Genomic DNA, 67,428 nt, shown 5'->3' with positions numbered 1-67,428 from the left:
ATTATTTATACTGAGTATATTATAAATACTATACATACATATGTACCTGATATTGATACTGATTCCATTATATTTACTAATATTATTATACTGTTATTTATACTGAGTATATTACAAATATTATACATACACATGTACCGAATATTGATACTGATTCCATTATATTTACTTATATTATTATACTATTATTTATACTGAGTATATTATAAATATTATACATACACATGTACCAAATATTGATACTGATTGCATTATATTTACTTATATTATTATTTATAATGAGTATATTATAAATACTATAAATACACATGTACCTGATATTGATACTGATTCCATATTTACTTATATTATTATACTATTATTTATACTGATATATTATAAATACTATACATACACATTTACCGAATATTGATACTGATTCCATTATATTTACTTGTATTATTATTTATGCTGAGTATATTGTAAATACTATACATACACATGTACCAAATATTGATACTGATTCCAATATATTTACTTATATTATTATTTATACTGAGTATATTATAAATACTATACATGTACCAAATATTGATACTGATTCCAATATATTTACTTATATTATTATTTACACTGAGTATATTATAATACTATACATGTACCAAATATTGATACTGATTCCAATATATTTACTTATATTATTATTTATACTGAGTATATTATAAATACTATACATGTACCAAATATTGATACTGATTCCAATATATTTACTTATATTATTATTTACACTGAGTATATTATAAATACTATACATGTACCAAATATTGATACTGATTCCAATATATTTACTTATATTATTATTTATACTGAGTATATTATAAATACTATACATACACATGTACCTGATATTGATACTGATTCCATTATATTTACTAATATTATTATTTATACTGAGTATATTATAAATATTATACATACACATGTACCGAATATTGATACTGATTCCATTATATTTACTAATATTATTATTTATACTGAGTATATTATAAATACTATACATACACATGTACCTGATATTGATACTGATTCCATTATATTTACTAATATTATTATACTATTATTTATACTGAGTATATTATAAATATTATACATACACATGAACCGAATATTGATACTGATTCCATTATATTTACTTATATTATTATACTATTATTTATACTGAGTATATTATAAATATTATACATACACATGTACCGAATATTGATACTGATTCCATTATATTTACTTATATTATTATACTATTATTTATACTGAGTATATTATAAATATTATACATACACATGTACCGAATATTGATACTGATTCCATTATATTTACTTATATTATTATACTATTATTTATACTGAGTATATTATAAATATTATACATACACATGTACCTGATATTGATACTGATTCCATTATATTTACTAATATTATTATTTATACTGAGTATATTATAAATACTATACATACACATGTACCTGATATTGATACTGATTCCATTATATTTACTAATATTATTATACTATTATTTATACTCAGTATATTATAAATATTATACATACACATGTACCGAATATTGATACTGATTCCATTATATTTACTTACATTATTATACTATTATTTATACTGAGTATATTATAAATATTATACATACACATGTACCAAATATTGATACTGATTGCATTATATTTACTTATATTATTATTTATAATGAGTATATTATAAATACTATACATACACATGTACCTGATATTGATACTGATTCCATTATATTTACTAATATTATTATATTATTATTTATACTGAGTATATTATAAATACTATACATACACATATACCGAACATTGATACTAATTCCAATATATTTACTTATATTATTATTTATACTGAGTATATTATAAATACTACGCATGTACCAAATATTGATACTGATTCCAATATATTTACTTATATTATTAATTATACTGAGTATATTATAAATACTATACATACACATGTACCGAATATCGATACTGATTCCATTATATTTACTTATATTATTATTTATACTGAGTATATTATAAATGCTATACATACACGTGTACCGAATATTGACACTGATTATTTATTTATTTATTTATACTGACTACATTATATTTATTTATATCATATTATTATTATTTATACTGAGTATATTATAAATACTATAAATACACATGTACCAAATATTGATACTGATTCCATTATATTTACTTATATTATTATTTATACTGAGTATATTATAAATATTATACATATACATGCATGTGTATTTTCACTATTTGCTAATGAAACCTCAGGAACCAGAGCACTTTATTTGTCTTTATTACTCTTTTTTTATTTATTGAAACAAAAAATCGTTTCCCTCAGCCCAAAAACTACAACACACATACCCACACTAACACACATACCCAAACTAACCCACATAATACCCACACTAATACACATACCCACACTAACACACATAATACCCACACTAATACACATACCCACACTAACACACGTACGCAAACTAGCACACCTACCCACACTAACACACATACCTAGTCTGGGTTCAAGGTGGGTCACTCGACAGAGACGGCCCTCCTTGCAGTGACAGAATCGCTGCACTCTGCGAGAGCGAATTCTCTCTCCTCTGTCATGATACTCCTGGACCTGTCAGCTGCGTTCGACACAGTGAACCACGAGATCCTCCTCTCTACCCTCGAGGGGCTGGGTGTCACAGGCTCTGCACTTTCAATGTTTGCATCCTACCTGCCTCTCAGACTGACTACAGGCATTCCACAGGGTTCGGTTCTGGGTCTTCTCCTTTTCTCCCTGTACACGACATCTCTGGTTTCTGTTATTCGCTCGCATGACTTCTCTTACCATTGTTATGCCGACGACACCCAGCTGATCTTGCCCTTCCCTCCCTCTGACACACAAGTAGAGACACACATTGCTGCGTGCTTGACTGACATCTCGGAGTGGATGGTGACACACCACCTGAAGCTCAATCTGGACAAGACAGAGCTGAAGTTCCTCCCGGGGAAAGGTTGCCCGCACCGAGACCTGGCCATCACCATTGACAACACCATGGTGACGCCAACTCAGACTGTGAGGAATCTGGGTGTGATCCTGGATGACCAACTGTCGTTTGCTGCAAACGCTGCATCGGTTGCTCGCTCCTGCAGATTTCTCCTCTATAACATCAGGAGGATTCGCCCATTCCTCACCGACGAGACGGCACAGGGGCTCATCCAGGCTGTTCATCTCTCGGCTGGACTCCGGCAACTCCCTCCTTGCTAGTGCCCCGGAATCGGCCATCAGACCTCTGGAACTTGTTCAGAAAGCTGCAGCTCGTCTGGAGTTCAACCGCCCTAAGTTCTCCCACACAACTCCCCTTCTCATGTCCCTACACTGGCTCCCAGTAGCTGCACGCATCCAGTTTAAGACTCTGGTGCTAGCTTACAGGGCAGTGAAAGGAACAGCTCCTTCCTATCTCCAGGCCATGGTCAAGCCCTACACCCCCGCCCGACCACTTCGCTCTGCTGCCTCGGGACGCCTGGTTGCCCCACCACTCAGAGGCCCTTGCTGCCGATCGACCCGGTCACGGCTCTTTTCTGTCCTGGCCCCATAGTGGTGGAATGAACTCCCCACTGATGTCAGGACAGCGGAGTCGCTGCTCATCTTTTGGCGCAGGTTGAAAACTCACCTCTTCAAGAACTACTACCCTGTTACTTGGTCTTAGTACTTATTGTATTCACTCATTAAAAAACAAATCTCTGTCTCGCGCTTTTACTTTAGCACTGGTTTTGCTCTTAGATGCTTGTTTAGATGCACTTATGACCTCTGATGACTAGTAGTTCCCCTGATGCACTTATTGTAAGTCGCTTTGGATAAAGCGTCGGCTAAATGACTGGAATGTAATGTAATGTAATGTAATACCCAAACTAAAAAAAATAAAAGAATAAAAATCACTGTCTAGGAGAACGAACGCCAGCCAGGATGACTGTCGGAACCGCCGGTCTGCATGCGTTAGCAGGTCACTTAGCCTGCCCCGCTTCCGCGTCCTGTCAGACCGTCCTCGGCGTTTCCCCCTCGGCCGCAGCTCCAGGGAGGGGCCGTAGTCCCTGGGCGCACAGGGCGAAGCAGACCAAACTCTCCCATCTGATCCAACGCCAGCTCTCCCAGCCAGACAACCTCGACACACCTCCCCACACTCCTCACAACGACACCAAATACTTCTCAAAGCTTTTAAAGTTTATTTAACATTTAAAGATGAAATGTTTTGAATATAAAAAATGATCCATTGACTTGATAAGTACATGTTAGGCCTAGCTCTTTTATAAATCTGTAAGGATGATTTAAGCTGGACTCTGTTTACAAGTGTTGTTGATCTACATCAACCTCTTCCTTGCAGCTGAAACGTGGCTGGTGCAGTAGGAACATGGATACCATGTATAGCATGTATAGCATGTATAACATGTATAGCATGTATAACATGCATAACATATATAACACATGCACTGTGTATAACATATATAACATGCATACCATGTCTAACATGCATAATATATATATAACATGTATACCATGTATAACATGTACACTATGTATAACATGTATACCATGTATAACATGTATAAATCAAATCAAATCAATTTTATTTGTGTAGCCCATTATCACAAATTACAAATTTGCCTCAGTGGGCTTAACAGCAACACAACATCCTGTCCTTAGACCCTCTCATCGGATAAGGAACAACTCCCTAAAAAACCCTTTAACGGGGAGAAAAAATAGGAAGAACTTCAGGGAGAGCACCAGAGGAGGATCTCTCTCCCAAGACGGACAGCATGCAATGGATGTTGTGTTCACGCAATTTACATAATACAACATTGAAAGAGGATAACAGAATTATAATGGACATAAAATTTATGGAGAACATGATGCACAGGATGCCAAACAGTGTCCACATGCCAACGGAGCAGTCCAGGACCCAAACCACGCGACCAGCATCATCATGTAATAAAAGAAGAACTTATGTGAGGAGAGGAAGGGCAGGCAGCATCCAAATGGTGACCACCATCACCACGGAGACCTGGGAGGAGAACCGACTGCACATGCATGCAAGAGAGACTCGCATGACACCATTCAAACACAGAAAAAGAGAAAGGAGAAGACATAATTCAGAGAGACAGAAAAGACATGTTAGAGAAGACAACAGTTTGCAATAGTCATTAGCCATAATCAATTAAGTCATCAACTAGTCATAATCTATACTTGATAATCTCGTCGGCAGAACAGTGGTTGGTAAATTCATTGAGACAGAAAACCAACCCGCCATCCAGTACAGGTTGTGAAGTACTCAACTTAAAGGCGACTAATTGTAAACTAAGGCAAAAAGATGAGTTTTAAGTTTGGATTTAAAGGACTCAACAGACTCTGTTGGTCTGATGGCGCAGGCAGGTTATTCCACAACAATGGAGCCCGATAGGAAAAGACCCTGCCACCAGCTGACTTCTTTTTAACTTTGGGTACACACAGGAGCCCTGTATTTTGAGAGCGAAGAGCTCGAGATGGCATGTAAGGTTTAAGGAGATCAGACAGGTAGGATGGAGCAAGCCCATTTAGGATTTTATAAGTCAGCAGAAGCACCTTGTATTCTGATCTAACATGGATAGGAAGCCAATGAAGGGAGGCAAGAATTGGTGTAATATGGTCAAATTTCCTAGATTTAGTTAGGATTCTAGCAGCAGCATTCTGAACCATCTGAAGACTTTTAGTACTAGAATGTGGCAGACATTACAGTAATCAAGTCTGGATGAAACAAATGCATGTATTAGAGTCTCTACGTCAGCCATGGAGAGAAAAGACCGAATTTTAGCTATGTTACGTAAGTGAAAAAAGGCAGTCTTGGTGATTTCTTTAATGTGCTTATCAAATGAAAGGCTGGGATCAAACGTAACACCAATATTTTTGGCTGCCACCCTTTGTGAAACCACAGAGTTGTCGATTGTTATCGTTACTTGATCAATTTGGTGTCTGTGTCTAGCAGGGCCAATGACTAGCATCTCGGTTTTATCTGAATTTAAAAGCAGAAAGTTAAGTGACATCCAGTTTTTCATAGTAGCCAAGTAGACCTCCAAGTTAGTGATTTGAGTATGATCATCAGCCCTTATAGGCACATACAACTGAGTATCATCAGCATAGCAATGGAAATGTATTCCATAACTGCGTATAATTTGGCCAAGAGGTGTAACGTAAAGAGAGAAAAGTAGAGGGCCAAGAACTGAGCCCTGAGGCACACCATATTTAAAGTCAGAAAATTTTGATATAATATTATTATAGCAGACACAATGTGTTCTTCCAGATAAGTAGGACTTAAGCCAAGAGAGAGCTAAGCCAGAGACACAAAAATTACAATTTAATCTATCTAAAAGTATACAGTGATCAATGGTGTCAAAGGCTGCACTGAGGTCCAGTAGTAGAAGCACAGAAGTGGAATCAGAGTTGATCGCCAGTAGAAGATCATTTACCACTCTGGTCAGAGCAGTTTCAGTGGAGTGACAGGGCCTGAAAGCCAACTGAAAAGGTTCATATAGATGGATTTCTTCTATATGGGTCAAAAGATGTTGATACACAACTCTCTCTAGATTAGAGACTGGCCGATAGTTATTAAGAGACGCTGGATCAAGGTGTGGTTTTTTAAGTAGAGGTTTAACCACAGCTGTCTTAAAACTGCTCGGAACAATGCCAGTAGTAAGAGATAAATTAACAATGTCTAGCATTGTAGGTCCAAGAAAAGGCCAGAGGTCTTTAAAAAGTTTTGCTGGTAAGGGATCAAGTAGCAGTTGGTAGCAGAAGCTGACACGAACTTAGTCAAAGTATCAAGAGAGATAGTCTCAAAAGCTGTAATAACTGGAACTGTCAGTGACTCATTGTGTAGATATGAATTTAGTATGACAGGATCTGCAGGAGTAGATGGAGTTGAAGAACTAATTTTGTTTAAGATCTCATCAACCTTATTGCAGAAAAAATCTAGAAATTCATGGGCTGTGAATGGTGAGCAGCTAATAGACGACTGCTTTTTAGTAAGTTTAGATACAGTGTCAAGGAGAAATCTGGGGTTATGTTTATTAATATTTATTAAGTGAGAGAGATAGGATGTTTTTGCAGTAGATAAAGCACGCTTGTATTTCAATAAACAATTGTGCCACGATAGGTAAAAAAATTCCAATTTTGATTTTCGCCATTTACATTCCAGTCTCCAGCAGGTCTGCTTAAGAGCACGTGTCTCATCATTAAACCAGGGTGTAGGCCTCTTTAGTCGCCTAGCTCTGGTAGTGAGAGGTGCAACTGAATCGAGGAGACTAGAGAGGGCCACATTTAAGTCACTAGTTAAATTTTCAACAGAGTCATTTACCACAGTGAAAGGAGCCAAGACTTCAGGCAGCTGCTGGCCAAATGCAGCTACAGTGGAGGGACCGATATGGCGAATGGCAATTACATCTGTGCTGACATTAACTGGACAGGCCAATAATGCTTCAAATTTGATGAGAAAATGATCAGACACAGCAGATGTGGTTGGTAAGACATTCAGATCAGAAACAGCTATTCCTTTAGATAAAACCAAATCAAGGGTGTTACCACTGCAATGAGTCGACTCTTGAACAAACTGAGTGAACCCAAAAGTATCAACTAGTGCCAGAAAGGCTTTACTTAGAGGATCAGCAGCCGTATTTAGATGAATATTGAAATCACCTAGAATTAGAATCTCACCAGAGTGAGTAACAAGGCCTGAGACAAATTCTCCAAAATCTTCAAGAAATAACAAGAAACAGCCAGGAGGCTGATAGAGTATCACAATTTGGACTGAGCTGAGTCTATTCATGGCTGAGGGAGATGGACCAAGAATAAGAGACTCAAAAGACTGGAATTTAGATTCAAGTCTAGAAGTCAGATTGAAAATAGATTTGTATATTAAGGCAACACCCCCACCTTGTTTATTTGCCCGAGCTACATGGGCATAAGTATAGTCAGGTGGGGAAGCTTCATTTAAGGGAAGGAAAACATTTGGTTTCAGCCATGTTTCACATTACCCAGTCATATCAAAACTATGTTCAAGAATCAGATCATCTATTAGTAAGGCTTTGGTAGACAGTGATCTGATATTTATGAAACCATATTTAAGCGTCTTGTGGAAGTGATCAGTAGTAGGCAAAGCTTTAGAGCTACCAATAGATGAAAGATTAATTGGAATTAGACACCTTGTTGACAGTTTTGGTCACCAACGCTTTGGACGATATGTGGTCACATTCTTGATAACATTAGCTGTTTGGTTTTGTAGATTATTAGGTATTTTGCCGCACATCTCATCACTACCAGTGGTAGGAATAATTACTAGATTGTTGTGATTCACACATTTAGGAGAGAAGAGCTTGGGAGCAATACAGCAGGGTAGGGAGACAGTCTCAATGTTATAGACCAAGCTATCAGGCTGATAATCTACACTATGAGAAATTCCCTGACTAATTATATTAATTAAACTACTTGACTCCACATCAGCACTAGATTTAAACCTAGCAGGCTCTCTAATCACCTGCAACCTCCGGTGAATAGAGAGCCTAACCCTAACCCTGACCCCATACCATGTATACCATGTATAACATACATAACATACAGCGCATCCAGAAAGTATTCACACCCCTTCACTTTCCCCACATTTTGTCATGTTACAGCCTTATTCCAAAATGGATTAAATTCCTTTTTTTCTCTTCAATCTACATACAATACCCCATAATAACGAAGTGAAAAAGGTTTTGTAGAAATTTTTTGCAAATTTATTAAAAATACAAAAGTGAAATATTGCATGTACGTAAGTATTCACACCCTTTACTCAGTACTTGGTTGAGGCACCCTTGGCAGCGATTGCAGTCTCAAGTCTTCTTAGGTATGAAGCTACAAGCTTGGCACACTTATATTTGGGGTATTTCTCCCATTTTTCTCTGCAGATCCTCTCGAGCTCTGTAAGGTTAGATGGGGAGCGTCGCTGCACAGCTATTTTCAGGTCTTTCCAGAGATGTTCAATGGGGTTCAAGTCTGGGTTCTGGCTGGGCCACTCAAAGACATTCACAGACTTGTCCCGAAGCCACTCCTTCATTGTATTGGCTGTGTGCTTAGCGTCGTTGTCATGTTGAAAGGTAAACCTTCGCCCCAGTCTGAGGTCCTGAGTGCTCTGGAGCAGGTTTTCATCAAGGATCTCTCTGTACTTTGCTCCATTCATCTTTCCCTCGATCCTGACTAGTCTCCCAGTTCCTGCCACTGAAAAACATCCCCACAGCATGATGCTGCCACCACCATGCTTCACTGTAGGGATGGTATTAGCAAGGTGATGAGAGGTGCCTGGTTTCCTCCAGACGGGACGTTTGGCATTCAGGCCAAAGAGTTCAATCTTGGTTTAATCAGACCAGATAATCTTGTTTCTCATGGTCTGAGGGTCCTTTAGGTGCTTTCTGGCAAACTACAAGCGGGCTGTCATGTGCCTTTTACTGAGCAGAGGCTTCCGTCTGGCCACTCTACCATAAAGGCCTGATTGGCGGAGTGCTGCAGAGATGGTTGTCCTTCTGGAAGGTTCTCCCATCTCCACAGAGGAACGCTGGAGCTCTGTCAGAGTGACCATCGGGTTCTTGGTCACCTCCCTGACCAAGGCCCTTCTCCCCGATTGCTCAGTTTGGCTGGGCGGCCAGCTCTAGGAAGAGTCCTGGTGGATCCAAACTTCCTCCATTTATGAATGATGGAGACCACTGTTCTCTTCGGGACCTTCAAAGCTGTAGACATTTTTTTTGTACCCTTCCCCAGATCTGTGCCTCGATACAATCCTGTCTCGGAGGTCCACAGACAATTCCTTTGACTTCATGGCTTGGTTTCTGCTCTGACATGCACTGTCAACAGTGGGACCTTATATAGACAGGTGTGTGCCTTTCCAAATCATGTCCGATCAATTGAATTTACTACAGGTGTACTCCAGTCAAGATGTAGAAACATCTCAAGGATGATCAGTGGAAACAGGATGAACCTGAGCTCAATTGTAAGTGTCATAGCAAAGGGTGTGAATACTTATGCACATGCAATATTTCAGTTTTTTATTTTTAATAAATTTGCAAAAATTTCTACAAAACCGTTTTCACTTTGTCATTATGGGGTATTGTGTGTAGATTGATGAGAACAAAAAGGAATGTAATCCATTTTGGAATAAGGCTGTAACATAACAAAATGTGGGAAAAGCGAAGGGGTGTGAATACTTTCCGGCTGCACTGTATATAACATGTATACCATCTATACCATGTACAACATGTACACCATGTACAACATATATACCATGTATACCATGTATACCATGTATAACATGCATAACATATATAACTTGTATACCATCGGTACTACGTATAACACGTACACCATGTATAACATATATACCATGCATATCATATATACCATGTATACCATGTATAACATATATAACATGCATATCATCTATAACATATATACCATATATTGTCACAGCCCCTCTCCCTTGACACCTGCTGACCCCTCCTTCACCCCGGCACACCAGCTGACACCTGCTGACCCCTCCTTCACCCCGGCACACCAGCTGGCCATCAAGCAATCGCCCTCACCCTTAAAAAGCCTCCACTGTGGACCAGTCTTCGCTGGAACGTAGCCATTCATGGACTTCTGCCTTCCAGTCTACCTGCCACTGAGCCAACTCCTGCTCTACCCCTGGGATCGGCCACTTCAATAAAGACTTGATTTCTTCCCTTACCTGGTTGTCCGGTCTGCTTTTGGGTTCTTTCCAGATACGTGACAGTACGTTCCGGCCACTATGGACCCAGCAGACCATTCCACCACAGACCTGGCCACGGTCTGCCAGGCTGTAGCCAACCATGAATCGGTCCTCGGCCAGCACAGCCAGGTGCTACAGGGGATGGCTGACGCCCTCCGTGAACTCAGCTCAAAGATCTCCGGAATCCAGACCCAACTTAGTGCCTCCGCTAGCCCGGGACCCGCCCCTCCAGCTCCGCCACCCCCAGCGCCATCAACTTCGGCTAAGGAACCATGGGTTGCCCCGCCCGATAAGTATGATGGAGATTTTGGACTTTGTCGCCCTTTTTTGATGCAGTGTGAGATTGTGTTTAACCAGCAGCCCCAGTCGTATTCCACGGATGGAGCCAAAGTCGCTTACATCATGGGTCTTCTACAGGGAAGCTCTCTGGATTGGGCTACAGCGGTGTGGGAGATGCGGGCCTCCACGTCCTCATCCTAAGCTGAGTTCACCACTGCTTTTCGCCAGGTTTTTGATCATCCCGTGCGGGGAAAGGATGCTTCCAAAAGACTGATCTCTCTCCGCCAGGGTTCCTGCAGCGTTGCTGACTACTCAGTTGAGTTCCGTACGCTATCAGTGGAGAGTGGATGGAACAACGAGTCCCTCCAGGCCGGGTTTTCCAACGGGCTAAGCGAATCCATAAAGGACGAATTGGTTTCCTACCCCGAGCCTGGAGGGTTGGAGGAATTGGTTACCCTGGCCATTCGTGTGGACAACCGTCTCCGGGAGCGGAGGCGAGAGAGGACGCGCCGCTTTCCTGGTCACAACAACTTTCCACGGGCCACACCTCCAAACTCTGGGGGCCGAGCTCGCTCGACTGAGGCTGACGTCCTCCGAGAAAGACCGAGGCGTGATTCTTCCCCAGCTTCGGAGCCGATGCAACTCGGCCACACCCGGCTCAACCCGGAGGAGCGTCAACGCCGCATCACCGGGAACAGCTGCTTGTAGTGTGGTCAGCCTGGTCACTTTCTCGCCTCCTGCCCTCACCGTCCGTCAAACTAGCAGGCTCACGAGGGAGGAGGAGGACCCTCATCAGCCCAACTGTCTGCCCTCTGTCTCCTTGTCCACGTACCCAGTTGCAAGCTACCATCAGTTTTAAAGGTCAGTCCACTAAACTTTTGGCTTTAATTGACTCTGGAGCTGATGAAAGCTTTTTGGATGCAAGTGTTGTGAAGCAGCTAGGTCTTGCCACTGTGAGTCTGGACCAGCCTCTTGAAGCTAATGCCCTGGATGGACGTCTCCTGGCCCGGATAACCTCTAAGACCAAGCCTGTGCGCCTCCTGTTGTCGGGAAACCATCAAGAGGAGTTAAGTTTTTTTGTTATCAATTCTCCATTTGTTCCCATTATACTTAGTCATCCCTGGCTGGTTAAGCATAATCCCCATATTGATTGTTCATCAGCCAGAATTTCAAGTTGGAGTCCCGTCTGTCATGCCATATGCCTCCAGTCTGCTCTGCCTCGGTCTGTCCCCTGAGCTCTGAGACCTCTGACCTGTCACTGGTGCCTCCAGAGTACCATGACCTCCAAGCCATGTTCAACAAGCAGCAAGCTCTCTCCCTGCCTCCTCATCGCCCCTATGATTGCGCTATTGACCTGTTGCCGGGCGCTCCCCTCCCCAGCAGTCGTCTATATAGCCTCTCCAAGCCTGAGCGGGAGTCCATGGAGAGGTACATCAAGGACTCCTTGGCTGCTGGTCTTATTCGCCCTTCATCGTCACCCACTGGTGCGGGGTTCTTTTTTGTGGCCAAGAAGGACAAGACCCTCCGGCCGTGTATTGACTATAGAGGCCTCAATAACATCACATTCAAGAATAAGTACCCTCTGCCCCTCATGACTTCCGCTTTTGATTCTCTCCAGGGAGCCACAGTGTTCACTAAACTAGACCTCCGCAATGCTTACCACCTGGTCCGGGTTCGAGACGGAGATGAATGGAAGACTGCCTTCAACACCCCCCTGAGGCATTTTGAATATCTGGTGATGCCGTTTCGTCTCACTAATTGCCCAGCTGTCTTCCAGAGTCTGGTCAATGACGTCCTACGTGACATGTTGGATCGTTTCGTTTTTGTTTACCTGGATGATATCCTGATTTTTTCCAGAGACCTGTCAGAGCATGTCATGCACGTCCGCCAAGTCCTTCAACGGCTTCTGGAGAACCGCCTTTTCGTAAAAGCAGAGAAGTGCGAATTCCATGCCCCTTCAGTCACCTTCCTGGGCTACATCGTGGCCGATGGGCAGGTGAGAATGGACCCCGCCAAGGTCAGAACGGTTCTTGAGTGGCCAAGCCCGACCAGCCATAAGCAGCTTCAGAGGTTCCTCGGTTTTGCCAACTTCTACAGACGGTTCATCCGCAACTACAGCCGCGTTGCGGCCCCACTAACCGCTCTTACCTCCACCTCCAGACTGTTCCTGGGACCCCTGTAGCAGAGGCAGCTTTCCAAGCCCTCAAGCACCGCTTCACCACAGCTCCTATCCTCATCCAGCCAGACCCAACCAAGCAGTTCGTTGTAGAAGTGGACGCCTCTGAGATTGGGGTGGGGGCGGTCCTTTCTCAGCGCTCCAGTGAGGATGGCAAGACACACCCCTGTGCCTTCCTGTCTCGCCGTCTCTCCCCAGCTGAAAGGAACTATGATGTGGGGAATCGTGAGCTCCTGGCGGTGAAATTGGCACTGGAGGAATGGCGACATTTTCTGGAGGGGTCTGAGCTTTCTTTTATAGTGTGGACTGACCATAAGAACCTGGAATACATCCAGTCAGCAAAGCGACTCACCGCGCGCCAAGCCAGGTGGGCACTCTTTTTTGGTCGTTTTAATTTTTCTTTGACTTACAGACCTGGCTCCAGGAATGCCAAGCCCGATGCTCTGTCTCGTGTGCATGGGGAGGAGTCTGAGCCCAAGCTCCAACCTGACACCATCGTTCCCTCTACCTGTGTGGTTGCGGCTGGAACATTGAAAGGGAAGTCATGGCAGCACAACAGATTCAGCCTGATCCAGGTAACGGTCCCCCTGGGCGCTTGTTTGTTCCAGATGCTGTTAGATCTAGCGTGTTGCAGTGGGCTCACTCTTCCAAACTTACCTGCCATCCTGGAGTAACCCGTACCCTAGCCTTCCTCCGTAGGCGGTTCTGGTGGCCTTCCATGACGGAGGATACTGGGTCTTTTGTTTCTGCCTGTCCTGTTTGTGCCCAGAATAAGCCCTCCACTCGGGCCAGTGCCGGTCTGCTGCGCCCCCTGCCTGTTCCACACCGTCCCTGGTCGCATCTGTCCTTGGATTTCGACTCTGGTCTGCCCGCCTCCGACGGTAACACCGTTGTACTGACTGTTGTTGATCGCTTCAGTAAATTTGTTCATTTTTTGCCCTTGTCTAAACTGCCTTCGGCCCGAGAGACTGCGGATCTGCTGGTCAGGGAGGTTTTCCGGGTCCACGGTCTTCCCCGGGATATAGTGTCTGACCGTGGCCCCCAGTTCACTTCTGCTGTCTGGAAGGCTTTCTGCTCTGCCATCGGTGCCACCGTCAGCCTGTCATCGGGGTTCCATCCTCAGACCAACGGCCAGGCCGAGAGGGCCAACCAGGCATTGGAGACTGTTCTCCGCTGTCTGGTGTCAGCCAACCCATACGCTTGGTCCTCACAACTTCCCTGGGTAGAATATGCCCATAACACCTTGCCATCGTCTGCTACTGGGTTGTCCCCTTTTCAATGCCTTTACGGCTATTAGCCCCCCCTTTTTCCTTCTCAAGAGGTAGACATTCCGGTTCCGTCTGTCCAGGCCCATGTCCGTCGGTGCCGTCGGACCTGGCGGCGAGCCCGTGCGGCACTGCTCAGGGCCTCCGGCCGTTACCAGCGCTTGGCGGACCGTCATCGCACCCCTGCTTCGGACTACTCCCCCGGTGACCAGGTATGGCTCTCTACCAAGGACCTACCCTTGAAATCGGACGCTAAAAAACTGTCCCCCAGGTATATTGGTCCCTTTTCCATTGTCAAAGTCATTAACCCCTCTGTGGTCCGTCTGAAGCTGCCCCGCACTCTCCGGGTTCACCCTTCCTTCCATGTGTCCTGCCTCAAACCTGTCTCTACCAGCCCTCTAGTTCCTCCGCCCCCCCCCCGCCCCCACCTCATCGTATGATCAACGATCATCCTGCTTACACTGTTCGTCGTCTCCTGGACTCTCGTCGCCGCAGTCGCGGCCTGCAGTATCTCGTTGACTGGGAGGGATATGGCCCGGAGGAAAGGTGTTGTGTCCCTCGTCGCCTTGTCCTGGACGCGAACCTCATCCGGGACTTCCACAGGACGCACCCTGACGGGCCTGGTGGGTCGCCAGGTGGCGCCCCTCAGAGGGGGGGTACTGTCACAGCCCCTCTCCCTTGACACCTGCTGACCCCTCCTTCACCCCGGCACACCAGCTGACACCTGCTGACCCCTCCTTCACCCCGACACACCAGCTGGCCATCAAGCAATCGCCCTCACCCTTAAAAAGCCTCCACTGTGGACCAGTCTTCGCTGGAACGTAGCCATTCATGGACTTCTGCCTGCCAGTCTACCTGCCACTGAGCCAACTCCTGCTCTACCCCTGGGATCGGCCACTTCAATAAAGACTTGATTTCTTCCCTTACCTGGTTGTCCCGTCTGCTTTTGGGTTCTTTCCAGATACGTGACAGATATACCATGTATAACATATATAACATGCATACCATGTATAACATATACACCATATATACCATGTATAACATGCATACCATGTATAACATGTAGAACATATATAACATATATATCATATTGTAACGTGCATGGATAAGTAGACACGTTAGCCCTTGGCTAACGGGCCGGACCCTTTAGTCGAGCGGTTAGCAGAGATACGGGTTCGCACTGCGGCAGCTCCTGTGGTTGCCCCCCCAAATACGCTACAATGTATAAGGTGTATAACATATTGTGGTGAATGTAGAAGCAACGACAAAGGTAACTTTGCAGCCCCTTTATTGAACTCACACAGAAACAAAAACTTACCGAATTGAGACACAATACATGGGGGTCATCAACTCGAACAACAAAGTTGTTCAGGGTTTCAGTTCCAAGGTTACACAACACAACAGAATGACAACTGCAATTACATCACAACAAATAGTAATCACATAAACACATAAAACCACATAAAACACTTACAAAACATTTAATAACAACTGACAATCTGCATGCAGTGCCTGATGGGTAAACCAGGACAATTGGCACAATTCTGACGTGGTAGCAGCTTCGCTACATTACCCCCTCCAGCGTGTCGCCTGTCCTCAGCCGACAACAAAGTCCCTATAGCGAAGGGGAAGCCGTCTCCGCCGCCGCGGGGGCACGGGTCCCTGTTCCCCACTGTCTGTCCGGTTGGTAGGGTCTGTGGGTGTAGGAGGGACCGTCCCGGGTGGGCTAAACTGATCTACAGGTTCTTCAGCCAAGGGGCGGTAAGGTGCCAAACGGTCCCAGTGCAGAACCCCCGGACACACAGTTTCACCCGGTACACAACATCCGAAAGCTGCTCCAACACCTCACAGGGCCCCACCCACTGGCTGGCGAGCTTGGGGGAGACTCCTCTCTTCCAGGTTGGGTTGAAGACCCACACCTTTGCTCCTGGGGTGAAGGAGCGGCCCTGACAACGAGTGTCATTTTGTTTTGCACCTGCCTGTTCCTGATGCTGCCGAGCAAACTCATGTGCCTCGGCCAGACGTTGTTGGAGGTCCCGCAGGTACTCGAAACCGGGTATCTTGGGAAGGTCAGTACCCGGGGGCGTGCCAAAGGCTAAGTCCGCAGTTCTCTCCCGAACATGAGCGCGGCCGGTGTACACCCGGTACTTTCTTGTACTGCCGACCGGTACGCCCACAGGACCAGGGGTAGATGACAGTCCCAGTCTCGCTGGTGCCGTGAGGTGACAATAGCGAGTTGTGTGGTGAGCGTTCGATTGAACCTCTCCATCAGTCGGTCGCTCTGGGGGTGGAGGGGCGTTGTCCTGGTCTTCTTCACCCCCATGCGTTGACACACCTCAGCGAATACCTGTGCCTCGAAGTTCCGCCCCTGATCGCTGTGGATTTCTTCGGGCGCACCGAACCGACAGAACATCTCACACAGCAGCCGCTCGGCTGTAGTGGCAGCGCTCTGGTCTGGGACCGCATACGCCTCAGGCCATTTGGTAAAGTAGTCCATGGCCACAAGAACGTACCAGTTTCCGTTGTCTGTGGTGGGAAATGGGCCAAGAAAGTCCACACCGACCCGTTCCATGGGGGCCCCACCTGATATTGTTGTAGAGGGGCATGGGAGCGTCTGGTTGGTCCTTTCTTGGCAGTACAGGCATCACAACAGTGCACAAAAAGTTCAGTGTCATGCCTGCATCCAGCCCAGTAGAACCGTTGGCGCAGTTTGTTCAGCTTCTTTGCCACCCCATAGTGACCTGCCCCCACCGAGCCGTGGGCTGCCCGTAGCACTCGTTGGCGCCAGTCCTTGGGCACCAGTAACTGCCACACACTTCTTCCCCGGCCCGGCGCTTGCCAGACCCGGTACAACAGTCCATCACACCGGGCCAAGGTGGCCCACTGGGAAAAGTAGGCCTTGGTCTCCACCGACATGGCAGAGACAGCTTGCCAGTGGGGGCGTGCCTTGGCGTCGACCCACTGTCCCACCCTGGCCAGGGTGGGATCACTATCCTGCGCTGTTTGCCACTCCTGCTTGTCCATTGCCATCAGCCACGCCTCCTCTGGCTCAACCTGCCGCGTGGTGGACACTTGGAGGATTGCTCTGTCTCGCTCCTCTTGGCGCTCACAATGTCTACAATCCTTGCAGGGACGACGGGAGAGGGCATCTGCATTGCTGTGCAGGCGCCCAGCTCGGTGCTGGGTCTCGAAGTCGTAGCTTAATCAAGAGCCAACGTGTCTACTTATCCGTGCACGTTACACTATCCCTCGGGATTCGCCACAGCCAGGACGCGAACCTGGGGCTCCTTCACCGCGGGCGACAACGTTAACCAGTCGACTAAAGGGTCCGACCCATTCATCCGTGATCGTTACAGTATTAACAACATGATGTGGCATAGCTCCATGTTATGTAATATGACCAGTTACCAGTGTGCTGCATAATTTTACTCTTATTGAAAACTGTGAACCTTTTATACAGCTAATATAACCACTGCGTTCCATTGGCTTTAAATGTATTGTAGTGAGTAAGGAGGCAGTCCGGGAACCGCCACAGTCGAGACGCGAACCCATATCACCCACTCCTCAAGCGACAACGTTAACCAGTCGACTAAAGGCTCCGACCTGTTAGTTAAGGACCAGCGTATCTACTTATCCATGCACGTTGCGCTATTGATAAATGTATTGGCTTTAGTCAGTTAAGTATTTGACTTGTTGAACTTAACAAAATGAACTTGAATCCGCCATTGTATTAACGTCGTGACTTGCCAACGTGCTCGGGTAGACTATTGCGATGACGCAATCACTCGCGAGAACGGATCGCCAGGGTGCATTATTACATTGATACTGAAGGAAACATTTCAGAGAGCTAACCAAACATTAACTTGGCTTTCATTTTAAAACCGGATATGTATGAATATGCATATTACTACAGTAAAACATTTACCATTAACTGAGTTCTCCAACATGATCGGGAGATTTGTCTCGGGACAAAACGGTTCCGCCATTACACACATGCGCTGCCCACCTTACTGCAGACACTACGGCAGTTTAACTTCAAATTTTCGCTTAATACGTGCATACAACTTCTGTGACTAACACACTATCCTGTTTACAGCTTCACAATTCACATTCAATACATCTGGTATGTTTGTGCACACCACTAACCTGTAATACGGGAGAAAGAAGTTGACAGAGAAACGTTCGCTGCTTTCCAGACGTTGCTCTCAATAGAATGACGAACCCTAGCGGTCGCCGAGCAACAACCATTCACTCCAATGCTGCGTACGTTTCAAAGTCAGCGCCCCCTACTGGCTGGGAGGGACAGTGAATCAATATTAACCAACTTATTATTATTCTCACATGAATGGAATCTAATAAAACACAACATGTGACCACATACTGTGTGAGTCACATATAACACATATATCATGTATGTATAACATGTATACCATGTATAACATATATAACATGTATAGCATGTATACCATGCATACCATGTATAATGTGTGTACCATGTGTACGCACATGTATACATGTGTAACATGTATACCATGTATGTATAACATATACAACATATATAACATGTGTACCATGTATAACATATTGTAACATGGATGGATAAGGAGACACGTTGGTCGACTGGTTAACGTTGTCGCTTGCGAAGTGGGAGACACGGGTTCGCGTCCCGGCTGTGGCGGTTCCCGGACTGCCCCCCGATTCGCTACATTGGTGTCAGAAGTGGGATGGTGAGACCGTGAGGTCATTGGAAGCGCGTGGAGGAGCGCGCTCCCTGAAGAAGAGGCGATAGTGTAACGTGCATGGAGAAGTAGACACGTTGGTCCTTGACTAACGGGTCTGACCCTTTAGTCGACTGGTTAACGTTGTCGCTTGTGGTGTGGGAGACACGGGTTCGCGTCCCGGTTGTGGCGGTCCCGGGCTGCCCCCTTAATTCGCTACAATATATAACATGTATACCATCACGTATAATATGTTTGTATAACATGCGGCGCAGTGGTTAGCGCAGTCGCCTCTCAGTAAGAGGTCCGGGGTTCGAGCCCCGGGGTAGTCCAACTTTGGGGGTCGTCCTGTGTGGAGTTTGCATGTTCTCCCCATGTCTGCGTGGGTTTCCTCCGGGTGCCCCGGTTTCCTCCCACAGTCCAAAGACATGTAGGTCAGGTGAATCGGCCGTCCTAAATTGTCTCTATGTGTGTGTGTGTGTGTGTGTGTGTCGGCCCTGTGTGATAGTCTGGCGGCCTGTCCAGTGTCTCCCCGCCTGCCGTCCAATGACTGCTGGGATAGGCTCCATGTATGTATAACATGTACACCATGTATGTATACCATGTATACCACGGTGACACACACAGTACTGCTGTCTGGTTGGCTGCAGGCTGTGCGTTATAACCATGTAATTCACGTGTAGTTTGGCTCAAGTTTCATCGCAAGTCAAGTCAGTTTTATTCGTGTAGCCCAATATCACAAATTACACATGTGTCTCAGGGGGCTTTACAGCAACGCAACATCCTGTCCTTACACCCTCACATCGGATAAGGAACACCTCCCTAAAACCCTTTAACAGGGAGGAAACCTCAGGGGAGCACCAGGCGGACAAAGGATGTTGCGTTTACACAATACGACATTTATAATGGGCTTCTGAAATATATGAAGAACATGATGACGCCAGCTGGTGATCAGCAACACGCTGATTCAGTAGCTAGCTCACTGGACATCCAGGTAAGTTAGCGGCTAACTGCTGCTTCACAACCTTTTCACTGGGAGTCCAAAACATCCAACAAAAAGTAAGTGAAGGCTTTTATTTTAATTCTGTGGTATAAGAGTGGGAGTCCACAACAAGGTGGAGGAGAGCACACTCCACTTTGCGTACAGCGGGTCGTGGCCCCAGCTCAGTGCACTACAATCCTTTAACGCAGTGGTTCCCCATCTTTTCCATGACAAGACACCCCAAACAGCAAGCATCCGGCCGGGGCCCCCTTTTGCAAGATGTCTTTAAAACGCATTGACAAGACTATGGCAAATTTAAAAAGCTAAAACAACTTGTGAATTTATTTCCTTACCTTTATTAATGCAATCGAAGCTTGTGTCTTCAAAACAAGAAGACACAAGCTCGGATCACAACACAGAGTGTGACGTCATCCTCTGCTCAAGAAGACATTACGCCACGAGCTCTTTACAGTCGCTGCTTTAACAGTGTTCTACAGCTCACAGCTTGCCGTGCTGTGGTTGCGGGCATCCCCGGGTCCTCTGTGGCTGGTGCACATGGCCACTGAAACTCTCCTTGCTGGTCGCGCCCATGGTGGCGCGTGGGGCTTGCCGTATTCATTGATATGGTATAATGAATGAAACGGTTTACTCAAATTGTTTATCTTGAATAAACTCCATCGGGGCATCCCCCATGACATCTCTGACCTCAAGTACTTCCGTACGTCATATGTCATATCCTGCCGTATCAACTGTAACGTGATCGGTTACAGGAATACTACATCTGTTATGCTCGCGCACCAGAACCCGACCCGTGTGGCGAAACCCAAGGCAGACAGACACAGGATGACTTCAAAATCCAGAAGGTGGTTTTATTGTGGGGAGGGGAATGTATGGTGCGAAAAACGTTCTGTTAGTGGGATGTGTGAATAAACTATGTGTGGTGTCCCGTGGTTTGCGTGTATAACTATGTGTGAGTGTTTTTAGCCTATGTGTGGTGCGGTATGTAAATGACCAGGAGGTGTTGAAATAATGTGCGTGCACCTGGCAAGAAAGTCCAGTCCATGATCCAAGAGGGGTTGTCCGAGGAAGTCCGGGTCCGAGATCCGGGAAGTCGAGTCCGAAAGGAGGGGTCCAGGTAGAGGGACAAGGGGGGAGATCGCAGGAGAGGTCCGGGGAAAAACGTGAAGGTCGCTGGGGACGAGGGAGACGCGGGGAGCCGTGGAAGGCGCGGAGGGAGAGTCTTGGGAGGAAACAGAGACACGAAGATAAGACACTGGGGAATAAACAGAATGCAAGGAACGCCGCTGGAGGGCTTGTCAGAACTTTACCGCAGGGTTCAGTACGTCGAAGCCCGGAGTGGTGTTCTGGGAGACTTCTTGTAGAGGGCTGCCTGATTGCCACAGGTGTGCCTGATGGATGATGGCAAACACCTGGTGCAGTGCAGCGCTCGTCTCCTCAGAGCGCGAACCGAGCGCTCGGATGTTTCCGGCACGTCCGAGCTGGGGGAGTGGCTTGAACGTGCCGGGGAGGCAGCTCGGGGCGGTGTAACCACAACAGGACCCCCCCCCCCTCCTACGGGAGACACCGGGCGACCGTCCGATGGCGTTGGGGTGGGCCCTGGGGGGTGGAGGAGCTTGGACAGGGGGAGACAGGGGGCTGGAGGCTACCGGTTTGAGGCGCGAGACATGGAAGACGGGATGGATCTTGAGTGAGGTGGGGAGATGGAGACGCACCGCCGAAGGGTTGACGATGCGGTCGATGGTGTAGGGACCGACGTAGCGGGGAGCCAGCTTCCGGTTGAGGGTAGGGAGGGGCAGGTCCCGGGCCAGGAGCCATACCCTCTGGCCAGGTCGATAAGCTAGGGCCGGCACTCTCCGCCGGTTGGCGCTGCGCCGGGCCCGCTCTGTAGTTCGCAACATAGCGGCCCGGGCGGTCTTCCAAACGCGCCAACATCGGCGGAGATGGGCCCTCGTGGACGGGACCGCCACCTTCAACTCCTGATGGGGGAACAGAGGGGGTTGATAGCCAAGGGAACACTCGAAGGGGGACAAACCGGTAGCTGAACTCTCCATGGAGTTGAGCGAGTACTCCACCCAGGGCAGGTACTTGCTCCAGGAGGTGGGGTTGCTGGTGGTAACGCAATGCAAAGCCGCCTCCAGGGCTTGATTGGCCCGCTCTGCCTGAAACGACACGTCGTTGCCCACAGCAGTGCAACACAGACAAAAACGCATCAAAGAACTACAAGAAGACGTGCATCAAAACTAACTCGTGCATCTAAACTAACACGTGCATCAAAACTAACACGTGCATCTAAACTCAAAAATCCCCGCCCAGGAGACCGAACGCCAGCCAGGATGACTGCCGGTCTGCATGGTGTTTCCTCTTCGGGCGCAGGGCCGTGGGCCCACAGGACGACCAGACCAAGCTCTCCTTGCTGATCCAGCGCCAATTCTCCTAGCCATCAAACGAAGACAAAGTTGGACATGGACAAAGGCATTGCATGGACGGTACTGGGTAGGGCCGCCGCAAACAGGAATTTGCGCCGCCATCTTCCCACAATGGAAGCGGGTGTGGGTAATCCATAGACACCCCTTAGCACTGACAAAGTTTCTGCTGCTGAAATTGTCTTCAGTCCATGTACTTCACATACACAGGGCAGTACCATAGGCTTTCAAAGCCCTGCTAGCCTACAGGGCAGCGAAAGGAGCAGCTCCTTCCTATCTCCAGGCCATGGTCAAGCCCTACACCCCCGCCCGACCACTTCGCTCTGCTGCCTCGGGACGCCTGGTTGCCTCGTCGCTCAGAGGCCCCTTCTGCCGACCGACCCGGTCCCGGCTCTGTTCTGTCCTGGCCCCACAGTGGTGGAATGATCTCCCCACTGATGTCAGGACAGCTGAGTTGCTGCCCATCTTTCAGCGCATGTTGAAAACTCACCTCTTCAATAACTACCACCCTGTTACTTGTTCTTACCACTTGTTGTGTTCACTCATTAAACAAAACAAAACATCATTCTTGCTCTTTTACTTTAGCACTGGCTTTGCTCTTAGATGCTTGTTTAGATGCACTTATGACCTCTGATGACTAGTAGTTCTCCTGATCTCCTACGTTAAGTGATGCACTTATTGTAAGTCGCTTTGGATAAAGCGTCGGCTGAATGTATAGGCAGACGCATGGGGGCGCTATGGGTTCCACAGTTTCACCTGTAGTGGCCAACTGGAATTTGGAGGAAGCGGAAAGGAGGCTCTGATGTCCTATCCTTGGACACCACCTAGCCATTGGTTCAGATTTGTGGATGACACCTGGGTTAACATTAATCTCAGGACGTACCACATTTCACCGACCCCATTAACTCACCAGGGAGGATGTGAAAAATTCCAGATTAGCCTTCTTGGACTATGAAATTGCAGTTGGTGATGGGAGACGTGATTGTTGATGTTTACCATACACCAATACATACTGATCAGTGTAATGTCCGTAGACGCCTTGTCTTACTGACATAAGAATGATTCAAGAACGAGCCGACTTCGTAGGTTCTTAACTGTGGAGCTTTTACTAGCGTTCATCCGACATACAACCTTCATAACATGCGCTTCTCACTTCCTGTATACGTCACACGCACTGCACGTACACCCGTGAGTAGGTCAAGTTAAACACGTGACCTTTCATTCATTACATCTCCCCCTCTAAGATGATTTTCTAACCTGTATATCACCCCCCTTTTCACAAAAAATAAAAAATCCCCCAAAACACACAAGTCCATACGCCTCACAAATCCAGCCGGATTGCAGGCTTGCTCACCCTGCCAGAGCGAGTAACATATGGTGTGGAAGTTGGCATTTCTGCTGCTCGGGACTCATCCGTGTTTCCACTCTCCCCTGGAGTGACATGGTCAGGATCCCTGCTGACAAAGGTGAGTGTTTTAGGTGTGGCCAACAGGTGGCGCCTGTTCCTTCTGTAATGTTCACCTTGAGCTGTCTCCACTATGTAGGATCTGGGAGTGGAGCTCTGACTGTGAACAACTGCTGGCATTGTCCATGTTTTCTGTCCATCAAGTTTGGTGAGTACTGCGTCACCCGAGTTCAGTGGGCGCAGTGTCCGCACGCCGTTCCTGCGGTTGTAGTAGAAAGCCTGCCTCGATTTGGTTTCGGCGTCAGCGGTTTTGATCAGTTCCTCTTTAGGTCAGGCCGGTTTCAGGTTATGCTGCAATGTGGGTAAGGTGGTTCTGAGTCTCCTACCCATGAGCAATTCCGCTGGACTGGCTCCAGTGGAAGAAGAGGGTGTAGCTCTGTATGTCAACAGGGCGAGGAGAGGGTCTTCCTGCCTTAATATGCTTTTGGCTATCTGAACAGCCCTCTCTGCCTGTCCATTACTCTGGGGGTAGTGTGGGCTTGAAGTCACATGGATGAAATCATAATCCTCACTGAACCTCCTCATCTCTTCTGAAACTAGCTGTGGCCCATTATCGCTAACTACAATTTCAGGGATACCAAAACGTGCAAATGTAGCCTTCAGCCTAGCTACAACCTGACTGCTAGTAGTTGTTGGTAGATTTAGGATCTCCAAAAACCTGGAATAATAGTCAGACACTATCAAGTAGTTTTGCTTTTTGTACTCACACAGGTCTATGCCAACTTTCTGCCATGGTCTGGATGGGAGCTCACTTGACATTAAAGGCTCTTTTCTCTGTGTGTTCTTGTGTTCTCTGCAGAATTGACATTGCTGTATCTTTGTTGTAATGTGCTCTGTCATTTTGGGCCACCACACTGACTGGCTAGCTCTCTCTCTGCACTTAACTATCCCCTGGTGCCCGTCGTGTATTCTGTCTAAGATCACCTCCCTCATCTCCGTGGGAATGACGATACGACTGCCTCTAATGACTAAACCATCTACCGCAGATAACTCCCCTCTCACCTGATAAAAGTCTCTGACTGTCTCCGGCACTTTATCGACATACTCAGGCCAGCCGTGTCTGATGAAGCCCAACACTGTCTGGAGCTGCAGATCCCCATCCGTGCTCTGTTTTATCTCCTGCATCCTTTGAGGTGTGGCAAGCACCTGGCACACGATAGCATCGATGTGTGCCGCAACATCATCATGAGAAGCACCATCTCCGTAGCGCTGCTCTGGGCCTCTGGAGAGTGCGTCAGCCACAGCTAAAGTTTTGCCTGGTGCGTATTCAGCCACTGCATTGAAACGCATCAGCCTCATTAACAGTCTCTGGCACCTAATGGGCACATTATCCAAGTCTTTGCTGTTCATGAGAGGCACTAGTGGTTTATGATCGGTGACAAGTCTGAAATTGTCAAGCCCAAACAAGTACTTCTCGAACCTTTCACATGCCCAGATGCTGGCTAAGCACTCTTTCTCGATCTGTGCGTACCTTGTCTCTGCGTCACTCAGCCGTCGGGAGCAGTAGGCCACGGGCTTCCAGTGTTCCCCGTGCTGCTGGAGCAGAACGCCTCCCAGCCCGTAGCTGCTGGCATCTGCTGACACCACCGTAGCCTTAGTGACGTCATAAAAGGTGAGTACCGGGGCGGTGGCGAGTGCTGCTTTAAGGTCTTGGAATGCTGTGTTCTGTGCAGGTCCCCACAGCCACTCTGTCGTTGCTTTAAGCAGTCCATAAAGCGGCTGACCTACAGTGGACAGCTCTGGGACGTATTTTGCCAAATAGTTCACCATCCCGAGGAACCTCTTGAGTTCCGTCACGTTCTGGGGCTGAGGAAAGTTCTCTATTCCGGCCACTTTGTCCGGGTCAGGTCTGATGCCTGCCTCGTTGATGATATGACCAAGGAAGCGGACTTGTTTCTGTTTGAACTTGCATTTCGCTTGGTTCAGTTTGAGACCTGCTGTTTCAATGACCCCCAGCGCCTCTGCTAGGCGCCGGTCATGGATTTCCTCAGTCTCTCCATGTATAAGGATGTCATCCATGTACACCTCTGTGCCCTCTAGCCCGGTCAGAGTTTCCGCCATCTTTCTCTGGAAAATCTCTGGAGCACTCGTTATACCAAATGGAAGGCGGCAGAAAGCATACCTCCCAAATGGGGTGATGAAAGTGGTGAGCCCCCTGCTGTCTTCATGCAAGGGGATCTGGTAAAACCCACTTGCTGCATCCAACGTTGTGAAGAACTTTGACCCTGCGAGCCTTGGCATTATTTCCTCCATAGTGGGCAGCACGTATTTCTCACGTTTCACCGCTCGATTCAGCCTCCTGAGGTCAGCGCAGCAGCTAACCTCTTTCTTGTTCGGTTTCAGCACCGGCACCATAGCGGCGCACCATTCTGTGGGCTGAGTCACTTTTTCAATAATGCCCTCATTTTCCATGCGCTGCAGTTCTTTCTTAACCAGTGGTACAAGTGGCAGCGGTATCCGTCTGGCTGTATGCACCGCGTATGGCTGGGCACCCTCCACCAGAGCTATTTTCACTGGGTCTGTTTTCAGCAGTCCACTTGAACCGAAAACTCCACTGACCTCATTCATCCGCTTCACTAGACCCATCTCCACTGCCTCTGGACGACTCAGCAGACAGCTGCCTCTCCCCTTGATCACATACACTGGAAAGGAGTATTGTTTCTCCTTGTAGTTGGTTGTGGCTTGAAACTGTCCTATGCAGCTGATGTTTCCACCTGGGCTTATGAAGCATGTGTCAGGAGGTCCCAGTTTTATGTTTGGCTTCAGCTTTTTAAATGTCCCTTGGTTGATAACAGTAGCATCAGCCCCCGTGTCAATTTTAAAGGTTATTGGTACATCACTTATTGTTAAACTAACAGTCCAATCTTCCTGACTGCTCTCTTTGCCAACTTCTCCCAGAAAGTACAGCTGTTTAACCTCTTCAGTGACTTCTCTCACCGCTTTAGAGTGACATACACGCTCCCAATGTCCCTTTTTATGACACTTGTTGCACTTACTGTTCGTCGCAGGACACTTCCGCTCATCGGTGTGCTGCGTCTTGCCGCACCTCCCGCATTCATCTACTTTGTTGGTTGCAGGTCTGCTGCCACCATGACGCTGTCCGCCCTTTTTGTTTTGGCGTTCGTCCCGCCATCGGACAACATTGACGTTAGCCAGCTGGGCCTCTGGTTGGTTAGCTTGGAGGCTGAGCTGCTTTGTTATTGCCTCCGCCTGGCGCACTTGTTCAATGACTTTCACCAGAGTAAGGTCCGCTGTGAGCTGGAACTGACGGGAGAGCACCTTATCTTTTATGCCCACTACCAGACGATCTCTGATATGTTCATCCCTCTTGTCCCCAAACTCACAGTGTTCAGACAGCTCATACAATGTCCGGATGTACATCTCCGCTGTCTCTCCTGGCTGCTGGCTACGTTGATAGAAGCACGCCCTCTCATGTATGATGTTACGGCGGGGAATAAAGTAGTCATCGAACTTTTTCAGTACGATATCATAGTCCACTTTATCACCCTCCGCCGCGAAGTCAAACGAGCTGAACATCTTTTCAGCCTCGCTGCCCATTGCATAAATCAGCGAACTCACTTGAATCTCCCCGTCGTCTTTATCCAGCTTTGTCGCGAGCCTGAAGCGCGAAAACCGTTGTTTCCACTCCGGCCATTCAACGGGGCAGTCAAACTTGAATTCACTCGGCGGATTAAACTTCGGCATGACCGCTCGTGTTCCGATACACAGACTATTCTGACACCATGTAATGTCCGTAGACGCCTTGTCTTACTGACATAAGAATGATTCAAGAACGAGCCGACTTCGTAGGTTCTTAACTAGCGTTCATCCGACATACAACCTTCATAACATGCGCTTCTCACTTCCTGTATACGTCACACGCACTGCACGTACACCCGTGAGTAGGTCAAGTTAAACACGTGACCTTTCATTCATTACAATCAGTACTTCAGGTTTGAATCAGAATACGTTATTTATCCCCGGGGGGAAATTCAGTTCTATTACAGACACTTGCGCTCTACTGAAAGCTAACAAGATAAAGAAACGGAAACAAGCAAACGATGAGAACATATACCAACAAGCATGGTGCACATAACACCCTATCTATACGGCGCACAGCTAGCAGCACAACACAAAACTCGACAGGGCCAATCCAATAACCACTAACTCAGGGTGTCTGACCATCTGAGGGAGGAGTTGTAAAGTTTGATGGCCACAGACAGGAATGACCTCCTGCGGCGCTTTTCGGCAGAATGAGTCTATAACTACACATACTCCTGTGCCCAACCAGCATGTCATGGAGTGGGTGGGAGACATTGTCCATGATGGCACGTAATTTCAACAGCGTCGTCCTCTCAGAAACCGCCGCCAGAGAATCCAGTTCCATCCCCCACAACGTCACCGGCCTTCAGGATGAGTGTATTGAGCCTGTTTGCATCCACTACCCTCCACCTGCTGCCCCAACAGCAAACAGGAGAGCACTGCCACCACAGACTCACGCCACATTCTGAACATTGTCTGGCAAATGTTGAAGGACCTCAGCCTCCTCAAAAAGTAGAGACGGCTCTGTCACTTCTTGTAGAGGGCAACAGTGTTCTTAGCTCAGTCCAGTTTATTGTCTCTATACACCCCCAGGTACTGATAGTATTCCACAGTGTCCAGACTGACCCCCTGGATGGAGACGGGGGTCCCTGGTGTCATGTCCCTCCTCAGGTCAACAACCAGCTCCTTTGTCTTAGTCACGCTGAGCTGCAGATTGTTCTGCTCACACCACGTGACAAAGTTTCCCACCACATCCTTGTACTCAGCCCCCTCACCATTACTGATGCGTCTGAATATAGCAGAGTCATCAGAGAACTTGTGAAGATGGCAGGACTCTGTGTGGTAGTTGAAGTCTGTGGTGTAGAGGGTGAAAATGAAGGGAGACAGGACTGTCCCCTGCGGAGCCCCAGTGTTGGTGACCACTCTGTCTGACACTTGCTGGTTGTCCATCGTGCCCGATGATGACCATCTTCTTCTATTTGTGGGTCCTTTGAGGACTCAGATAGCAGAAGATACCTGCGCAGAGATGGTTTTTAAAGTGGCATGGGGGGTGCGCTTCTCCCAACGCCACATGACTTGATTGTAGAGGAGATGGTTCCGATGGCAAGGGGGGTCCCTAGACGACCGGCACCTCCACACAACTGCAGGGGGCTGCCGGAAATCCAGTTTTTCGGAAACCGCCTCGAAGCGTGCCGCCACAGCTTGCTTTTCTGTTGGGGTAAGCTCCCTTAGCCTTATGTCTTCCCAGACTCACCCACAAGGCAGCGGGGCAGTGGTTGATAGGTGCCAGGGCATGTCCACCAGGGTGGGCCTGCACACCATATCTCTGGGGCCCACTGCTGCTCCGAGATCCCCTGCCAAGTTAGCCTGGGGCCGCAAGACCCCAGTTACCACATGTGGCCACGGGGAGGCCTGGCAGGAGTCTTGGTGAAGGAGAGGCTATGTACTGGCAAGGGAAGGCTTACACGCTAGCATGCTTCCCTATTCGCCACAAAGGCTAGCCAGCGGCAGCAAGCTAAGGGCAGGAAGGACACAAGCGGGTTGGAAGAACACATGCACCTTCCCTCCAACTACACACTGCTGCACTAGACGCATCACAACACCCTGTGTGTATGTACACACACACACGCTGTCTGACACACAGTGTTGCAAGCGCACATACTGTGGTCTACCAGTAAGGTTGTCAACAATCCAGGACACAATGGGGCATCTACCTGCATTGCTGTCAGCTTCTCACCCAGTAGAACTGGCCGGATGGTGTTGAAGGCACCGGAAAAGCCAAAGAACGTGACCGGTACCATTCAGGTGGGTATAGGCATGGTTAAGCAGGAAAATGATGGCATCCTCAACTCCCAGTCGAGGTTGGTAGGCGAACTGGAGGGGGTCTAATTGTGGCTTGACTGTGGGCCGAAGCTGCTCCAGGATGAGTCTTTCCAGAGTCTTCATGATGTGTGAAGTCAGTGCTGCCGGTCTGTAGTCCTTGGAGTCCCTGGGATGTGACGTTTTAGGCACAGGAACGAGGCAGGATGTTTTCCACAGTACGGGGACCCTTTGAAGTCTAAGGCTCATGTTGAAGACTTGGTGAAGCACTCCACATAACTGAGGGGCACACGCTTTGAGCACCCTGGGGCTAACACCATCCGGGCCTGCTGCCTTGCTTGTGTGAAGTCTCGACAACCGTCTTCTGACATGGTCAACCGTGAAGCACACTGTGGGTATTACAGGTAGGGGAGAGGGGGGTCGTCAGGATGGAGAGGGCCATTAGTCCAGGAACCCGGGGGGGCACTAGAAGCTGGGGGGATGTAAGGAGGGGAAGGGAGGGACAGTGAAGTTGACGGTTGGTGAGGGCAGGCAACAGATGAGACTGGGGGGGGGGTCATTGTGTCAGATCTGTTAAACACATTAGGTTCATTGGCCCTGTCCAAGCTGCCCTCCAATGCTCTGCTGCCAGTCGGCCTGAAACCAGTGATGGTCTTCATACCAGCCCAGACCTCTCTCATGTTGTTCTGTTGGAGTTTTTGCTCCAACTTCCTCCTGTAGTTATCTTTAGCCTCCCTGGTTCTCACTTTAAGGTCCCATTGTATTTTTCTCAACTCCTCCTTATTTCCAGCTCTAAAGGCCCTCTTCTTTTCATTCAGGATGGCTTTGATGTCCTTCATTACCCATGGCTTATTATTTGAATAACAATGGACATTCTTTTCAGGGACAATGCAGTTCACACTGAAGTTTATATAGTCGGTGACACACTCTGTGATCCCATCCAGGTCATCCCCATGTGGCTCACAGAGAGCCTGCCAGTCTGTTACCTCAAAACAGCCCTGGAGTTTCACGCAGACCTCCTCCGACCATTTCCTCACTATTTTTGTGGTCACAGGCTGCCGTTTTACAAGGGGCACATAGCAGGGGTTCAGATATACTAGGTTGTGATCTGACTTACCCAGGGTGGGGTGGGGGGGGGAAGAGCTGTAAGCCTCTTTCCTGTTAGCATACATCAAGTCCAGTGTCCGCTCCTCTCTGGTTGTGCAGTTCACATACTGGGCGAGGTTGGGCAGGTTTTTCACCATGAAGACATAGTTGAAGTCACCTGAGACGATGATGAGGGCACTCGGGTGTTGTGTCTGAAGATGAGCTATGGCGGTGTGAATTACGTCACACGCTGCTGTCGGGTTGGCAGAGGGGGGGAATGTAAACGGCTACTACAAGAGCACGTGAGATTTCCCTGGGCAAATAATATGGCCTGAGTCCCACGGCTGACAGTTCAGTGTCCGGGCAACAAATACGTTCCTTGATGGCAGTGTGACCAGGATTATGCCATCTGTTGTTAACGAGAATAACAACTCCTCCACCCTTGCTCTTGCCACTTCCCGAGCAACCCCTGTAGGCCCGAACAGTCTGAAAGCCGTCAATGGAAACACTGTGGTCAGGGACGTCCTGGTGCAGCCATGTGTCAGTGAGACACATGAGGCGGCACTCTCCAAACTCTCTCTGATTCCTGACGAGCGCCGCTGGCTAGTCCATCTTCTTAGCTAGCGACCTGATGTTGCCCATGACGACAGAGGGGACATAAAGTTTGTATCTGCTCTCTCTCTCCGTGCATCGGCCTTCCGCTTTCTTGATTTGTGTCCTTTACCCCGTCGTCCCCGAGAGGATCTCCTAACCGTCCTGCTAATGTCCTAGGGGATTTGGTGAGTGGTCCGTGAAGCTAGCCAGCTGAAACGCTAACAACTGATCTCTGCTGGAAACAATGGCGCCGCAGTGCTGTTGAGCACGGTCGAAACGACGCACAGAAATTACTCCAAACAGCGGACAAACTTACAAAGTACAGAAGGGCACAATTTAGAAAAACCCTCATCTGTCTGAGCTAGTGGTGTGTAAAAACGAGGCATACTCCAAGTTAACAGTTAAGGGGCTTTAGTGTCGAACTGTAAGTATCAACAAAATGAACTGACGCCCGCAGGGGACTGCGTGCCGTGCGTAACATTGACTACATCTAACATCCACTGGGTGGTGCTATAAAACCACCCGTAACATCTCCCTTTCCTTTAAGTAAACAAAACACTTCTTGAAATAACAACTTAAGAACTTCACACAAGACATGGTTATATCTAGATCTCAAAAACAATTAAACAGCCTGTCTATCTTCCCCCTCCCCCCTTCCCTTCAGCCACTGTCCCCAGCCTGCCTAAACACTGAACATTAGAACCAGTCCATGTGAGCTTATAGGTTCAGTCTGTTGGGAGGCCGTATCGAGAGAGAGCAGGGGAATGGGGTGACGATGGGACAGCAGAAGTGTCCAAAGTCTGTGGTGGGCCCGGAGCCCGTGGACTGCTGTAGAGCCTGCTAGCAGAAGGTCGAGGAGAGAACGTGCATGCCCTCTCACCCTCCGTCATTTCACTCTGTGGCTGAGAACCACTGCGATCAGATAAAGGCCCCTCTGCGCCAGCCCTAGGGTTTTGTGATGGCCTTGGCTCTGCCATACGTAGATCGACTCGATTGTGACGATACAAGGAGCCCTCGACCTCTACCAGATATGACCATGGGGCCACTTTCTGCAGACACACTCCCCGTTGCCAGATGCCAGTCCTGTCCCCTGGTAGTGGTTTCATCTGAACTACTTCTACCACTGCAAGCTCAGGTAAGTCCTTAGCAGTCCTGTCATAGATGAGTTTCGATATTTGTTTCCTATGCCGCAGTTTGTCTACACCTTCCTCTTGTTTACAACAGCCAAAAACGTAGCGCTCACAAATCACATTTGTAGCGGGTTTGAAATACTTCTCCAATGAGTCCAGTATGATGGTCGCGACTTCTTGCTGTGCGTCACTCAGATTTAGGTTGTATTTGTAGACATGGCGACATTCAACTCCCATGACACTCCTCAGAGCCGCCACCTGGACCTTCTTGTCCTTGTCCACCAGCCCTGTGGCTAAAGCATAATTTCATATTCTGCTATGAAGATTTCCCAGTTCGCACTCAGGTTGCCCCTGAGCTTCATCGGAGCTGGCGGGGGTATGGTCGCGGCCATGGCTATTCACTGCTGTTACTGCGGTACGGCTAGCTAGCATTAGCAACCAAAAAACTTGCAAAACTCGTTTGACAGCTCAATATCCCTTCAGCCACCAAATCGCTGAATCAAAGGTCCACTTCTGACACCATGTTTGAGCTAGCGGTGTGTAAAAACGAGGCATACTCCAAGTTAACTGTGCTGGCCCTTTAAGAAAAGGTGAACGTTGACTGTTGTGCTGCGCTTTTTGTTCATGTGGAGTTGCCGTAGTTTCCTTTATACGGAAGAAAGCCTTGAAGCAAACCACTGTCTTTTACACCTCATTTGTTAAGTTTTCTCTGCTGAACCCTAAAGAGCATATGTAAGTAATTCGTACCTATTTATGTTAAGCTTACCTGTTATGGTCTTCTGAAAAAGTTAATAGATGTGTGGTAAACTTAAAAACGCTTAAGAACGCAAACCTCCTGGTCTTCTTCACCCCCATGCATTGACACACCTCAGCGAATACCTGTGCCTCGAAGTTCCACCCCTGATCGCTGTGTATTTCTTCGGGCGCACCGAACCGACAGAACATCTCACACACCAGCCGCTCGGCTGTAGTGGAAGCGCTCTGGTCTGGGACAGCACACGCCTCAGGCCATTTGGTAAAGTAGTCCATGGCCACAAGGACGTACCGGTTTCCATTGTCTGTGGTGGGAAATGGGCCAAGAAAGTCCACACCGACCCGCTCCATGGGGGCCCCCACCTGATATTGTTGTAGAGGGGCATGGGAGCGTCTGGTTGGTCCTTTCTTGGCAGTGCAGGCATCACAACAGTGCACAAAAAGTTCAGTGTCATGCCTGCATCCAGCCCAGTAGAACCGTTGGCGCAGTTTGTTCAGCGTCTTTGCCACCCCATAGTGACCTGCCCCCACCGAGCCGTGGGCCGCCCGTAGCACTCGTTGGCGCCAGTCCTTGGGCACCAGTAACTGCCACACACTACTTCCCCGGCCCGGCGTTTGCAGATCCGGTACAACAGTCCATCACGCCGGGCCAAGTTGGCCAACTGGGAAAAGTAGGCCTTGGTCTCCACCGACATGGCAGAGACAGCTTGCCAGTGGGGGCGTGCCTTGGCATCGACCCACTGTCCCACCCTGGCCAGGGTGGGATCACTATCCTGTGCTGTTTGCCACTCCTGCTTGTCCATTGCCATCAGCCACGCCTCCTCTGGCTCAACCTGCCGCGTGGTGGACACTTGGAGGATTGCGCTGTCTCGCTCCTCTTGGCGCTCACAATGTCTACAATCCTTGCAGGGACGACGGGAGAGGGCATCTGCATTGCTGTGCAGGCGCCCAGCTCGGTGCTGGGTCTCAAAGTCGTAGCTCTGCAGCTCCTCAATCCACCTAGCCACATGGCCTTCGGGCTCCTTAAAGCTGAGCAGCCAGATCAGGGCCGCATGATCCGTTCGCAGGAGAAAGGTCTGGCCATAGAGATAGGGGCGAAAATGATTGAACGCCGCGACCACCGCCAGGAGCTCGCGTCGTGTAACGCAATAATTGCGTTCAGGGCGGCGGTAGCATGGATTATGAGGCGTCCAAGGTCTGAAGGGTGGTTGGCGTCGGCCTGGTTGCTTTCGGCGTGGTGACGGACGAGCCTGGTAAACGACCCCTCTTTCGACGTCTCCCTCATCTGCGTGGACCTCAGCCTGACGCACTCGGGGTCTTGGTTGGTTGTGTGGGGCCATCACAGCCTCCACCCTCTCTGCCTCTTCCAACGCAGTCTTGAGGGTCGTAGGTGCCGTGATGCGGAGGTGCTCCTTCAACCTCTCTTGGGTGAGCCCCTGGATGAAGGCACTCAGGGCTAACTCGTCACGAGCTGCTGGATCAAAGGTGGGGTAGCCACGATGTGCAAAGAAGTGCACGTCTGCTGCATAGGTTCCCAGGGTCTCGCCCTCTTGGCGGCGCCGGCGGGCCAGTCGGTCTCGCATGCTGTCAGTAGAGACCCGTTGACCAAAGCGTCGGTCTAAAGCGGCGGCCAGTGTCTCGTAATCCTGCTGTTCTGACGGCATAAGGTCGAGCAATACCTGCAGCGCATTCCCTTCGAGCGCCAGGGCAACATGAGCAGCAGTGTCTTGGGTGCTCCACTGGTTGTGCCTTGCTGCCAGTTTTACTTGAGCCAGGTATGAGGCTCCAGGGCCGTGATGCCCGCATACCGTGGGAGCTTGAAGATCACTTGTGGTGGCAGCGTGGCATTAGCAGGGGGTGCTGGGGTTGTCGTGACGTTGGTCAGTGAAGTGGTGACGGTGACCGGTGACGTAATGGCGGCGGCCGGCGGAGAAATGGCGGCTGTTGGCAGTGGATGGGCGGCGGCAGGCGGACATGTGGTCGGGGATGACATCAGAGTGGGCCGTGTCCTCTCGGCGGCGGACGCCCCCTCCGAGCCGGCCGGGCGTTGCAGGACGGGGAGCGCTGGCTCCGTCGGCCCTTCCTCCGCGAGACATCCTCCTCCAAACGTCGATGTTCATCCCCTGGGAACGCTCGTTTCAAGACGCCTAATGAACTCCTCAATCTCGCGGAGGATCACGTCGAATGTACTTGTTGATGTTGCCATCTACGCGGGTTGTGGGTGTTATCTGCGATCCCACGTCTGACACCAGGGTGGCGACCGTAGAGGTAATGACAAAGGCAACTTTACAGTCCTACTACTACTACTACTTTCGGCTGCTCCCGTTAGGGGTCGCCACAGCGGATCATCCCTTTCCATTTCTTCCTGTCTTCTGCGTCTTCCTCTGTCACACCAGCCACCTGCATGTCTTCCCTCACTACATCCATAAACCTCCTCTTTGGCCTTCCTCTTCTCCTCTTCCCTGGCAGCTCCATATTCAGCATCCTTCTCCCAATATACTCAGCATCTCTCCTCCACACATGTCCAAGCCATCTCAATCTTGCCTCTCTTGCTTTGTCTCCAAACCGTCCAACCTGAGCGGTCCCTCTAATATAATCGTTCCTAATCCTGTCCTTCTTCGTTACTCCCAGTGAAAATCTTAGCATCTTCAACTCTGCCACCTCCAGCTCCGCCTCCTGTCTTTTCGTCAGTGCCACTGTCTCCAAACCATATAACATAGCTGGTCTCACAACCATCTTGTAAACTTTCCCTTTAACTCTTGCTGATACCCTTCTGTCGCAAATCACTCCTGACACTCTTCTCCACCCACTCCAACCTGCCTGCACTCTCTTTTTCACCTCTCTACTGCACTCCCCGTTACTTTGGACAGTTGACCCCAAGTATTTAAACTCAGATGTCTTTGTCACCTCCACTCCTTGCATCATGACCATTCCACTGTCCTCTCTCTCATTCACGCATAGGTATTCCGTCTTGCTCCTACTGACTTTCATTCCTCTTCTCTCCAGTGCATACCTCCACCTCTCCAGGCTCTCCTCAACCTGTACCCTACTCTCGCTACAGATCACAATGTCATCCGCGAACATCATCGTCCATGGAGACTCCTGCCTGATCTTGTCCGTCAACCTGTCCATCACCATTGCAAACAAGAAAGGGCTAAGAGCCGATCCTTGATGTAATCCCACCTCCACCTTGAACCCATCTGTCATTCCAACCGCACACCTCACCATTGTCACACTTCCCTCATACGTATCCTGCACCACTCCTACATACTTCTCTGCAACTCCTGACTTCCTCATACAATACCACACCTCCTCTCTCGGCACTCTGTCATAAGCTTTCTCTAAATCTACAAAGACACAATGCAACTCTTTCTGGCCTTCTCTATACTTCTCAATCAACATTCTCAAAGCAAACATCGCATCTGTGGTGCTCTTTCGTGGCATGAAACCATACTGCTGCTCGCTGGTCGTCACCTCTCCTCTTAACCTAGCTTCTATTACTCTTTCCCAAATCTTCATGCTGTGGCTGATCAACTTTATACCTCTGTAGTTGTTACAGTTCTGCACATCTCCCTTGTTCTTGAAAATCGGTACCAGTATGCTTCTTCTCCACTCCTCTGGCATCCTCTCACTTTCCAGGATTGTGTTAAACAATCTAGTTAAAAACTCCACTGCCATCTCTCCTAAACATCTCCATGCCTCCACAGGTATGTCATCAGGACCAACTGCCTTTCCACTCTTCATCCTCTTCATAGCAGCCCTCACTTCCTCCTTGCTAATCCGCTGAACTTCCTGATTCACTATCCCTACATCATCCAACCTTCTCTCTCTCTCATTTTCTTCATTCATCAGCCCCTCAAAGTATTCCTTCCACCTTCTTAGCACACTCTCCTCGCTTGTCAGCACATTTCCATCTCTATCCTTGATCGCCCTAACTTGCTGCACATCCTTTGCAGCTTGGTCCCTCTGTCTAGCCAATCGGTACAAGTCCTTTTCTCCTTCCTTAGTGTCTAATCTGTCATACAACTCACCATACGCCTTTTCCTTTGCCTTTGCCACCTCTCTCTTTGCTTTACGCTGCATCTCCTTGTACTCCTGTCTACTTTCTTCATCTCTCTTACTATCCCACTTCTTCTTTGCCAACCTTTTCCTCTGTATAATTTGCTGTACTTCCTCATTCCACCACCAAGTCTCCTTGTCTTCCTTCCTCTGTCCTGATGACACACCAAGTACCTTCCTAGCTGTCTCCCTCACTATTTCTGCAGTGGTTTTCCAGCCATCTGGCAACCCTTCACTACCACCCAGTGCCTGTCTTAACTCCTGCCTGAACTCCACACAACAGTCTTCCTTCTTCAACTTCCACCATTTGATCTTCGGCTGTGTCTTCACTCGCTTTCTCTTCTTGGTCTCTAAAGTCATCCTACAGACCACCATCCGATGCTGCCTAGCTACGTTCTCCCCTGTCACCACCTTGCAGTCTCCAATCCCTTTTAGATGGCGCCTTCTACATAAGATATAGTCCACCTGTGTGCACTTTCCTCCACTCTTGTACGTCACCCTGTGTTCCTCCCTCTTCTTGAAATATGTATTCACCACAGCCATTTCCATCCTTTTCGCAAAATCCACCACCATCTGTCCTTCCACATTTCTCTTCTTGACTCCATACCTTCCCATCACCTCCTCATCACCTCTGTTCCCTTCACCAACATGTCCATTGAAGTCGGCTCCAATCACCACTCTCTCCTCCTTGGGTACCCTCTCCACCATGTCGTCCAACTCATTCCAGAATTCTTCTTTTTCATCCATCTCACACCCAACTTGCGGGGCATATGCGCTGATAACATTCAGCAATAAACCTTCAATTTCCAGCTTCATACTCATCACTCTGTCTGACACTCTCTTCACCTCCAGCACGCTCTTGACATACTCTTCCTTCAGAATTACCCCTACCCCTTTACTCCTCCCATTCACACCATGGTAGAAGAGTTTGAAGCCACCTCCGATACTCCTGGCCTTACTCCCCTTCCACCTGGTCTCTTGCACACACAGTATGCCTACCTTTCTTCTTTCCATCATGTCAGCCAGCTCTCTCCCTTTACCAGTCATAGTGCCAACATTCAAAGTTCCAACTCTCACCTCCACATGCCTACCCTTCCTCCTCTCTAGCTGCCTCTGGACATGCTTTCCCCCTCTCCTTCTCCTTCGCCCAACAGTAGCATAGTTTCCACCGACACCCTGCTGGTTATCAGTACCGGTGGCGGTCGTTGTTAACCCGGGCCTCGACCGATCCGGTATGTAAGTCTTATTTATGATCCGCATATTTGATTTGGCAAAGATTTTACGCCGGATGCCCTTCCTGACGCAACCCTCCCCATTTGTCCGGGCTTGGGACCGGCACTAAGGATGCACTGGCTTGTGCATCCTCAGCGGCTGGGTTACAACTTTACAGTCCCCTTTATGGAAATCACGCAGGGACGGGAACTGAACGAAAAGTGAAACGATCCATGAATGTGATCTACTTGAACAATAATGTTGATCAGGGTTTCAGTACCAAAGTTACACAACACAACTACAATTACACCACACCAAACAGTAATCACATAAACGCATAAACCACATAAAACACTTGCAACATTTAATAACATCACTAACAATCGGAACGCAGTGCCTGATGGGTAAAACAGGAGGGCACAATTCTAACTTAGCCTCTTCGCCACAATATCATATAAGGCTTCTCTACCCAGAATGCAACGTATTGACGTGCATAGCGTACTTCAAAGGTGCTTTGTCACTGGAAATGTAGCTGAGTTAGCTAGCTACCATAACGCTATTTCGAAAATGTTAGCCTGGCTTAATATTGCGAAAAGAAACTGCAAATACAGAGAACGCCGTGTCAGAGACTTGGTGTGACTGGGAGCCTTCTCTGGTCGATCCTCCTGCTCCAAATTCAGTAGCTCCCGCCGCAGAGCCTTCTCTCCCGCTGACGTCATCCAGCCCCTGATGCTGCTGTTCCCAGGGCACTCTGGGGCCCTTTTTAAGAATGTGAGTATAAAACAATACATACTAATATGGACAAAGTACACATAATGAATACCTACTGATCAACCACAACATGAAAACCACCTGCTTAAACCAGTGTTTTTTCATGATTAAAATGCCTTAAACTGTATAAATGTCTAGAAACACTTCATATTTCATTATATGATGTGTACTTATATAAGCAGATAATCATACGTTCTCACAAGTTGCTTCTAAAGTTTCACTGAAATGTTTACAATTATGCTATGTTAAAATTATGCTCCTTATTCACACGTTTATAATATGTACCCCAACTCTTAATCGTTGAGCCATCTTGACCGTCACAGTATTGGTTTGAGTGACTGGTTAAACAGTATTTCTATGTATGTGCAGGGAGCAGAAATGGAAAAAGAAAACTGGTCTCCCTCTCTGGGTGGAGAGGACTAGACAGATAAATTCAAGAGTGAGTATCTAGCTTGTGATAGCTTTATTCCAACACACTTGTATAATCAAGTGGTCATCTCTCTCTCTCTCTCTCTCTCTCTCTCTCTCTCTCTCTCTCTCTCTCTCTCTCTCTCTCTCTCTCTCTCTCTCTCTCTCTCTCTCTCTCTCTCTCACCTCTGTTCTAATTGTTGGTGTGTAATTTGCAGATATGGTACTTCAGTCAGAGATGACAGAGCTGGGACCAGGGCAAGCAAGCTGAGAGACAGAACAAACAAGCCAGCAGAAAGCAAGTAGCTACAATGAAACCACACACAGCTGCCAATTCACTGATACATTGTATCACTTTAGACAAACCCTCTTTTCCTGTACAAGAATATGAACTAAATAAGTTTGAAGATAAGGTTTGAAGTTTTGTTACTCACTATTATTATTATTATTATTATTATTATTATTATTATTATTTACAGGGAAATGTGTCTGAAAATGATCAACTACTACTATGTGGTTTATCTAAGCAACTAGTAGAGGGTTTATCCAGGCAAAAACACACGGTACCCACAAGAGCCACAAGCGCGTGTGCTGAGCAGTTGCTGATTCAGAGTACTGGTACCTTGTTGATTCCAGTTCAAGCAGGACAGCTGCTCGGGAGGTTGGCGACGTGGACAGGATGGAAGCGGGACCACTCAGGGTTCTGGTGGGGCCGCTCGAGGTGCTGGCGTTGGCGGCTGAACAGGTTGGAGTGTGGGCACTGGAGGCGAGGCCTCTGGAGACACTGGAAGCTGGGCCACTGGAGACGGGAAGCGGGATTGCTGGAGACATGGGAAGCTGGGCCTCTGGAGACATGGGAAGCTGGGCCACTGGAGACGGGAAGCGGGATTGCTGGAGACACGGGAAGCGGGGCCGCTGGAGACATGGGAAGCGGGGCCGCTGGAGACATGGGAGGCTGGGTCGCTTGAGATATTGAAAGTCAGGCTGCTTGAGACATGAGAAGCCAAGAGCTGGAACAATGCAACCTCGAAAGCCCAGAGGCGGGTGGTGGATCGAGACCAGGCCAAACACCGGCAAAGGCGGGTGGTGAATCGAGATCAGGCCAGGTGTCGGCAAGGTTGGCTGGAGGCTCGGGAACAGGATCAGCCTGGATGTACGCAGAGACAGCTGACGGCTCATGAGCGGGAACAGGCTGGGCGTTGGCAGGGACAGGCCGACAACTCTGGAACAGCAAGGATCTCTGATAGGAAGGAACGCTGGTTTGAACGGAGCGTCAAAGAGGCCATCTATGCGAAGAGGGAAGGACCATCCCTGAACCGAGGGAGGGGCTAAGAGTGCACCTGTCACCATCTTACAATGCTGTGATTGCAACATTCCCCAGTCCTGTGAATAGGACACATGGCCAGTGTAACTCCCGTTAATGTTCACGGTAATTTGCATATGAAACTGGCCGTCGGTTTGGGTGGTTACGCCACTGCGTTGTTATAAGGGTGCAACACCTGAGACTGAAGAGGTCACTTAGATGATGGTGAAACGTTTCTCTCAATAAACGTTGTGTCCAGATGAACTGAGTCACCTTTCTGTGGTGTCCTTACCTGGATCACTGAGCATGCATAAAGACGTTGAGGCTGGGTACTTTTTGAAAAGTCGAGGTTCAAGAGCGCGCGGCTAAAGGGGCAGAGTCGAGGTGTACAGTGGGCTGGGAACGTGTCTGTCAATGTTGTCATTCATCCAGGTCACGGTTATCCAAAGGAGTTGAATCGAGTGCAACTGGACTCGGTGTATCAAGACGTTATAGACCAAGTCCAGTGGCACTCGATTGGCTGGGTATACTTTCATTTTGAAAATTTGAGGCTGGGCACACTTATTTTGAAAGTTCGAGGCTTAGGGAGGCACGGCTAACGTGACGTCAGAGAGGTTGCAGCTGGCATGTTGTACAGCCGAGCGCCGTGGGCCAGACTGCGCGCGGAGGGACGTGCTGGGTGGTGGCGAGGCGCTGACGGTTTGGACTTAGCTGCAGCCCGGATCCCCACGGGAAGCCGTACCGCACCGCCCGGCTCACGATGATGGCGCTGACATGGGTGGTGTTCATGTGGTGTTTATCCGGCGCCTTAGCCGGGGTCTTCTTCAATGAGGACGAGCCCTGCTATCGACGCATGTCCAGGACAAGTGACTTTGGCTTGAAGTAAGTTTTCCCGCACGTCTCCGTGTCTTGTCGTCCGGTCGGCAGAGTAAGAGTCTGTGTTGCCTTGAGAAGGTTTTCTGAAGGCGGCAGCTGGGTTACAAGTCCCACTGACATGTTCAGCGGCTTCCACAAACACACACACACACACACACACACACACACACACACACACACACACACACACACACACACACACACACACAGAGGCCGCAGTGAAACGAGAGTATGACATGCAATGGATGTGTGTTGAGCTGGAGTCGCTTCTGTACTTGGAATAAAGTAGCAGTTAAGTTGGGTATGTGTTTTGAGTAAGGGTGTGGTTATGTTGTTACCCAATATATGCTACCATGCTAATCTTTCTGAAATAATAACAACAACAATAATAACAACAACAACTAGTTAAGGGGTGTAGGTGTAGAAAGCCCTGGGTCTGGGTCTGGGTCTGGGTTGACTCCGTTCCGTGTTCATCCGCTGTCAGAAATCACATGATGGATGAGTCACACTTCCTCACAGCAGCCACGGGCCACTGCCACTTAGTCGCCAACCTGTTGTGCGTCGTGGAAAGCCGCGTGCCTTTGCACCTGAAGGTAAAGGCACGCGGCTTCCCAGCCTGCTGCTGCTGCTGCTGATGGCCGACAACACTTTGCTAGCACGTGCTTACCAAAAGTGCGACGTTCAGCGCAGTGAACACGTTAAACCTGACATGGTCGCGTCAGACCAACTTCCCACTTGTGGCAGTGATTTTGCAGCCAGGCAAGCACAAAGAGTATTGTGAAACTTTGATTTTGGAGATGACCCCCACCCCACCCCCACACACACTTGCCGTGACACGTTGCGAAATGACAAGCTCCGACCTAGAAAGTGTGATGTGAACCAGATACGGCGCTAGAGCAAATCAATAGGACGGGCAGTTGATGTTCGTGAGGGGGCACAAATCTCCACAGTACCCCCCCCCGCATGCGCACGGCCGCACTACGCACATGTTGCCGAGAAACTCGCACCTGCACCGACCAGCAAACTGGGGAAACGCTTCAAGTTGTGCATATCAAGTTGCGTCCACCTTGATGGTATGCGCAAGTTTAAGCGTTGCGCCCTCTGTTGGCCGGTGCAGGCGCGAGTGGGTCGGCAGTTCTGTGCATGTCGTTGACATTCGTCCATGGTAAATCTTGCAGGCATCGCCAAAAAGATGCCATTGCGAATAGCGCACGCCAACAAGCAGGAAACTGGTATGACCGCTGCAGTAGAAACCGGAAGTCAGTGGACTAGCATTTATGCACAGAGTCCGTGATGTTCTCGTGTGGAACACAAATAGGCAGACAACTTACTAAACAAATGCGGAACTTTACTGGAGAAGCTCAGGTTCAATGCATACAGCCGTAATGGGAACTCCTGTCTGACTCACCGAGTTCACGAGTTCTGCCTCACGTGGTGTATGACTGCACATGACGGCAATACGTCACTGTCGTAAATATGAATCACTGTAATATTGTACATATCCGCAAAAATTACATCACTCTTTTAAATGATTAACACCATTGTCTTCACAAACGGGTTATACGGTCTTACACACAACTGATTGACTTACTGTCTGCAACAGCAATGTTACTTCTCACTCACACCTCAACTCACCAGTTGAAATTCAAATGCTACTTTGGCTTAGTTCAAGTTCAAATAAACTCATTGGTGTGCTTAGTGCAAACACTTTCAGACATATAACACTCATTCGCAATCATTAAGATACATTCATAGTGTACCCAGTGTAAATGGTTTTAAAGACGGAACAGTCATTTAGAGTCCTTCACAGGAATCCATCAATGCACTGAATGTTAACAGTCTGAAACATGTCACAGTTTTCATCTAAACTTAGCACAAACAATAAGGACGTGTGTGTTTGGTAGATTATTTCTTGTTGTAACGGTGCTTCTTGGCAATACATCTTATGCCAGGCAGCTGATGGGCAGCACCTGGGTACCAGAAGCTCAACACAAGAGTCAACAGCAGCAGCAAAATAAGCTGTAAGAGAAGATTTGGCAAATGTTTCATGGGCGCAGCCCACATACTCAGCTCTGCTGCTCATCCCACATACGCATGTTCCTTACACATGTGGCGCCATTTAAAAGGCAAGTAAACAGGCTTTCCAACGGTATCAGATGTACTGCCAAGAAGCATTGTTACAACAAAGACATCATCTACCAAACACACATTTCCTTACTTTCTGTGCTAAGTGTATATTGTTCACCTCATTCATCTGGCCACCTTGATGGCCTACAGCTAATCATCTTAATCATAGTGATGGGGGTATGACGGGCGCTGGCGATACGCCCATTTCACGCCGCGGCCATCTTGGATTTTAAAAAAACCAAGTGGTGGGAATTTAGCCACGCCCCCTTCTTACTCAATCGGAAATCAGCGCAGCCGGGGCAGAGACCGAAGAGGACTGTGCAGACACAGGCCATAGTGAGAGGAATTGAGTTGGAGCCCGCTGCAGCTATACAGTATGAGGAAGTGACTGGACACTCGGTCTCTACTTGCGGTTTCGCCATCAGCCCCAACGCCCCACCTAACCGAAAGGTGGTGGATGACTCCGGTCAGCTTCAGGGACTGCTGGAAATCAAGTGTCCTGATGTGGACAGCTTTGTGGAGTGCAAGTACCTTTCTCTAAGACCAGATGGATCTTTTGCTCTCAAACACAGCCATGGCTACTACAGTCAGATGATGGTATTAAGTTTAGAAATCACGTCAGGACACAGCGCTGTCGCTCGACACAACCTCTCCGTGGCATTCTTTATTTAGACTGACACAGCATCAAAGGCAGACCCGATCAAACAACCCAGAGCCCGCAGGCATCACCAATCGATCCCAGCACAATAGAACAGCACCAAATCAAATGCAGCACTGTCGATGTGTGCATACATAACATTTCCCCCCCCCCCGGCAGGATTTCAAACATGAAAGGTTGACACAAAGTCCTCTAGGTGGCCAGGGCGTAAACGTGTGCGAACAGGTCGCGGGGCGGCCTGAGGCTGGGCAGGCCGAGGTGGGGAGGGAGATGGCAGGGGGAGCTGAGGCCCAGAAATGTCTGGGGCCCGTGTAGGAGCTGCATGAAGCCCCGGGGCGTCTCGCCACGCTGAGGGAATGGCTATGGTTGTGTCACCAGCTGTGTGTGGCGGAGCTGACACCTTCCGTAGACGACTGGAGTGCCACCGAGTGCCATCGCTGAGGAGGTAAGTGGCTGGGCCAAGCTGACGGGTGACTTGGAGAGGAGAGGACCAGTATGAAGCCATTTTATTGTCCCTGTGGGGCCTGCGGACCCTGACCCAGTCTGACACATTGATGTCTGGCACCCTGGTTCGTTTTGACTGGTCAAACCGTTGCTTCATCCGCGTCTGCTGACGAGTGACTGAGGCTCTGACCCCAGAGGGAGGTGCCTGAGGTGTGGAGGGGCGGAGCCTGTCAAGGGGCATGCACAGTTCCCGGCCTAGCATGAGAGAGGCTGGGGAGACGCCTGTGGTCGAGTGCTGTGTGGCCCGATAGTGTAGCAGAGTGTGACGGATGGCCTGCGTGAAAGAGCACGCTTGGGCCATGTGTGCTCTGAGGCCGTTCTTCAGTGACTGGTGAAAACGTTCAACGCCGCCATTGGCCTGGGGGTGGTAGTACGCAGTGCGTATATGACGGATGCCCTTGCTTTCGAGATAAGCAGTGAACTCAGCAGAGACCAGCTGAGGGCCGTTGTCAGTGGTGATGGCCTTTGGGAGGCCCCAGCGAGAGAAAAGAGAGTCCAGGAAGTCGATGATGATCTGTGAGGTCACAGTGCCGGAAGTGGTGAGTTCAGGCCATTTTGAGTGTAGATCGTAGGCGACCACCATGAAGCGTTGGTGGTGGGGAACTCCATGGATCTCACCACAAATGTCCAACTGCAGGTGTTCCCAGGGCTGAGAGGGCCAGGCGAGAGGTTGCAGGGGTGGGGGAGCCTGGTGGCCAGTCTTGCCACTCACAAGGAAGGCAGAACAGTCCTTCACCAGAGCCTCAATATCTCTGTCTATCCCCGGCCACCACACCAGGTCTCGGCAGCGCTGTTTCAGTTTCACAATGCCCAGGTGGCCTTCATGCGCCGTATTCAAAACACGTGCACGGAGAGCAGCTGGGACCACTGTGCAAAACCCACGTGCCACGCAGGTGTCGTTCCAGCAGGAGAGCTCCTGTCTGACTCGGGCGAACGCAGCCAGCTCCTCTGGGACCTTGTGAGGCCAGCCGTTCTGGATGTAGGTGCGGAGCTGGGAGAGGACAGGGTCCTGTTCGGAGGCTGCCCTCAGCTCCTGCAGAGAGACAGTGGCCTGGAGGGGTGTGTGTAGCATTTGGACAATGTCCTTTTCCACACAGTCAGTGTCCGTCTGTGGAGCTGGGGTGGAGACAGAGCGAGAGAGCAGGTCGGCGACAACATTGTCTCTGCCTGGGGTGAACTGCAGGCTGAAGTTGTACTGGCGGAGGCGGTCAGACCAGCGGTGCAGCCTCAGGGGTTTGTGGCCTGTCCCAGATGTGGACAGCAGCGCTGTCAGGGCCTGGTGATCTGTCCTGAGGGTGAAGGAGCGGCCATAGAGGTAGAGGTGCCACCTTTCACAAGCCCAGATACAGGCTAACGCCTCACGCTCACCCACGGAGTACCGCTGCTCGGTCAGGTTGAGGGCACGGGAGGCGAAGGCAATGGGCTTCTCCACACCGTTCTGGGTTTGAGACAGCACAGCCCCTATCGCTGTGGCTGATGCGTCACAGGTCACAAAGGTGGAGCTGGAGATGTTGAAGTGAGCCAACACTGGTGGTGAAATCAGTTGAGTCTTGAGATCACGCACAGCGTCACTGCATGCCTTTGACCACACCCATGGCTCGTCCTTACGCAGCAGCTGGCGCAGGGGGGCTGTGGTCGCAGAGTACTGGGGAAGAAACCTCAGGTAGTAACTTGTCATACCCAGGAAGGAGGCGACCTGGGTGGCCGAGCTGGGCTCAGGGATGGCCTGAATGGCGTCCACGTTGGATTGTAGTGGAGTTACACCGCTCGCTGACAGCCGGAACCCCACGAAGTCGATGGCTGGCACAGAGAGGACACATTTCTCAGCATTGAGAGTTAGCTTGTGCTTGGACAGGGCTGCGAAGACCATGTTAAGGCGCTTGTCGTGGATTTCACTGGTGGGCCCGTGTACCACTATATCGTCCAGATAAATGGCCACGCCCAGTATGCCAGCCAGCACGGAGACCATGATTTTCTGGAAGCAGCTAGGGGCGGAGCTGAGACCGAAAGGCATCCTGGTGTAGCGAAACACTCCTGCATGTGTCACAAAGGCTGTGAGGTTTCGGCTGCTGGGGTGGAGGGGCACCTGTAAGTACCCCTGTCTGAGGTCGAGCTTGGAGAACACCTCAGAGCCATAGAACTGAGCAGTGAGTTCTTCTGAGGTGGGCAGTGGATACTTATCAGGGACCACTGCCTTATTTACTGCACGTAGATCGACGCAGACACGCAGGCCCCCCGACTTCTTCTTAGCCACCACGAGGTTTGAGACCCAAGGTGACGCGTCCACCGGTTCAATGATGCCAGCTTCCAGCAGTTGTTGCAGCTCGGCGGAGACCCCATCACGGAGAGCCAACGGGATGCGGCGCAGTGGTTGGATGACAGATTTCACAGCAGGGTTGAGGAGAGGTTGATGGGTGAAGGCGGAGAGGCAGCCCAGCCCCATAAACAGCGATGGCCACTTCTGCTGCCAAGGTGTGGCGACAGTCAGGATTGCTGCCCCCCTTGTGTCTAAGAGGGAGAACCCCAGAGCGGAGAACAGGTCCAGGCCCATCAGGTTGGCCCCACGGCGTGCCACATGAAAAACTGCATTGGGCACCAGCTTGGTTCCATAGCGGACAGTCAGTTGGAGAGAGCCAGCCAGATCGATTTTGGAGTCACCATACCCACAGAGAACAGCTGAGGGTGCGGACAGTGGCAGTGAACCGAAAAATTGACTGTAGGTATCAACATTCAGGAGAGACACACTTGCACCGGTGTCCAACAGCAGGGGAATGCACACATCATTAATGTTGACTGTGCATGATTTGAATGACACTGGCGCAGGGCTCACCTTGTGAATGACGGCGGTTGAAGACTGGGGGGTGTGGCCCTCTGACCCAGCCGGGGAAGATCGACAGACGTTGGCAAAGTGATTGTGCTTACCGCAGCTACGGCATGTCTGGCCACGGGCAGGGCAGTTCTGAGCCCTTGAAATATGAGACCGAGATCCACAGTTACTACAGGACTGTTGAGGGCGGGGCCGAGAACGCCGTCGTTGCAGTTGCAAGACGTCCCCAGTGGAGTCGGCGCCCGCCTCGCTCTGGCTGGGTTGCGTCCCGAGGGGCAGCCGTGAGTAGAGGGAGGAGTCGTTGGCAGCTTGACTGGAGGTGGCCACTTGCTGTGTATTTAGCATAGCAGCACACTCAGCTGCTACCTCAACCTGTAGTGTGATGGTAATTGCTGTGGACAGCAGCAGACCGTCTTTTTCCAGCAGGAGAGTCTCACGCACCTTTGCGTTGTTGGTGTGTTCGATTAGCTGGTTGCGAACCATCTCGTCCTGAAGCGCGCCAAACTTGCATGAGCTAGCTAGCCCTCGCAAATTAGCCACGTACTGCCGCACAGACTCACCAGGCAGTTGGTGTCGCTGACGGAATATAAATCGCCGAAGGAGGGCACTCTGTGGAGCAGCGAAATGGGTGCTCATAAGTCCCACAGCTTCGGCAAAGCTTGTGACTTTCCCCAGAGACCCGAGCACACGATGACCCTCTGCTCCCAAGCAGTGTAGCAACAGAGCCGTCTTCCTAGCCTGGCTCACGTCGTCGAGCCCTGAGGCGATGATGTAATTTTCAAAACTATGTAGCCAGCGAGTCCATGGTACCGGAGGCTCGCCAGGTAATGCCAGGAAGGGGGCAGGTGGTGGGAGGGAGATATCAGCCATCCTCGTCGCCAATATTAAGTTTAGAAATCACGTCAGGACACAGCGCTGTCGCTCGACACAACCTCTCCGTGGCATTCTTTATTTAGACTGACACAGCATCAAAGGCAGACCCGATCAAACAACCCAGAGCCCGCAGGCATCACCAATCGATCCCAGCACAATAGAACAGCACCAAATCAAATGCAGCACTGTCGATGTGTGCATACATAACAGATGGGACAAATGGGAATCACAGGGATGATGTGGTGGGACTTTTTTGTGAAGTGCCGAGATGACTACCACCTCGACCGAAGCTACTGTGATGCGGAGGAATGGGAGAATATGAAAACTAAGCTGGATCTTTTCTTCTTCGAGTACTTTCTGCCTCTGCTGTGCCAGTGAGGAGAGACACACACACCGGGCTGTATTCAAAGAAGCTGTTTAAGGGGGGCGCTGGTGAGCAGTAACATGTGAGGACGTCTTTAGATTGAGCTCCTGATCAGGGCGAACTTTTCATTAATATTTTAACTTTTCAGATCAAACACAGATAAATTAGGTTTAACACACACGATACTTAACCGCTAGCACACCGGACTCACAACCCTGTACTTGCATATCGATCATCTAGAAGACGCGATGGGCAAAAACAAATCCAGCAGTGACCAGGCCGCTAAAGCCTCGGGCTCTGTGAAAGGCCCGGACGAGGAGTCTACAGACCTATCTGGGGTGATGGCTGCCATCGCGAGCAGTGAGAGCAAGATCTTGGCACGGATAGATTAATTCACAGAGGATCTGAATGCAAAAATAGACGCTATAAAGGCCGGCATGGCGAAACAAGAGACCCGTCTGAAAGACGTGGAGGACGGCCTGAACACATACTCAGACAAGACCACGAAAATGGAGGAGGACATCGGCCAGCTAAAATCTGAAGTTGCTATGCTACGCCAGAAGGTAGACGGTATGGAGGGGCGACAACGCCGGTGTAATGCACGCATTGTCGGGATAAAGGAGGAATTCGAGACCAGCGGAGGCCAGCAGCCTACTGTTACCATCGCTACACTACTGCAGGAGTTACTGGGCCTCAGCTTCACTCCGACCCTAGACTGGGCTCACCGCGGCCTGCGGCACTCGACCAACGACCAGGATCATCGTGGTGAAGTTTCACTATTTCTCCGAGAGGGAGGAGGTTTTCCGCAAAGCTGCCCGTTCAGCTCCGTTGAGCCTGCACGGCAAGAGAGTGAGCATTTTCCCGGATTACACCGCGGCGGTGGCGAAGAAGAGAGCGGCCTTCTCCGAAGCTAAACGGCTCCTCCGGAGCTGCCAGGGCGTCAAGTTCGGAATCCAGTTCCCGGCGGTGCTTCGTATCACTTCATCGTCCGGCCAAGAAAAGCGGTTCAAAGACCCGTCTAAGGCGATGGGTTATATCAGGGAGAATCTAAAGCCTCAGGACAATGTACAGTAAGATGTTGATAAACTCCAATATATTTGTGGCTAACTGGTATTGGCGGCTAATTGATATTAGCTGCTAAGTGCCAACAGCTAGCGGAAGTAACTAGCTAAGACACCAAGACAACAGGGTAACGTTATGGTTTAACTTTATCTATTTACTTTAACTTTTGTAATTTGAGACTCACAGATAATGTTACATTTTTAATTTAATAAGAATGTCTCATACCTGCTGCCCATTTAAAAAAGCTATTTTTCTGTTTTATTATTATCGTGTGTGTGCATGTATATGTGTGTATGGATGCTAATTATTATGAGACCCGTAACGGTGCTTTGGTGACGACTGCTAGGGCGACACCCAGGTCAGTGTCACTTACCTACAAAGGAACTGTATTATAACTGCTGTTATATGGGTGTAGATATATTTTCCTTCCTTTTCTTTTTTTTAATTTTAATTTAAAAAAAAAATTAATATGGGTGTTGATACATAGTTCTTAGGTATATAAATACTTTTTGGATTTCATATAATCTTAACAAGACCACTGTTCGCCCTGGTTGGGGCTTGTTAGAGGGTTTTTATATGGTTATTTGCCAGGTTATACTAGAAATGGGGGATGCGATCTCTAGGGAATTAGTAGATCAGCATGGGTTCTCAAGGCTCTGTTTTTGTTTTGTAGCTAGTAGGCAGGGACTTTTTCTTTTCTTTTCTCTTTTCATTTTTAGAAAAAATGTTTGACACTCAGAATACAGGTTATCTTCGTTTTTTGAGCTGGAATATAAAGGGAATTCACAATCCAGTAAAGCGTAGTAGGGTTTTTGTACATTTAAAATCTTTGAGAGCTGATGTCATGTTCTTACAGGAAACCCACCTTCGGTCAAGTGAACACACAAAACTAAAAAAAGCTTGGATAGGACAAATTTTCTGTTCCAGGAATGAGAACAGAACGCGGGGCACAGCCATCTTGATCAGGAAGGGTATCCCATTCGTTCCACTACTGACTATTTCTGACCCCAGGGGAAGGTATGTGATAGTGACGGGTAACCTGTATGGTACACTTGTGGCACTGGCAAATGTATATGGACCAAACTGGGATGACCCACTTTTTTTCTCTAGTTTCATAGCAGCCCTCCCTGACTTAAATAATTACCGATTAATATTGGGGGGAGATTTTAATTGTGTATTACATCCATATTTGGACAGATCAAACCCAAGACCTAATAGTAAAGTTTCGAAGGCAGGTGCTGTTATCCATTCATTTATGGAATCCTACTCTCTTTTTGATCCCTGTAGAAGAAACTACCCAACTACTTAACAATACTCCTTTTTTTCCCCAGTGCACCATTCTTACTCAAGGATTGATTTTTTTCTCCTGGATAGTAGGGTCCTTCCTATGGTTAGGGGGAGCCAATATAATAGTATTGTTATTTCGGATAATAGTCCTGTACATCTAGATATAGGTTTCATAGACTGCCCTAAACCCCGACGCACCTGGCGATTTGATCCTCTATTACTGTCCAGGGACTCCTTTTAAAAATTTTCTCTCCCAGCAGATAGATATCTTTATGGAATTCAACCATACTCCAGATATGCCACTAACTATTGTTTGGGAGACTCTCAAAGCCTACCTTAGAGGCCAAATAATCTCATACACAGCACATGAGAGAAAGAAACATAAACAACGTCTAACAGAACTGTCCCATAGTATAGCGGAAGTGGACCGTTCATATGCCGATTCCCCAACACCTGAACTTTATGAGAAAAAATTATTATTAAAAACAGAATTCGACAATCTCTCCATTAAACAAACGGAACAATTATTCTTTAAATCAAAACAGACATTTTATGAGCATGGAGAGAAAGCTGGAAAACTATTAGCCCATCAGGTTAGACAGTCCATAGCCGCTAACACTATTTCTGAAATTTGCACAGCAGCTGGGGTAAAGACTGCTGACCCTGACACCATCAATAACCAGTTTAAACAATTTTATATTACCCTTTATAGTTCAAAACCGCCCAGCGACTTGTTGCATATTTCAACTTTTTAGACGGTCTGACCACACCAAAAATTGCCCTTGAAGACAGAGCACAGATAGACAGAGAGATATCAACAGAGGAAGTGATACAAGCAATTAAATCCATGCAGAGCAACAAAGCACCAGGTCCGGATGGTTTCACAATTGAAATGTATAAAGAATTTGCTACCAAGCTGGCACCAATACTTAACCTGATGTATCAGGAAATTTTTAACCAACAGAAATTGCCCCAAACTATGATGCAGGCAATCATATCAGTGTTACTTAAAAAAGAAAAAAATCCCCTAATGTGTGGCTCCTACCGTCCTGTAAGCTTGTTGAATTGCGACTACAAAATCCTTACAAAAATCTTGGCCACCCGTATTGAAACTGTTGTCCCAACGGTTGTTAACCCTGATCAAACTGGTTTTATACCAGGCAGGCAGTCATTCTATAACATGCGCCGCCTATTTAATGTACTGTACACACCACATTCCGTAGAACAGACAGAAGTAGTGATTTCTTTAGATGCTGAGAAGGCATTTGACCGCATCGAATGGCAATATCTATTTGCTGTTCTAGAAAGGTTTGGCTTTGGTTTCACATTCCTAGCATGGGTTAAAATATTGTATTGCTCACCGACAGCCGCAGTGCGGACGAATAATATTATTTCTGATTATTTTTCACTACATAGGGGCTGCAGACAGGGCTGCAGCCTCTCTCCTTACTTGTTCGATTTGGCAATTGAGCCACTCGCTATAGCTCTTAGGGCAGAGGATGGCATTAAAGGTATCTCACGAGGTGGTAAATTGCATAAGGTATCACTTTATGCAGATGACCTGTTGTTATATATATCCAACCCAATAGAATCTATACCAAGACTATTACTTACCCTGGATAACTTTGGTCGCCTGTCAGGTTATAAGATAAACTATTCAAAGAGCTTGCTTTTTCCGATTAACCACACTGATAGAGACTACTCTAGCTTTCCATTCAAACTTGAACATAATGTATTTACATATTTAGGAATCAAAGTCACTCATACAATGGGGAGGTTATATAACCATAACTTTAAAACACTAATAGAACGAACAAAACAAGATTTTAAAAAGTGGTCAACGCTACCAATTTCATTAGCAGGCTGCATTAATATAGTTAAAATGACAGTCTTACCCAGATTTCTCTATCTTTTTCAAATGATTCCCATATTCATACCTAAGACAACTTTTCAACAATTACATAGATTAATTTCATCATTCATCTGGAACAATTCAAACCCCAGGATGAAGAAAATATCCTTGGAGGTCCCTAAGGAGACAGGGGGATTAGGTTTGCCTAACTTTATTTGTTCCTACTGGGCTGCGAACATTGTAAAACTTTTACATTGGGCATTTACATATGAGAATCAACAGGGTACAGATTGGGTTCACATGGAACTCTTATCCAATCCTTTACCGATATTCACCTCTCCACTACCACATAATCGTAACATACAAATAACAAACCTAGTGGTTAAAGCTTCACTTAGGATATGGCTCCAGTTTAGGAGGCATTTTGGATTAAAGCTTGCTAGCGGTCTTTTTCCAGTAGCAAATAATCAATTCTTCTTGCCATCTGTGTTAGATAACACATTTCAACTTTGGCATAGAAATGGACTGGTGTTTTTCTGTGATCTATTTAAAGATGGAACATTCGCCTCATTTGAAACACTTACCAAAGACCATAACATACCCAGATCCCATTTTTTTAGATACCTTCAAATCCGTAGTTTTGCCAAGAAAGTGTTTCCCTCATTTCCGTATCTGCCAACCAGGAGCCAATTAGATGTTATTCTAGAGAAGGATCCCTTTGGGAAAAAACGGGTCTCTATAATTTACACACTGATACAGGGATTGAAACAGATATCCTGGGACAAAACAAAAACTGCATGGGAGAGAGATTTGGGTGTAGAGCTTTCTGAAGAGGCATGGCGGGACAGCTTAACTCGTATTCATACGTCTTCATTGTGTATACGACATGGGTTAATTCAGTTTAAGGTGCTTCACCGTCTTCACTACTCGGGGGACAAGCTTGCCAGAATCTTTCCCACCACAGACCCTAGCTGTCCGAGGTGCAGTCATAGTCCAGCCTCGGTGGGACACATGTTCTGGGCATGCCCCTCCCTCAACAGTTATTGGGGACAGATATTTAATGTATTCTCACATATCTGTAAACAGACCATAAACCCCGATTTTCACACAGCCGTCTTTGGCATACCACCCCCTAACTGTAAGGGCACAACTTTGCAGGCAAATGCTCTAGCATTTGCCTCATTACTAGCACGCAGACTTATCCTATTTAACTGGAAGTCAAATAAAGCGCCATCATTTTTGCAGTGGTTGAGGGAGGTGCTGTCCTTTCTACCTTTAGAAAAGCTCCGATATAAAATATGTAAAACCCGCAAAAACTTTACTTTGACCTGGAGTCCTTTCATAGACTTTATTGAAGGGTTTCCCTTTTATTGAATGTACTTTTTATTTACCTGGTTGTAACGAAAATACTTATAGATATATGTGTACAACTTTATATTGTCTTCAAAAATATGGTTATTATGTGGAATTGGAATAAGAAATCCCTGCGTAGTCCTTTTTTTTTTTTTTAGCCTTGGGGGGGAGGGGGATTCCTGCATGTTTATTTTTGTTGTTGTTGTTGTTGTTCGTGTGCTTTGTATACCTGTTCCAAAAAAACTTGAAAATTGGAAAATAAAGTTTTAAAAAAAAAAGTTAAAAAAAAGAATAATCACAATAAAATAAAAAGTAAGATACATTTCATTTTTATACTGTACATTCAATATTTATACATCAGCTTGTCCCATCTACAATATTTTCATTCTTTGTCCTTTAACTTTAACAAAACTGTTGGTTCATTTTAAACTAAAATATGTTGGGTCAACTGTCATTCTGTTGTAGCAATAAGCTGGAACTGGCTACCAACTCAAATCATCAATTGTTTACTAAACTAAGATAGTGATGCTCATCTCAAGGTGTGGGCTAAAAAATGGGACTGTACTGAAATTAAGTTAAATATGTTTCAATCTATCTAAGGTTTGTGTGCACTATTTTCTTGTCAGCTGAATTTAACAAAGGTTTAAAACAGTGGTCCCTGAAAATTTGTTAGGAGAGCACACACAGTCCACACAGTTGGTTGACTGTTCCACTTAGTGAAAGGGGTATGACTCCATCAAAAATGTGGTGCTCCTTTATGCGTCTTATTGACCGTTCGACGTGTATTCTCAAGCCAGCAATACTCTGTGAGCTCATCACAGCTAAACTGTCCACTTGGGCCTAAAAATGCAGGGATGACAAGTTTTACATCTATTTCATCGAGCAGGTCTTTGATAAGGAAGCCCTTATCAGCCATGACCTCATCACCTGACTCTAAGAGGTCCAGAACACCTGACCTCTTAGTTATCTCCTTATCAGAAATACATCTTGTGTATAGATTACTTACCAGGCTAACTGACCCTGAGGGAGTGATCCCGATTAGGGATTTCAGCGTAGTGTTACTTTTATAATGGGAGTATGTCATGGTGTTCAAAACCTTCGAACTAGCTGTCTCGATGCAGATCTCTGTGCAGTCTAGTATCACTCTTGTGTTTGGGTAGAATTCCCTGAATACTGGTGGCATTAGCTTGTCTACTGCTGCTCTACTAGGCCATATTGGGAGGGTCCCTAACATAAAGAGCAAATAGTTGGCCCACGTCGTACAGTTCCTGCTGACTGTGGCCGGCGACGCATTGAATCGTACAGATAAATCCAGAGCAAAAAAGCCCTGCCTCACACGGCACAAGAACAGGAAAAACTGATCAATCAACGATAAATGCTCTGCATGGAAGCCAGACACAGAAATGTGTTCTAGGTTATGGCTGTTCCTTTGCATTTGAGTCCATCGCACCATGGACTCTGCAGTAGACTGTAAAGCTAGGAAGAGTGCTTTGAGGGTGTGGTAATCCTTAAAACCAGTGTAAAACCTGATCAGATTGGGCGCAAACTGGAAGCGTTCTAGACCAAAACGCTTACGTTTCAGCTTTTTCTTTTCGTCCTCCAGGAAAGCGATGCATTTCTTTACTGCGTCAAGCTGGTCTTCCACAGAAAGGGGCTTCATGTCGTAGTCATGATCAGGTAGAGTCGCCCAAACCTCACTGGACACATGAGGATATGTCATACATGTGGGAAGCAATATAAATCCACACATTTTCCAGTTATCAAGATGATGTGTCAGAACAGAGCTATCCACTATTGAAAGATTAGTAATATATATATATATATATATATATATATATATATATATATATATGTTTGAAAAATTGTATTGTACTGACAGTACAATACAACTGCTGGTACACAGCAGTACGACATGTTGCTTCCAGCAGTGTTTTCAATGAAGTAAGAAGGGGGCGTGGCTAAGTTCCCACCGCTTGTTTTTTTTTTTAATCCAAGATGGCCACGGCTTGAAATGGGCGTATTGCTGCTGAAAGGATACCTCGGTGTTGCAACAGTAACAGTGTCACTATCATCCTCATCAGGCTCTGTTTGAGTGCCCTGTATCTCAGCATTCATCTTTTTAAAGAAAGAGGAGTTTCTGGTTATGGAACGTCCATCTTTGGTTGCTGTAACCATCGAGCCATTGACCTTTGACACTGTGTAAAGCTCACTGTTGTACGGAGGGGTGAGCTTGTTGTGCTTGGGTTGGTGGTGAAGCACAGTATCACCAGGGGTGAGTGCGCTTGACTTGGCATGACGGCGTGCGTCTGAGTCGGACTTCATCTTTGCTTTAGCAGTCTTGTCTCGTTCTCCGATTTTGTGGTCAACGTCACTTTCAATGGTCGTGGTGATCATCGGGATCTTGGTGTGGATTTTGCATTGGAACATTAGTTCTGCAGGTGACGCTTCAGTGGTGCTGTTTGGTGTGGAGCGGTACTCATGGAGAAACGTGTTGAGTCTGTTTCCATGGGATGCTCGGAGTTTCTGCCACATGGATGGCTTTTCCAAGCATGCGCATGAAGTGTTGTGCTGTTGCATTTCCTTGAGGCCAGAGGGGCGTTATTTTCTGGTGGTGGAAACCTAGATGGCCAGCAAACTTGGAGAACTGTTCACTATTGAAAGGAGGGCCATTGTCTGTTTTTAGGTTTCTCAGAATTCCAAACATGGAGAACACCATCTATGGCTGGGATTGCGGAAGTGTGTGTGTGGCATAGTGCAGAGAATAGTCAAATGTTCATGTGACTGTTATGTTGTGAAGCACACAGAGCGCGCAGGGTAGAAGCATGGCCAGAGTGGCTGACGTAAACCAACCGGAGGCTTGAATAAACTTGTTAATTACACCAGCAATCCGTATCGTTATGTCAATAAGAAATGACACATGGTACAGGAGTACACAAACCCGCCTTTGACTTGCCGGTTGTGAAATGGGAGGCGGCAGAACAACGACTGCTGTTATGCTAGCAAAACGGGAGCTAACCGTGCCTGTGCAGTAAGTGTAAGCTACGTAGCAACCGAGTTGCGCAGTGGGACAGCGCGCTCGGATAGTAACTTTGGACTTGTATGAGCCTCGGCAGACGACTGATTGTGAGAAAATGGAACAGCTACCCCCCCCCACCGAGCTGAAATGGACTGTAAATGATTTAAGCAGCGCTTCACGCTCTATCTGACTGCGATAGGGGCGACAGAGAAGGACGGCGAGCAGAAGATTGCGCTCCTTCTAACAGTCGCGGGAACCGAGGCCATAGACGTCTTCAACAGCTTTCAGCTGACAGCAGATGAACAAAAGGACTACAATGGGGTAATGTGATTTGAGCAATTCTGCACACCAAAACGAAGTGAAACATATGAACAGTTGAAATCAAACAGAATCAGTCAGTAGAAGAACTAGTAACAGACTTGAAATTGAAGTGTCAGTCATGCAACTTTGGAGACCTGGCAGACTCTCTAACCAGAGACAGAATCGTCATGGGTGTTGGAGATAAAGGCCTGAGAGGGAGCTTGCTGGGAGAAGTCGACTTGACACCAGAAAGGGCAATACAGATATGCCAAGCCAGGGAAGTAACTCAACAGCACCTGCAATCTATGACTAGTGGCACAATGGGCGAGGCTGAGTGCAAAGGTGAGACAGTAGTGAACCGAAAAACTGACAAGCAAGCCAGACCAGCGCAGAAGGGAGACGCCGACAGGGAGCAACAACTACGCTAATGTGGCAATTGCGGAGGAGAGCACCGACTTCGACAGTGTCCAGTATTTGGGAAGGAATGTCGACTCTGCAGGATGAGGAACCACTTCGCGTGTGCATGCAGACAACGGAGACCAAGAGAAAAGAAGGTGAACCAGATCAACCAGGCCCAGGGTTTAGACGATGAGGCTATAGAGGAACTCTTCGTGGGATCGGTGGAATTAACCGGGCCAGATGACGGGGAATGGATTGAAACATACAACATGGATGGGGCTGACATTCTATTCAAAGTGGACAGTGGAGCCCAGGCAAACATCATACCTGAAACTGAGCTGCTGAATCTACCGGTAAAACTGTGGATAGATACAAAGACTAAAGTGAGAATTAGGGCATATAATGGAGAAGTCATACCTCGCATAGGGAAATGCAAAATGATGTTGAAAAATGTTAACAAAACACATGAACTAGAATTTGTCTTTGTCAAGGCCAAGAAAGCATCTATCCTAGGATTAAAAGCAAGCACCTTACTAGGACTGGTAAAAAGAGTACATAACGTAAACAAAGAGGGAAATGTGCATAATATTGAGGATGAATATGCTGATGTATTTCAGGGGATAGGAAAACTTCGGGTAACGAATAAGATACAGCTAGAGGAAGATTACAAACCAGTGATTCACACACCTCCGGAAAGTACCACTAGCCCTAAGAAATAAACTCAAGGCTGAGTTACAGCGACTAGAAATACTAGATATTATTGAAAAGGTTGAAGAGCCCTCAGAATGGGTCCACTCGTTGGTAATAGTAGAGAGGCAAGGTAAGCCCCTACGACTGCATAGACCCAAAAGAATTAAACAGATAGGTTAAAAGAGAACACTTCCAGCTTCCAACCAGGGGAGAAATGTTTGGAGATTTAGCAGGGGCAAAATACTTCTCCAAATTAGATGCCTCCTCTGGGTTTTGGCAAGTGTTTCTAGACAAGGAAAGCACTAGGGTTTGCACTTTCAACACTCCTTTTGGGCGTTACTCCTTTAAGAGACTGCCTTTTGGCCTGACCTCCACCCCTGAAGTCTTTCACAAGACTATACAACAAATCTTTGAGAGAGTGACAGGCACAAAAGTCCATATAGATGACATTTTCATTTCTGGTTCTACCATTGAAGAACATGATGCTAGGCTAGAGCAAGCATTAGAAGCTGCCCGATCACATGGATTGAAACCAAACGCAAAAAAAATGTGAATTCAGAAAAACTAAAATCATTTACTTAGGTGAGGTGCTAACAGCTGAAGGTGTGCAGGTAAGTCAGAGCAGAGTGACAGCCATCAAGAACATGCTGCCACCTACAGACAGAGGGGGTACAATGCTTCCTAGGCATGGTAAACTATGTAGGCAAATTTGTGCCTAATCTAACTGCACACACTGCACAAATGAGAAGCTTGTTATGCAACACCACTGATCGCTGTTGGAATAGTAATCACAAAAAAGAGTTTGAGGAACTCAAACAACTACGTAAAACAAACAATTTCAGCAGATGCCTCTGTCAGGTTTAGAAGCAGTGCTGCTACAGCAGTACGGCAACTGATGGAGACCTGTAGCATATGCTTCTAGAGCTCTTACAGCAGCAGAATGTAATTATTTGCAGATAGAAACAGAGGCCCTTGCTGTCATATGCATGTGAGAAGTTCCAGTTTAAAACAGTGTGGGCAGAGACCGATCATAAACCTCTAGTCACCATTGCTAAGAAAGGCCAGGTGAACACACCACCCAGGGTCCAAAGACTATTTTTGAGCATGCAAAAATATGACCTAGAGCTAGAGTACAGCCCAGGCAAAGAACTGCTAGTGGCAGACACCCTTTCCCGGGCATATGACAGTACTGAACCAAATGTCAAGAATGAAGAAAATGAAACTGTGAATCTAGTCAGAAAGAGCTGCCCAGTCTCAGATGAAATGTGGAAAAAAATGTCTCAAGCTACTGCTGCTGATAAGATCCTACCAAAGACAATGAAAGGCATAAACTTTGGTTGGCCATTAAATTCATTCCCTGCACCGTATGGCAATTTCATAGATGAGTTGAGGGTCATAGATGGAGTCTTATTCAGAGGTTCTAGAATAGTGGTCCCAGAAGTGTTACGGAAAGACATGCTAAAAAGAATGCATGAGGGCCATTTGGGGATGGACAAATGCAAAAGGCGGGCAAAAGCAGCTCTATACTGACCCAAGATGAGCAGTGCAATAGAGGACACATTCAGAACATGTGAAACCTGTTTAAAATACAAGAGCCAATGTGGGTTGAGGAAAATAAAAAGTTGACACCATGGAGTAAAGTTGGGATAGATCTCTTTACACTGTACGGCAAGGACTATGTGATACTAATAAACTATTATTCTCACTACCCAGAGATGGCAATACTGAAGGACACCACCGCCAGTACTGTGATGACACACATCAAGTCATTCTTCACTTGCCATGGAATACCCGATACAGTACAGACAAACAACGGACCTCAGTTTAGTTGTCAAACCTTAAGAGACTTTGCTGAGGAATACAGATTTAAGCATGTCACATCTAGTCAATTATACCTGCAGTCTAACGGGCTGGTAGAGAATGGAGTTAAAATAGTCAAACTGCTGGCCAAATGAGTTGCATTTTGCTTGGCCTGACGGCAGTTAACCCTGCAAAACCATGATGATAAGTTAAAAATGGTGCTGCCTGCGAGGCAGCACCATTTTTGGTTCTTGGTGTCAGATAAAAAATACTAGTCGCCTACGTTGGACTAGAATCAATAATTTCAGCACCTGTCTTTGAAGTGGCCCAGAATAATTGGTTTTAGTTAAAATGTTTTTTTCAAGAACAAGGGCGATGTGCAGAACTGTAGCAACTACAGAGGTATAAAGTTGATCAGCCACAGCATGAAGATTTGGGAAAGAGTAATAGAAGCTAGGTTAAGAGGAGGCGAGGTGACGATCAGCGAGCAGCAGTATGGCTTCATGCCACAAAAGAGCACCACAGATGTGATGTTTGCTTTGAGAATGTTGATGGAGAAGTATAGAGAAGGCCAGAAAGAGTTGCATTGTGTCTTTGTAGATTTAGAGAAAGCATACGACAGGGTGCCGAGAGAGGAGGTGTGGTATTGTATGAGGAAGTCGTGAGTTGCAGAGAAGTATGTAGGAGTGGTGCAGGATATGTATGAGGGAAGTGTGACAATGGTGAGGTGTGTGGTTGGAATGACAGATGGGTTCAAGGTGGAGGTGGGATTACATCAAGGATCGGCTCTGAGTCCTTTCTTGTTTGCAATGGTGATGGACAGGTTGACAGACAAGATCAGGCAGGAGTCTCCGTGGACGATGATGTTCGCGGATGACGTTGTGATCTGTAGTGAGAGTAGGGTGCAGGTTGAGGACAGCCTGGAGAGGTGGCGGTATGCACTGGAGAGAAGAGGAATGAAAGTCAGTGGGAGCAAGACGGGATACCTATGCATGAATGAGAGGGAGGACAGTGGAATGGACATGATTCAAGGAGTGGAGGTGATGAAGGCATATGAGTTTTAATACTTGTGGTCAACTGTCCAAAGTAACGGGGAGTGCAGGAGAGAGGTGAAGAAGAGAGTGCAGGCAGGGTGGAGTGGGTGGAGAAGAGTGTCAGGAGTGATGTGTGACAGAAGGGTACCAGCAAGAGTTAAACGGAAGGTTTACAAGATGGTTGTGAGACCAGCTATGTTGTATGGTTTGGTGCTGACAAAAAGACAGGAGGCGGAGCTGGCGGTGGCAGAGTTGAATATGGTAAGATTTTCATTGGGAGTGACAAAGAAGGACAGGATTAGGAATGATTATATTAGAGGGACAGCTCAAATTGGATGGTTTGGAGACAAAGAAAGAGAGGCAAGATTGAGATGGTTTGGACATGTGTGGATGAGAGATGCTGGTTATATTGGGAGAAGGATGCTGAATATGGAGCTGCCAAGGAAGACGAAGAGAGGACGACCAAAGAGGTTTATGGATGAGATGAGGGAAGCCATGCAAATCGCTGGTGTGACAGAGGAAGATGCAGAAGACCGGAAGAAATAGAAATGGATGATCCGCTGTGGCGCTCCCTAACGGGAGCAGCCGAAAGTCGTAGTAGTAGTTAAAATATGTTTTGACAAGTTACTTTCCCTTAACTCACAAATAAGTGAATTGAAAAATAACCTGTATCTTGTGAGCCAAAGCTCCTTTCATTAATGGCAGTGGCCGATCTGTCAAGGGAGGGTTTTCAAACTTGCCCCTACAGGCCGTTGCAACATCCTTGCCGTTTAGAGGGCACTTGTCACCCGGGGGCACCTGTGATGGACAAACACATTTGCTGGGACTTGCATTGTCATCAAGCTGTAATAAGAAAGTAAACCCTTCCAAAGTTCAAATCCCACCAAAACTGAAAACACAAATCTGAATTTGTTTGGGGTATATAAACACCTTCAAAATCCATCTTAGAATGCCTTTCTGGAACAGCCACTCCCTGGTCCAGTCTATTTGATGAGCAATGTGTTCTTCCTGTGCAAGCATAATACAGCACATGAGTGCTGAACAGCAATCTAATTCTGTGTCTCTTTGATAGGACCAAACCTCAACCCCATGAGTTTTTAAACATATCTGACCTTCCAAAATCCTGGGATTGGAGGAACATCAATGGCACCAACTATGTTAGCACAACACGCAATCAGCACATTCCTCAGTACTGTGGTTCCTGTTGGGCCCATGGCAGCACCAGTGCAATGGCAGGTAAGCCTCCTATACTGTCTTTGCTTATCACACATGTCAGGGTCACACATATTTCTTGGAAAGATCTCAGCCAAAACAGCCTCTATTCCTTACAGTACTGTGCCGGCAAAAAAAAAAGTTTTTTGCCAAATGTGAGGCAGTTTTTGCACCAAAGATTATTTTGTACCTCATCTCTGGCTGCTGTCTTGGCAGATCGTATCAACATTAAGCGAAAAGGTGCATGGCCATCCGCCTATCTTTCTGTACAACATGTGATTGACTGTGGCGAGGCAGGAAGCTGCCATGGAGGAGATCACTCAGGAGTATGGGACTATGCCAGCAAACATGGAATCCCAGATGAGACCTGCAACAACTATCAAGCTAAAGATCAGAGTAAGTTTCTTTATTGTGTTGTTCAGAATGCTTTGGTGACAGTCAGTGCTGTGGTCCAATAGAGCAATTCAACACATTTTGTCTTTCTTGATAAGAGTGCAAACCTTTCAACGAATGTGGGACTTGCACCACGTTTGGGCAGTGCAATGTTGTGAAGAACTACACCCTGTGGAAAGTGGACGATTATGGAGCTGTCAGTGGGAGGGAGAAGATGATGGCAGAGATCTATGCTGGAGGACCTATCAGGTTATTATCTATGGTATTTTCAAAGTACAGTAGTCGGTCTATTCCGTTGGTACCTTTTCTTCAGAATGTCACAGATGGTAAGCTCTGAGGGAGACAGAGTAAAAGACTCAAGAGAAAGGCTTTTGCCCTATTTGATTCTAGACCCGCTAGAGCATGTATGGGTCCAGACCATAAACAGCAACACAATCATTTGTTGCCTAAACTGCATTTCCACATTAACTGTGGTGGATTGAAGGTCTGGTGTTTCTTTGTCGGCCCCCCCCCCCCAGCTGCGGGATTATGGCCACAGGTAAACTTGATGCATACACTGGCGGTCTCTACTCCGAATATGTTGAGGATCCTTACATCAACCACATCGTGTCAGTGGCGGGTTGGGGAGTAGAAAACGGTGTGGAGTACTGGATTGTACGAAATTCCTGGGGCGAGCCATGGGTAAGTTATCATTTAAATTGTTAAAAGTGGAGGGAGTGGGGGAAACAAGTTTTGGATCAAGGTGGGGGTGGGAGTACATCAAGGATCGGTTCTGAGCTCTTTTTTCTTTGCAGTGGTGATGGACAAGATCAGGCAGGAGTCTCCATGGACTATGACGTTCGCAGATGATATTGTGATCTGTAGTGAGAGTAGGGTGCAGGTTGAGGAGAGCCTGGAGAGGTGGAGGTATGCACTGGAGAGAAGAGGAATGAAAGTCAGTAGGAACAAGACGGGATACGTACGCATGAATGAGAGGGAGGACAGTGGAATGGTCAGGATGCCAGGAGTGGAGGTGACGAAGGCATATGAGTTTAAATAAACTGTCCAAAGTAATGAGGAGTGCAGAAGAGAGGTGAAGAAGAGAGTGCAGGCAGGGTGGAGAGTGTCAGGAGTGATTTGTTACAGAAGGGTACCAGCAAGAGTTAAACGGAAGGTTTACAAGATGGTTGTGAGACCAGCTATGTTGTATGGTTTGGTGCTGACAAAAAGACAGGAGGCGGAGCTGGAGGTGGCAGAGTTGAAGATGCTAAAATTTTCATTGGGAGTGACAAAGAAGGACAGGATTAGGAATGGTTATATTAGAGGGACAGCTCAAATTGGATGGTTTGGAGACAAAGCAAGAGAGGCAAGATTGAGATGGTTTGGACATGTGTGGAGGAGAGATGCTGGGTATATTGGGGGAAGGATGCTGAATATGGAGCTGCCAGGGATGAGGAAAAGAGGAAGGCCAAAGAGGAGGTTTATGGACGTGATGAGGGAGGACATGCAGGTGGCTGGTGTGACAGAGGAAGATGCAGAAGACGGGAGATGGAAACGGATGATCTGCTGTGGCGACCCCTGATGGGAATAGCCGAAAGTAGTAGTTTTGTGTGATAGGACTATCCTTTGTCTTTCACATGAAGATTTTTCCCACATTTGAGTCATTAAATCCTCACTTGTTTTCAAACTGCTGAAGGACACAAGTTGAAATTCTAAACTTAAGTTGTGACCACAAGACGTTTTATAAACTGTCTGGCTCTCTACAAGCTCAGAGTCCAAACTTTTGGCTCTTGCGTGTAAAGCTGTGATGTTGGCTGTTAAAACTCTTATCTATGCTCTTCTCAGGGTGAGAGAGGATGGCTCAGGATCGTGACCAGTGCCTATAAGGGTGGGAGTGGGAGCAAGTACAACCTGGCTGTAGAAGAGGACTGTATGTATGGAAACCCAGTCATACCTAAGGCCTACCTCTAGAGGTGGTCAAATGACTTTCTTCTGGACCAGAGGTCCATCACCCAACACTGTACCAGCTCTTCCAGCCTCGCGCAGATGGATACTTTTAGCAAAGGGCACCCTTAACCACTGAAATTCTAGAAAAAGAGATTTTTTTCTTTTAAATTTTTCATTGAGGTTTGTCACACAAATGAATATGCAATAAACAAGTGATTTCACAACTGGTTTCCCTCTTGGCACAAGCAGGACCACATCACTGAACAGTGTCGACGTTTCAGTAACCATGAGAAGAATAAACACAAGTACACCAATCACCTATGCTAATCTTAGATTAAATGGCTGCATGTTGAGCTTGTCATGGTGGGTTCTGACTGTCAGGACTAGGGACCACCATGCTAACCTTTTTCATACGCAGCATGGAAATGCTGAAAAAAATCCCATCTAAAATATTCAACCTGAGTGGTCAGAGCTGCATGTTTTGTTTTACATCCAAATCACATTGAGCACACCAACTGCTACACCCGAGTTCAGCTGTCTCGTGTTGTGCTGCGCCAGTAAAGAAACCTGTTGATAGTGTTTGTTAAGTTCAACCATCTTCGCAATGACAATGCTGTTGACCTCACTTTATGAGGGAGAAAAAGGAAACTGATAACTGACAGTCTGCCTCCTGTGCATATGCTGCATTTTGCCATTTGTCACACCAATCTGACAGAAACGTCACATTAAAGAGCAAATCATCAGGATCAGTATTTGGTCTGGATGTTGATTTTCTAAGCGCACACAGACCTCAATGCCTTCCTCGGTCTACTCTACCCATTCATCCAGTCCTATACATTTAAGCTTGTTTCTGCGTGTGTCTGTACCCTTGTGTAAGGCACACCTCCTACACACGTGTGCTTACAGACCTCCACAATGCAAATCTCAGGTAAGGGGATCTGGATCCAATCTCAGTCCTATGTAAAAATGCATAGGAATGTGCCTTTATGTGCAGCGCTGAACTGGCTATTCGCTTTTGAGAACTGCTCATGCATTTATGTACCGGTCTGCATTTTGATCAGTTTCTGATGCTACATTAAGAAGCTGCAACATCTCCACCGTGGTTAACTTTTTTTTCACCAAATTCAATCTGTTATGTCATTTTTGGGTGACTTTTTTCTGCCCTTTTTGCCCCCAATTGTACCCGGCCAATTACCCCACTCTTTTGAGCCGTCCCCGTCTCTGCTCCACCCCCTCTGATCCGGGAGGGCTGCAGACTACCACATGCCTCCTCCAATATATGTGGAGTCGCCAGCCACTATTCACCTGACAGTGAGGAGTGTCACCAGGGGGACGTAGCGCATGGGAGGATCACGCTACCCCCCCCCCGATCGTCCAGAGGTGGCGCTAGTGCAGCGACCAGGACACATACCCACACCTGGTTTCCCACTTGCAGACATGGCCAATTGTTCCTGTAGGGACACCTGACCAAGCCAGAGGTAAAACGGGGATTCGAACCGGCG

At 47.6% G+C, this 67,428-nt stretch overlaps 1 protein-coding gene across 1 annotated transcript; it reads left to right on the top strand.

The window, feature by feature from the left end:
- The first annotated feature begins 41,997 nt into the window (after positions 1-41,997).
- Positions 41,998-66,691, top strand: ctsz (cathepsin Z). The gene is made up of 6 exons (XM_056273408.1): positions 41,998-42,255; positions 63,468-63,631; positions 63,824-64,003; positions 64,099-64,249; positions 64,519-64,681; positions 65,825-66,691. The coding sequence occupies exons 1-6, from the start codon at positions 42,134-42,136 to the stop codon at positions 65,948-65,950; spliced, it is 906 nt and encodes a 301-aa protein (XP_056129383.1). The 5' UTR covers positions 41,998-42,133; the 3' UTR covers positions 65,951-66,691.
- Positions 66,692-67,428: the final 737 nt, after the last annotated feature.

The sequence above is a fragment of the Lampris incognitus genome, chromosome 2, assembly GCF_029633865.1.
Source record: "Lampris incognitus isolate fLamInc1 chromosome 2, fLamInc1.hap2, whole genome shotgun sequence".
NCBI lineage: Eukaryota > Metazoa > Chordata > Actinopteri > Lampriformes > Lampridae > Lampris > Lampris incognitus.
The sequence above is the reverse complement of the archived record's forward strand: the minus strand, read 5'-3'. Positions and strand labels throughout refer to the sequence as shown.

What these genes read in the sequence shown, in the direction of transcription:
- ctsz (XM_056273408.1), top strand. Translation starts at nt 42,134, where the DNA reads ATGATGGCGCTGACATGGGTGGTGTTCATGTGGTGTTTATCCGGCGCC. An exon ending in CTATCAAGCTAAAGATCAGA is followed by an intron (nt 64,004 to 64,098) that starts GTAAGTTTCTTT and finishes TTTCTTGATAAG; the next exon opens with AGTGCAAACCTTTCAACGAA. An exon ending in TATGCTGGAGGACCTATCAG is followed by an intron (nt 64,250 to 64,518) that starts GTTATTATCTAT and finishes CCCCCCCCCCAG; the next exon opens with CTGCGGGATTATGGCCACAG.